At 43.2% G+C, this 72,089-nt stretch overlaps 1 protein-coding gene across 2 annotated transcripts; it reads left to right on the forward strand.

The window, feature by feature from the left end:
* Window positions 1–13,026: 13,026 nt before the first annotated feature.
* Window positions 13,027–39,465, forward strand: WSB1 (WD repeat and SOCS box containing 1). Of its 2 annotated transcripts, none has more exons than XM_040336673.1 (9): window positions 13,027–13,094; window positions 20,943–21,111; window positions 24,391–24,659; window positions 30,193–30,324; window positions 32,077–32,177; window positions 34,233–34,405; window positions 36,285–36,398; window positions 36,868–36,975; window positions 38,487–39,465. In XM_040336673.1, the coding sequence occupies exons 1-9, from the start codon at window positions 13,046–13,048 to the stop codon at window positions 38,647–38,649; spliced, it is 1,278 nt and encodes a 425-aa protein (XP_040192607.1). In that variant the 5' UTR covers window positions 13,027–13,045; the 3' UTR covers window positions 38,650–39,465. The 2 variants fall into 2 exon arrangements, with proteins under 2 accessions (XP_040192607.1, XP_040192608.1); XM_040336674.1 differs by lacking the exon at window positions 13,027–13,094 and adding an exon at window positions 16,474–16,681.
* Window positions 39,466–72,089: the final 32,624 nt, after the last annotated feature.

Consider the following 72,089-nt stretch of genomic DNA (forward strand, 5'->3'; position numbering starts at 1 on the left):
TTTACTCAGCTGCTGCAGTTATACAAAGTCCTGCCTCCTGGGCCAGCTCCTATGATAGACATCACATGTCCTGGCATTGGACCAGTGTGCTGTCTATCATAGGAGCCGGTCCAGGAGACGGGACTTGGTATAACAGCGGCAGCCGAGTAAACTGGAGATCCCCGCTCTGTGTAATCCTGTGGCGCTCACCCCCCCCCCCCCCCTCCGAGGCAGCCTAAAATATCGGCATATGACGCTCACATATGATTTGCACTCTGTTTTCAGGGGGAAAAAATGTGTGTTATACGCTAACAAAGACAGTCATTTTTGTATGTGTAGCACGGCCCCCTAAGGGGCTGCTTGGATTTACCTGCTCATCTGCACTGCCATGACCTGATTAACATTCAAACCCACCTGACACTCTGGGTTCAGAAGTCTTTGCAGCACCTTAAAGCACTAAGTCGGACACCTAAAAGGATAAACAAAGTTAAATGGTTATACTGACAAATGTCTAAAGGGGAAACCTCGGCCAGCCTATAGACCTTTAACCCCAATGAGAGGTCAGACTTAATGGCAATAGTATTAGGACCCTTGTAGCAATAATGACAGCAATGTCTCCATTGCAGATCTGATGGTCTTCACCAGCACGTAGGAGCTCATTAATTTTATCCAATAAGGTGTATTAACAAGCAATAAGATTTATTGAAATGGTAGAAGCTAAAGGTGTCTATGCACAGTGTTCAAGACAGTATTCCCAAGGTATCCGCCTTTTCGAACTCCCAATGTGAAACTTAGAATACAGTTTGGCAGGCAACCAAAGTGGTGCTGGATGGATGTCTAACGAACAGCAAGCAGTGCTAGGCCCTTCTCATCTGGGTTGGAATGTTGTACACCACACCACGTGGTAGGCCGCAACCTCTCTCTCCCCATGTACAGAGAGGTCTGTCTCACGTCAGGCCTAGGAGGAAGACACCACAGAGACAGCAATCTCTCCAATTGTAACAAAGATCCCTGGGATATGTAGTCCAGGTGCAGGGTCATGCGAAGCAATTATCAATCTGTGGAACTACTCATCACACAATCCCTTTAGCTTGGCTCACAAACATGATATCAGTTGATAACACTGGGCACTAGAGGGACATGCGATGCATAGAAATACCAGAGGAACACTGTACTTTATCATTGTAGTCCACATTGCTACATCTGGCTATAACCTAGCATTGGCATGAATACCTCACAATTTGTTACCTTGTCAACAAATCATAAAAGTTAATATAAAACTAAGCACTGCCAAGAGTCCAGACTGCTTAATCCACTGGTAATGTATAACTAATTAATACAAGGGAAATCAAAACTTGATGTGTCCGTTTCATATACAGGTGGACAACTGATGTACTGTATACTATGCTGCCCTTGTCATGCAGTTTTGGCATCTTGGAGCAATTGTCTTCTTATAGAGTTTGCCAGGCTGGCAGCAGTGGGGCTGGATAGTGTGCCTGTGTCCTCCAGCTAAATGCTTGAGCCTCATGCACTGGGTCTAAACACCCAGTGTGCATGAAGCATAAATCTACCTTTACCAAAAACCAGTGTAAAGTGAGCATGATTGCGATATATACAGTAAGATAGTGACCACCTGCAGGGCACAGAGACAGACGTACATGGATATATGTTTCTTGTAAAATGTTCTAATATAGAAATATGGGTTAAAAATTATAGACTTCCGTGTGAAGCAGAGTTTGTAATAACTAATAATAACCATGGTGATACCTATCACTGTCAGGCTCTTGGAAATATGCTTTGTTTGCAGATCAATTGTCAGCTGCATGCATGACAAGTTCCCAACAGGAGTTTTTTCCATAAAGATTCTTGTTTTCAGCTCCACATGCCACATCATATTTATGTAGCCAGCTGCTGAAATAGGGAAACATGGAGGAGACATTTCTCTCTATACTATCTGTTTACTTTCACTTTCTGCTGTTATGCTGAATGTTGTGAACGCGGCGACGTAAAACACACAACGTGCTGAAAAAAACAAAGTTCAATGCTTCCAAGCATGCGTCGACTTGATTCTGAGCATGCGTGGGTTTTGAACCAATGCTTTTCTGGTCCGATCGGGCAGCGGTCCATCAGTTTGGTTTTGAAGCATGTTTTAAAATTTTGGACCAAAGGAAAACAGACCGATGGGCGACTTTCTACAGCTAGAGTTCTCAGCCACACAACAGGGACTAGTGAGAGAGCTCACTGCCCATTCTTCACGCTGTAGGTAGGACATTACGAATACCGCACCTTCACTGCATCTTCACCGTACCTATACAACACCTATATTGCACCTGTACCGCACCTTTACCACACCCTTTCTGCATCTTTACTGGATCGACACGGCATGCTAGTTTACTGAAACTGTTGTTTTTTTAAATCAGATCCTTTTTTTATTTTTATATGCAAACAACATTAAGATAATACAGACAAATTATACAAACAAAATCACAAACTGTTGTTAAGTGCACCAATTCTTCTTAAAGGGTCCCATCGATAGCCGGCAGAAGAGAAACATAATGACTGCCCCTCCCATTAAACTACCCTGCAAGGCCCCCTTGTTTGGATGCCAAGTGTCATCTTATGCCTAGTCCTCATAAGTAGTCACATTGTATGGTAAATTGTGTTATTACTTTTGGTAATACTACTACTGGGTACTAAGTGTAGCACCCTTGTCTTAAACAGGGGCTACTGGTAAATTTAGCTGTGCTTGGAGGTAAATAACCTGGCTGATTTTTAGTGATCATTTGGGTTTTCTTCTAAGCCTGGTTTAGCTGTGGTCCCTTCCTTATGTCAAATGGTGGCACTGTTTCCTTTGGCAATACTATGATGTGCTGCAGTGAAACTGAATTATGACTATGCATATCTTTTTAAGCCAATCAGTAGGAGTTTCAAACCACTGGGCATGCTGATAGAGAGTATATATTTGGAGGAAGTCTGGTTATCAGGGTCATTCCACCCAGACTTTGGTCTGGTGTGGATGTGTGAGGAACAGCTGCGTTGGGTGAGGCCTGGAGTCTAAAGCCTGGCCTTGTGCTCAAGGCTCTACCAGAGAGAGAGAAAATGTTGTTGCCTGGAGGCATAAGGAAAAGAATGGAGTTTTGAGATGAAGTACCAAAGGCTACTCTTCATGAGCCAGGACTGTGAAGAGGCTGGGAAAACGTCAAAAGGCACTCATCTAAGGAAACCCTGCATGGTGTTGTGAGTTTTTGGTTACTATAAGAGCCCTTTCACACTGGAAACGCCTATAGCGGAGCGTTAAAATAGCAGTAAAACACTATTTGCCGCGATTTTACAGCGTTTTACCGCATTTTTACTACGTTTTTACTGCGTTTTCAATTCATTTCAATGGAGAGGGGCGTTTTTGGAGCGTTTTTTTTCAGCGCTCAAAAGCTGCTCCAAAGATGCTGCTTGCAGGACTTTTCTCAACGCTCCTCCAGCGCAACGCCTCAGTGTGAAAGGGTCCATTGAGATGCATTGGGGGGGGCATTTTATGAGTGTTTTAATATCGCTATTTTTACCGCAGAAACGCGGCAAAAACGCACCAGTGTGAAAGGGATCTAAGGCCCCTTTCACATTGGACCGGGAGCCGCGTTGGCGGTATAGCGGCGCTAAAAAATAGCGGCACTATACTGCCGGGATTTCCGCGGGAATAGGCCGCTAGCGGTGCGGTATTAACACCCGCTAGCGGCCGATAAAGGGTTAATACCGCCCGCAATGCGCCTCTATAGAGGCGCATTGCGGGCGGTATTGCCGCGGTTTCCCATTGTTTTCAATGGGAAGGAGCGGTGAAGGAGCGGTATACATGCCGCTCCTCTCACCGCTCCAAAGTTGCTGCTGACAGGAGATTTTTTTCTCTCCCGCCAGCGCATCGCCTCAGTGTGAAAGCCTTCGGGTTTTCACATTGAGTAGGCAGTGAAGGAGTTTTTCAGGCGGTATAGCAGCGCTATTTTTAGCGCTGTACCGCCTGAAAAACTCCTCAGTGTAAAAGGGGTCTTAGAGACATCTGTTCTTACGTAGGTACAGAACATTTGGTGCAGGGCTAATGCCCTGTACACACTCGGAATAAACTCAGATTCTTGCAACAGCTGGTGTCAAAGTGTGTGCATCTAAAAGGAGAGGTGTGCCATGAAAAAGCCATTACTGTCTAATGCCCTGTACACATGACTTTTTTCCGTCGGCATAAACTCAGATGTTTTTTCCGACAGAATTCCGCTCAAGCTGTCTTGCATATACACGGTCACACCAAATTCCGACCCTCAAGAAAGAAGTGACGTACAACACTACGACAAGCCGAGAAAAATTAAGTTCAATGCTTCCGAGCATGCGTCGACTTGATTCCGAGCATGCATGGTTTTTAGTGCATCGGAATTCCATACAGACGAACAGATTTTCCAATTGGAATTTTTTTCCGTCAGAACAAAATGAGGTACAAATGTAATTAGTGGGCCAGCAGAAGAGGAAGAAGAAAAAGCCAGTCACTAATGATAACCAATCAGGCAAGATGGTAGCGTGGGTTTGGCGGAGGGATAGAAAAGGCACCTTAGCATGTGGCAATGTGGATTTCAATGTTTTTTTCTTTTTTTTGAAGCACGATTAAAGCGTAATTTGCTTCACAAAGGGTGGGCACTGCGCCCCGAGCTCACGCAGTTGTTTGACATTAGAAAATTAAAATTTGCTTGTCTTCCTGTCTCTCATCTCAGGCAATCAGGTCCTGAGACCCGATTGGCCGGGAGTCCTGAGACACAATTGGCCGGGAATCCTAAGTCCTGATTGGCCAGGAGGAGAAGCGACCGATGGGACTCAGGAGGACACGGGGGGCGGCGATCGATCGAGTGCGCCAGGGGTGGGTGGCTGGGTAGGGGCTGTGGGCCGCCCATTTCAAGAAAATTGAGCACCAGTCACCACTGGTGGAGATTGTATGGGCAAGTAAATATCATTTAAATACTGTGCAGCAATTTGATGAGTAATGGTGGCAATTGGAAAAGTGTGTGTGTGTGTGTGGGGGGGGGGGTGTTTTGGGGTGGAGATGGGAGGTCTGCTGTTTTTTAAATTGTTGGTCTGAGTCAAAGTAGGTAATGTCATGTAATAATGTAAATGGTCATGTTACATGAGCAGTCTTGTCACTAGTGGCAAATCACTACCGGCAGGATTGCGAAGAGAGCACTCCAATGCGCCATTTGTTGAACCAGGAACGTATCCCTCTAGTACTGCTTATTTTCTTGCAACCTAGATTCTCCAGCATTTTGGCCAGCAAGGGAGCAATGCTGAATGAGCAGGTAAGTAGCTCTGAGAAAATCCAAATTTCAGTAAGCAGAGCCATGGATAGCATTGAACAAAATACACTGCTCAAAAAAATTAAAGGAACACTTTGAAAACATATCAGATCCCAACGGGCAAAAATCTCATGCTGTATATCTATACTGATATGGACTAGGTAATGTGTTAGGAATGAAAGGATGGCACATCATTTGATGGAAATGAAAATTATCCACCTACAGAGGGCTGAATTCAAAGACACCCCGAAAATCTAAGTGAAAAGATAATGCAGCAAGCTAGTCCATTTTGCTGAAATTTCATTGCAACAACTCAAAATGGTCCTCAGTAGTTTGTATGGCCCCCAAGTGCTTGTATGCATGCCTGCCAACATCAGGGCATGCTCCTAGACAAGGGATGCTCCGAGACAAGGGATGGTGTCATGGGGTATTTCCTCCCAGATCTGGACCAGAGCATCACTGAGCTCCTGAACAGACTGAGGTGCAACCTGGTGGCACCAGATGGACCGAAACATAATGTCCCAGAGGTGTTCCTTTGGATTTAGGTCAGGTGAGCATGGGGGCCATTCAATGGTATCAATTTCTTCATCCTCCAGGAACTGACTGCATGCTCTCATCACATGAGGCCAGGCGTTGTCGTTCACCAGGAGGAACCCAGGACCCACTGCACCAGCGTAGGGTCTGACAATGGGTCCAAGGATTTCATCCCGATACCTAATGGCAGTCATGGTGCCATTCTGTAGCCTGTAGAGGTCTGTGCGTCCCTCCATGGATATGCCTCCCAAGACCATCACTGTCCCACCACCAAACTGGTCATGCTGAACGATGTTACAGGCAGCATAAAGTTCTCCGCGGCTTCTCCAGACCCTTTCACGTCTGTCACATATGCTCAGGGTGAACCTGCTCTCATCTGTGAAAAGCATGGGGCACCAGTGGCGGACCTGCCAATTCTGGTGTCCAATGGAAAATGCCAATCGAGCTCCACAGTGTCCGGCAGTGAGCACAGAGCACACTAGAGGACGTCAGGCCACCCCCATGAAGTCTGTTTCTGATTGTTTGGTCAGAGACATTCACACCAGTGGCCTCTGGGGGTCATTTTGTAGGGCTTTGGCAGTGCTTATCTTGTTCCTGCTTGTACAAAAGAGCAGATACTGGTCCTGCTGCTGGGTTAAGGACCTTCTACGGCTCTGTGCAGCTCTCCTAGAGTAACTGCCTGTCTCCTGGAATCTCCTCCATGCTCTTGAGACTGTGCTGGGAGACATGGCAAACCTTCTGGCAATGACACGTATTGATGTGCCATCCTGGAGGAGTTGGACTGCCTGTGTTACCTTTATAGGGCCTTGTGCTACCAGTAGTACCGCTGACCCTAGCCCAGTGTTTCTCAATTCCAGTCCTCAGGCCCCCCCAACAGGTCAGGTTTTCAGGATTTCCCTCAGATGAAAAGGCTGTGGTGATTACTAAGGCAGTGAAACTGATCAAATCACCTGTGCAAAATAATGGAAATCCTGAAAACCTGACCTGTTGGGGGGGCCTGAGGACTGGAATTGAGAAACACTGCCCTAGCCAAATGCAAAAACATTCCTGTTTTGGAGGTTGTCTCATTGTTGCCCACCTAGTGCACCTGTTGTTAATTTCAATTAACAGCAAAACAGCTGAAAGCGATTAACAACCCCCTCTGTATACACCTCTCCCCCTCTGCTACTTAACCACTTAAGCCCCGGACCAATATGCTGGCTAAAGACCCAAGGGGTTTTTACAGTTCGGGACTGCGTCGCTTTAACAGACAATTGCGCGGTCGTGCGACGTGGCTCCCAAACAAAATTGGCGTCCTTTTTTTCCCCACAAATAGAGCTTTCTTTTGGTGGTATTTATTTTTTGCGCTATAAACAAAAATAGCGCGACAATTTAAAAAAAAATGCAATATTTTTTACTTTTTGCTGTAATAAATATCCCCCAAAAACATATCTAAAAAAATTTTTTTTCCTCAGTTTAGGCTGATACGTATTCTTCTACCTATTTTTGGTAAAAAAAATCGCAATAATCGTTTATCGGTTGGTTTGCGCAAAATTTATAGCGTTTACAAAATAGGGGATAGTTTTTTTGCATTTTTATTTTTTTGATTTGTTTTACTAGTAATGGCGGCGATTTTTTTCGTGACTGCGACATTATGGCGGACACTTCGGACAATTTTGACACATTTTTGGGACCATTGTCATTTTCACAGCAAAAAATGCATTTAAATTGCATTCTTTATTGTGAAAATGACAGTTGCAGTTTGGGAGTTAAACACAGGGGGCGCTGTAACATTTAGGGATCACCTAGTGTGTGTTTACTAGTGTAGGGGGGTGTGGCTGTAGGACTGACACCATCGATCGAGTCTTCCCTATAAAATTGATCACTCGATCAATGCGCCGCCACAGTGAAGCACGGGGAAGCTGTGTTTACACACGGATCTCCCCGTTCTTCAGCTCCGGGGAGCGATCGCGACGGAGCGGCTAAAAACAAATAGCCGCGCCGTCGTCCCGGATCGCTCCCCGAGCGGACCCGACCTCCGCATGTACCGGGGGGGGGGGTCCCGATCGGACCCCCCACCCACGTCTAGCAGAGGACGTACAGGTACGTGATTGTGCCTGTCCGTGCCATTCTGCCGACGTAAATGTACATGAGGAGGTCGGGAACTGGTTAACTGACCAGATGAATATCCCAGGAGTTCTGATTCAAAAGTGTTCCTTTAATTTTTTGGAGCAGTGGTATGTTCAATAACGTTCAACTCAAAATGAACAGCAGCCAATAAAACTTCAACAACTCCAGCTCACCTTATCTGTATAAGAGATGTGAACGAACAGACTGTTCCTGAAAGTTATTTTCTGCTGCACTGGGTAGAAAATTCTTGCTCAATCTAAAAAATTCTGGCTCGGAGTGGTGTCCTGTAACTATGTTGTTAAAAAACTAAACAGACACCACCTCCTTCTAGAGACTCGCCTATCTTAATTATATTTGGAACAGGGATATTAGGTAAATAGTATATTAGACAAAAATGAACAAATTATATCCGTACTCTGTTACAGAGAGCTGAAGCAGAAGAAGGGGAGTAAATATGAATCTTCCACAGGACTGCAAAGTTATAATTTAACAAAGACTTTGCAAATTCTTGCATAAACTGTGTGCCTAATTCCGCGTACACACGTTCGGAATTTCCGACAACAAATGTTCAATGTGAGCTTGTTGTCGGAAAATCCGACCATGTGTATGCTCCATCGGACATTTGCTGTCGGAATTTCCAACAACAAAAATTTGAGAGCTGGTTCTCAAATTTTCCGACAACAAAAGTGTGTACACAAATTCAACATGCAAAAATCCTATGCATGCTCGGAATCAATTTGACACATTCTCGGAATCATTAAACTTATTTTTTTCTCAGCTCGTCGTAGTGTTGTACATCACCGCGTTCTTGACGTTCAGAATTTCCGACAACAATTGTGTGACCGTGTGTATGCAAGACAAGTTTGAGCCAACATCCGTCGAAAATGTATCCACGGTTTTGTTTTCGGAATGTCCCATCGTCTGTACGCGGCATTAGATTATAAACTTTACAAAATTTGGAATCTGAAATAAAATGTGTACCTTAAATCGGGAGTCAGAAACCTGTAGATTGTATTTTAACAGTAGATGGCAGATAGGTGACTGGTAGATTGCAATCTGGGCTTGCTGACCCACCATCCCAGAGCATCAAACAGAGTGCAATGCAGAGGGGCTACTTGTAAAGTTGGAGCTGTAGCAGGGAGCAAGAGATGTTGTCTCCTGTCCCATGTGGAGTGATACCATCCAGGCTAGCGGTCTCCAGAGTGGCGCAGGATATAATAGAAGTCTATGCCTAATTGCAGCTACGCCAGGAAAGTTGCAGATGCACGGTGCTGCACCCATCGTGCAGGTAAATCGCAGCACATCAGTGTGAAAGCAGACCCATAGGGGGCTCTGAACAGTAAAGGGTTCATTTACATTTGCAGTTTGGGGGTTGGTAAAACACCATAGTTATGACATGTGTTTACACCCTCGCCCCAACCAAACCCCCTTTAGCTGCAGTGGCCAGGGGTGTACACATGTCGCAGCAGGAGTTATACGCCCTTTCATGGTTGGTGGGTATAGTACCTGCCATGGATGACCCATTTAAGTGAATGAAGCCACCCTGTAACCTTGTACAGTACAGCAAACACGGGTTTAAAGTAGGCAGCATTGTGTCGCTCACCACCTGCTTTAACCCCTTGCACCCGCAGAAGCATGCAGTTGCAGGGGACTTGTAGAGTGGCCCCATTTACTTGAATGGGTTGCGACAGGTGGTAGCGCCCACTAAAAGCAACAGGGGGCTTAATTCCTGCTGCAGAATTTGTACACTTTTGTGTGCTGCCTCAGTAGGTATATATTTTATATATAAAATAAATGTTATTATTATTATTATTAAAGGACCCAGAGGTCCCCAGGGCCCCGGATGGCAACCCCCCTTTTAAAAAAAAAAAAAAAAAAAATTTAATATTATTTTATTTCTTTTTTTTTTTTTTCGTTTTATTTCTTTTATATATATATATATATATATATATATATATATATATATATATATATATAAAAATATATATATATATATATATATTTTTTTTTTATTAAAGGGCTCAGAGGTCCCCAGGCCCCATGTGGCAAACACCCTTTTTTTTTAAATAAATGTTTACCTTTTTATTTTTGTTTATATTTTCTTTTTTATTTATTTATTTTATTAAAGGGCCCAGAGGTCCCCAGGGCCCTGGATGGCAACCCCCCCCTTTTTTTTTATAAATGTTTATTTAAAAAAAAAAAAATTTATTAAAGGGCCCAGAGGTTTATTTTTTTTTATTTTTTATTAAAGGGCCCAGAGGTCCCGGATGGCAACCCCCCTTTGTTTGTAATTTATAAAAAAAATATATATTAAAGGGCCCAGAGGTCCCCAGTGCCCCACCCCCCTTTTTAAGAAAATATATATATTTTTTATATATTTTTTTATTTTTATTTTTAGGGGATGGCTACACCCCTTTTTTTATAAATATTTTTTTTTTCTTCTTTTTTTTGTAAAGGGCCCCCCCCGCTTCTCAATTCGCGGCAGCCCCCCCCCCCCCCCCGCTTCTCCATTTCAGGCGGCAGCACCCCCCCCTCGGTTCTCTGCTCCAGGGGGCCCATGATTGAAGCTGTGTAGCAACATATTACTACACCTCTCTTCTCTTGTATACTCTGTAGCTCCTGCTTGATTTTGCTTCTAATCCCCTTGTAGAGGCCTCCATTTGTGGATGGACATTTTATGGTTGCACAACCTAATCACATTGCTATAATCTTTTTATATGAACTATAAACTGAAAGACCTAGTAATAAATAGTTGTGGAACGAATCATTTGAGTTTCCATTATTTCTTATGGGGAAATTAACTTTGATATACAAGTGCTTTGGATTACAAGCATGTTTCTGGAACAAATTAAAGCGGGGGTTCACCCGTACATAACATTTTTTCCCCTTAGATGGATGCTCGTTTTGTCTAGGGGAATCGGCTAGTTGTTTTAAAATATGAGCTGTACTTACCGTTTACGAGATGCATCTTCTCCGCCGCTTCCGGGCATGGGCTGCGGGAATGGGCGTTCCTATTTTGATTGACAGTCTTCTGAGAGGCTTCCGACGGTCGCATCCATCGCGTCACGATTTTCCGAAAGAAGCCGAACGTCGGTGCGCAGGCGCAGTATAGAGCCGCACCGACGTTCGGCTTCTTTCGGCTACGAGTGGCGCGATGGATGCGACCGTCGGAAGCCTCTCGGAAGACTGTCAATCAAGAAGGAACGCCCGCTCCCGAAGACCCATACCCGGAAGTGGCGGAGAAGATGCATCTCGAAAACGGTAAGTACGGCTCATATTTTAAAACAACTAGCCGATTCCCCTAGACTGAACGAGCAGGAATCTAAGGGGAAAAGAGAAAAAAAAAAGAATTGGGTGAACTCCCGCTTTAAGCTCGCAATCCAAGGTTTTACTGTAAATAAGATATTTTTTTTTAAAGTGCCCCGTTCCGACGAGCTCAGGCACAGAAGCAAACGCATGCGTAAGTTGCGTCCGCATATGAAAACGGTGTTCTAACCCATACCTCCCAACATTTTGAGATGGAAATGAGGGACACCTACTAACAAACATGTGTAGGCATAGGGCACGCTCCCTCGCCACACCCCCTTAAAGGAGTTTTAACCAAAAAAAAAGGTTAATTAAATCCACAAGGGCTTTTTTTTCCCCCACTACTCTTCCTTTAGGCCCCTTTCACACTGGGGCAGGAGGCGCGGTGGTAGTATAGCGGCGCTATACCGTCCGAATTGACGCGGCTGCTAGCGGTGCGGTATTAACCCCCGCTAGCGGCCGATAAAGGGTTAATCTGTAGAGGCGCATTGCGAGCGGTATTACCGTGGTTTCCCATTGTTTTAAACGGGAAGGAGCGGTGAAGGAGCGGTATACACACCGCTCCTTTCACTGCTTGAAAGATGCTGCTTGCAGGAGATTTTTTTCTCTCCTGCCAGCGCATTGCCTCAGTGTGAAAGCCCTCGGGCTTTCACTTTGAGATGGCTGGGCAGGAGTTTTTCAGGCGGTATAGCCAGGGCTTTTTTTCAGGGGGAACTTGGGGGAACTCAGTTCCGCCACCTTTGGCTCAGACCCTTTGGTGCCTGCTCACCACAATCACTTGTAAACACAGAAGTCTGGTTTCTGTGTTTACAAGTGACAGCTCTGCACTCTGTATGTAACCCCCCTGAACTCTGCACTCTGTATGTAATGCAAACCTGGTATTTAATGCACCTTTAAGACCCTTCTACTGTTTGTGAAATCTGAACAGGGTTGTGGTTGAGTTCCTGCACCTATTTTCTGAGAAAAAAAGCTCTGGGTATAGCAGCGCTATTTTTAGCGCTGTAACGCCTGAAAAACTCCTCAGTGTGAAAGGGGCCTTATATTGGCCTTTAAAATGTACAAATGCAGCAATTTAGAAATTGGATGAAAGTTTTAGCACTTGGAAAACACTTTTTGAAAGATAAAAATGTGCATTTTATCTACAACTATATGGATCAGACCAAAATGAGGGACATATGAGGAGAAATGAGGGACAGAGGGACATTGCTCCAAATCAAGGACAGTCCCTCCAAATCAGGGACAGTTAGGAGTTATGTTCAAACCACACATGTGAGGTATCACCGCGGTCGTTAGAGCGAGAGCAATAATTCTCGCATTAGATATTCTCTGTAACTCTAAACTGGTAACCTGTAGACATTTTTAAACGTCGCCCATGGAGATTTTTAGAGGTCAAAGTTTGTCGCCATTCCACGAGCGAGCGCAATTTTGAAGCGTGACACGTTCTATATACATTTATTCGGCATAACATTTTCTTTCACACTATATATAAAAAAAGAAAATTATTTTAATTTAAAACAGTGTATTTTTTCCAAAAAAATTGCGATTGAAAGAACCGCTGCACAAATACGGTGTGACATAAAGTATTGCAATGACTGACATTTTATTCTCTAGGGTGTCTAAAAAAAATATGTAGTGATGTGATAATTTCTTTGCCAATTTACCAAGTGTATACTCTTTTTATGCATTGTTTGTTTGCCCTTTTCCAATATGGCTGCTATGCTCGCTCTCTCTCACCAAGGATGAGGTCATTAAGAAGAGCAGAGGATGACAAGGGGTTTTGTGGGTAAGTGGGTGGAGTGAGAGACATGTGGGAGAAGGAGGAAAGTGAATTCCTGCTAAGAGACAGCAGACTGTGTAAGTGTTTCAGCTTCACCTTACTGAGACATACATAGAGAGACTGTTAATGAATTTATGTTTAAAATGGTTCACTGAATGTGCTTTCTTCACTATGTGGACTTTCAAATACAATTCTTTGTGGATTACTGTCTATGTGGAGATATTTCTCAACTGGGATTTCGCTTGCTATTCACAAGCCCCAATTGAGTGGAGGCAGTGTGCTTGTTAGAGATCCTGTCCTGATTACACTGATTATGAAGACTCTGCTCCTAAATACTAGACAGGTGATGCCATCATCCCTCAGGCTGGGTTCACACTACTACACTACTTTCATCCTACTTTGCTCTGCTACATCGGTCCTACATTTATCCTACATTGGTCCTACATCCATCCTACTTTCATGAACAGGATACTACTTTGGTCCGACTTCAATGATATTCAATGGGCCTGAAGTAGGATCAATGTAGGACCAAAAGTAGTACAGGGAGCATTTTCAAAGTCGGACCGACTTGTGTAGGACGCTACAAGACACTCTCATAGGGAAACATTGAACACAGAGCAAAGTAGGATGAAAGTAGTGTAGTAGTGTGAACCCAGCCTCAGTAGCCGCAATGAGAGACAAAAGAATAGTGCTACAAATAAATATATTATGTGTTTGGGGGTTCCAAGTAATTTTCTAGCAAAAAAAAAACAATATTTTAACTTGTAAACACCAAGTTTGAAAAATAGGCCCAGTCCTTAACCACTTCAGCCCTGGAAAATGTTACCCCCTTCCTGACCAGAGCACTTTTTACAATTTGGCACTGTGTTGTTTGAACTGACAATTGCGTGGTCATGCGATGCTGTACCCTAAGGAAATTATTTATTTATTTTTTCAAATGGAGCTTTCTTTTGTTGGTACTTGATCACCTCTGCGGTTTTATTTTGTGTGCTATAAACAAACAAAAAAAGCGACAAATTTCAAAAGAGAAAAAAAATGTCTTCATCTGTGTGTGTGTATATGTGTATATGTATATATGTATATATGTATATATATATATATATATATATATATATATATATATATATATATATATATATATATATATATATAAAAAAAAATTGGTAAAAAAATTGCAATAAAAGTAAATTGTTTGGTTTGTGCAAAACTCAGTGTCTACAAACTATAGGAAAGATTTCTGGCTTTTTTTTTTTTTTTTTTTTTTTTTTTTTTATATACTAGAAATGGCAGTAATCTGCGAAAATCCCTCCCTCCAGCAGTATTGCAACGGAAAGATCGGAGACTTTTGACACTTTTTTTGGGACCATTGGCATTTATGCGGCGAGCAGTGCTATAAAAAAGCACTGATTACTGTGTAAATGTCACTGGCAGGGAAGGGATTAACACTAGGGGCGATCAAGGGGTTACATGTGTGTTTTAACTGTGAGGGGATGGGATTGACTAGGGAAGGAGACCTATCAGTTTTCCTTCTTGGGGGCCCTTTCACACGGGGCGGATCAGTAATGATCCGCCTCCGTGTGTCCGTACAGCTCAGCGGGGATCCTCTGTAAAATCCCTGCAGAGCCGTCGGATGACAGGGCGGTCCCCGCTCACTGTGAAGGGACCGTCCTGTCTTTTCTCCGTTCTCCCCTATGGGGGATCGGATGAACATGGACCGTGTGTCTGTGTTCATCCGATCCGCAGACGGAAGAAAAAATAGGATTTTCTTCCGTCCGCAAAATCGGAGCTTTGCGGAGGCGGGTGATTACGGGTGTCAGCGGATTTTTATCCGCTGACACCCCCAATCACATAGGGACCAATGTAAGTCCCGTTTTTCATCCGCAAACGGATGGATGAAAATGCAGACATACGGTCCGCACATGTGAAAGGGGCCTTAGTGGGAAAACCCGATCTGTCTCCTCTTCCCTGACAGCAAAGGGATTTGTGTTTACACACACAAATCCCCTTGCTGGCGCTCGTGCCCACCGGCCACGCGCATCTGGTCCCCTGCCATGCAGCGGGTGTGCACGCCCTTTGGTGGCCAAAAAAGGGATAGATGTACCGTGTGGGATTACTCTTAGGGGGAGCCATTCTGCCGCAGTATATCTGCATGAGTCGGCCAGGAACTGGTTAGGTGGTTAAACTATGCCCAGTTTTCTTTTTCTCTCACTTTTGATGTTGCACTGTCATGGGCCCACTGATTTCATGATACACCCCCTACTTACACTATGTAGTGCCAGGGCGCCTGCCTAGGGTTGCCACCTGTCCGGGATTCACCTGGACAGTCCAGGTTTTGAATCATGTGTCCGGGTTTCAGTCCCCCTGAAACCCGGACACATTTTTTCAGACATGAATGTAGTTCAGAACAGAGCCTGACAGGGGGGAACTATGCACGCTGCATTACTATTCTCTTTGGAGCGCCCAAAGGTGTCCCAGGTCTGTTATCCTATAGAGCAGAGGTCTCCAAACTTTCTAAACAAAGAGCCAGTTTATTGTCCTTCAGACTTTATGGGGACCGGACTGTGGCAGTAGTGGACATTTTCCTGGCATCAGCGGGAGTAAACATCACCACAATTGGTATTAGAGGGAGGAATAGTGCCCCATTGTTGGTATCATTGGCAGGAATTGTATTGTGTTGGTGTCAGTGGGAGAAATGGTGCCCCATTGTTGATGTAATTTGGCAGAATAGTGTTTCATATCAGTGGGAGGAATAGTGCTCCAAGAGCTGGATAAAAGCAAGAAAGGGGCCACATCTGGCCCCCGGGCCGCAGTTTGGAGACCACTGCTATAGATTATATTAAAAAATAAAAAAAATTGCTGTGCGCCGCTAAAGTGTTCGGGTTTGGCTTAAAGAAAAAGTGGCAACCCTACGCCTGCCTGATGGCATACACATTGGAAGTGTTTAGATATGACCTCATATTGTATGCTTCTGGTAAATATAAAGAAAAATTGGACAATAATATTGTATAATGAATGGCTAGTCTTGGGTGCAATTTTTTTAATCTGCCTTTTCCTCCCCTGAAGCAAAGGTTTCCAGGGGTGGAAAACAACGTCGTGTGTGCATGAGGGCTGTAACACAACCCATGCCCACTTATGCATCTATCTCCTCATGCCTTTGTGCCACATCTAGCAATTTGTTTGACATACTAGTTCAAGTGGGTCACTAGGCAAGAATGCATATGCGGCTTTTTTATACGTTCGTTATTATAATAAACCCTAATAACCTTTGGATATTGTGTGCTAAGCGCCCCTGCATTCCATACACATTACTAAACGTCTCAGTTACTGGCAGCCTGCCCACAGAGAACATGGCGGCAGTCTTTACAACATTCCCCAGGGAGCGGCCAACGCCTCGGGCGCTTCTTGCATCCAATAGGAAGGAGACGTGCTTGCTCCGCCCAGTTGGCCGGTTTTTCCGGACTGTATGAGCCATTTTGCAGGCAGTTGTTAGCGTGCGAGTTTGTGGAACGGCTGGGAGGGGAAAAAGCATCCGCTTGGTGGCGATTGTACTGAGAACGGTGTGCTGATATTATCAGGAATATTTCTCGAGACACCTTCTTCCCTCGACGTCTGGTTCCTATTTAGATGGCAAGCTATCCCGACTTTGTAAACGAGAATGAAATAGGTGAGTGGAGCCTTGACGTTTGATGAAGTCATGGAGGGGGGGGGGGCGCATCGTGTGACGTCACGCTAGCGGATTTCATTGTAATGCGGTGTGTGAACTATGGTCTGTGCTGTCATGGTATTGGGTTCCATGTGTACTCCTAGAATGCTGCAAGGCCATTGGATGCTGTTCTTTACTAAGGCTGGAGAGTGCACTAATGTATAGGAACCAATCGGCTTAACCGAGAAAGCTGATTGGTTTCTATGCAGAAGTGAGCCTGAATGTGTACTCTTTAGTAAATAAACCCCATGCTGCCCATGTATTGATTTTTATATAGAATTCTATCTATAGATTTAGTGTCTGATCTGTAATACGATTAAAAAGATTGCACAATACACTTAATTCAATTATTTTACTTATCTATCAATAGACTTTCCATCTAGGCTAATGAAAGTCATCTTGATGAAATGGATCACGGGCACAGCATGTCTAAGATTCCTTGGCGTGATCATATTACTCGATTCTTTGAGGAGTCATTAGACCAGATCATCACACGTATGGCCGACCTAACACGCAGCTGTCGGTGACACCGATGAGCCCTAGCTCCATGTTCAGTGCACACCAAAGTTAGTTGGCAAGATTGGAACAGCTGTGCGTCACAACCAATCGCCTTCTGATTTTTATTTTTAAAGCAAAAGTGAACAAGCTAAAGATTGAAGCTGATTGGTTAGGCTGCACTGCTGCTCCAGTCTTTAACGTGATACTAAAGTCTGACTTTGACAGCAGCGGGAGCCAATAGTGATTCACTGCTTTCTCCGCCAATGAGGGGGGAGTCCTGGACATCCGAGTCTCGTGCAATGTCGCTGGAAGGAAATGGGGTTCGGGTAAGTATTAGGGGGGCTTCTGCACACAGAAGACTTTTTATCTTGATGCAAACAATGCATTAAAGCAGAGTTCCGCCCAATTTTTTTTCTTAAGTCAGCAGCTACAAATACTGCAGCTGCTGACTTTTAAAATGAGGACACTTACCTGGGTGCCCTCGATGTCGGCAACCAAAGCTGATCTGTCTGTTGGCTCTCGGGTGCTGCCGCCGCCATCTTTGGTTAGGAAATCAGGCCTTGTGGCTTCACTTCCTGGTTCCCTACTGCGCATACGCAACTTGAGCTGCGCGTCCTCACGGTTCCCTGCTGTCTTCTGGGACCTGTCTCTTCCAGAAGACAGCGGGGGTGCCAGATGTGGCGTAGATAGCCCCGGGTGGCTCGGCTATCTATGCCTGGAAGTGGGAGTAAAATACTTGTATTAGACAGGTATCTGCTTCCCCCTGAAAGGTGCCAAATGTGACACTGAAGGGGGAGTTCCGGAAAGTGGAAGTTCCATTTTTGGGTGGAACGCCACTTTGTAAAGGCAGAAGGGTTTTTTTTTTTTTAATCGGTTTAATACATTCCCCCACATACATTTATTGGAGAGATGATCCACACATAGGTGTGCGCAGCCAATAGCATTAGGTTGTGCACCCCAAAGCCCAAACACACACTACCGATCGCTCACGGTGTTCATTCAGAAAGGGGTCAGTAAATTACATATTTACTGGCCCCTTCACCACTCCTAAAACATCCCAGCAGCAACAGCCGAGAGGAGGGAAGCTGGCAGTGGTGCGGGGGTAAATAGGGGGCCAGGGCAGTAGGGGGAATCTGTGCTGCACAGGGTGATTAGGGTGTGCCTTGGCACACCCTGTGCGCACGCCTATGGATCCACACATGCACCTCCTGGCTCCATGTCGTGTATGTGTGTTCACTCTAATATGTAGAAGAGGCAAGGATCCAGGCGGTGCATATGTGCGAATCATCAGTAAATGGATACACTGAGTTTGATTTACTACTGGAGAGTAAAAACCTGGTGTAGCTGTGCACGGTAGCCAGTCAGCGTCTACTTCAGCTTGTTCAATTAAGCTTTTTCAAAAAGGACCTGGAAGCTGATTGGCTTCTATACACCAGCTTTTGCACACTCCAGTTTTAGTAAATTGGCCCCGATGACTTGCTATACGTGTATAATAGCTGGACTCGGCGATCCTGTCTGGGCGTTGGGCACACCCACCGGTAGGTGAGGAAGGTTAGCTGTCTGCTGGCTTCACTTTGTGACCTCCCTGACCTGTACATTGCAATAAATAGGACTAAAGCTGGCCATACACCAGTAGAAATGCCTTTTTTTTTTTCTTTTTTTCTAATGAGGACAAAACGACAATCCTTCTTTTTTTTTTTTTTTTTTTAAATTGCGTGCGCAAAATTTGAATTCTTAGGATGACAAATGATTGAAGGAAATTCTGTTAATGTGGTCGTCGGTCAGGCATTGTATTTTGTATACTGTTGTTGTAAGGACTGAAAAGGTTAACGTTCTGTACATTGGTATGACAATCAGATTACATTTTGAATTAAGTATGCCAACTCCATGCTGGCATTGCCAAATGATTGGATTAATGATTTCCTGACTAGAACTGTTCTCAAAGCTTTAACACACAAGGATCTTTTAGTTTTAAATCTCACTGGGATCCGATAACTGTTACTTTATAAAAAAAAAAAAAGTAGCTTTCGATGTTTTAGATGTGATTTCTAGCATTGGTACACTGACAGCGCTTCATCTTATGGCTTTGTTTGTTTTTCTATACACTGTGACTCCTTATTAATTACAGGCTAATCATTTTATCACAAGCCTTTAGTTTTGTGTGTTTTTAGTTTGTCTTTTTACATGCTTGCATGAGTTGCATTTAATTTAGGCATGACTGTAGCGCTTGTCATGATCTGAGATGCCATTGTAGATGTTGTGTTTCCCATGTCTGCACATTCTCTATGCTCCCCTCCCCCTCTTACGTGGAATTTTTTTTTTCTTCACCTATTTCTACTGCTTGACATTTGTCCAACCAAAGCCCTTCATTTCCACCCTTCCCCCTACCCTCCCTTCTTCTCCCATCCCCCATATGACACACACAAACACGCGCACACACAGGCACGCACTCCCCTCCCTGAACACCACCCTTTTCAGAGCAGTAGTGCTATCCTGCTGTATGGAGGATGGAAACTACATTGGTCATCGCGCCATTTAGTTTGCCATTCTTTTTATATAATACACATTTTCTTAACGATTGTTCAGTGGATTGTGTATTACCACATTAAATATCCACGTTTGTAACTTTTTAAGCTTCATACCTTGCTTTGTTTTGATTTGCCTTGTTACAGCTTTTGTTTCAGTGGAATTAAAGTTCATCTCCAGGTATGATATTTATTGCATAGTTACATTAGTCCAGCTTGGCACAATGTAAGCATGCGTATCTCATACCTGGGAGAAACCAGTGGAAGGTAACAATCGCTGTAGTACATGGTACTTCTACAATCTTCTGGGTTCTGTGTCAGGTGGCTGCCCCACTGCGCACTTGGAACTGTTGCCATTACCAAAACGCTGTGTGTGTGTGTATATATATAACACACACACACACACACACACATCATTGTATCATACATTTTTTTTAATTTATTTTTTAAATGAATACAAAGTGTTCCCTGATTGGATGATGTGGGGATCTGAGAACACTTTGTATGTATTGAAGAAAAAAAATATGCAGCTTGTTCTGTGAATAGCACCAGTGCCAAATGATTAGCCCCCTTTGGTTACTATGCAGATAGACAGCTGCTTGGCTCTGGAACCAGAAGATTGTGGTCATCGTTGTAGTAGCACCAACTACTACAGTGATTTGCAAGCTTCACTGTAATCCCCAGGTTGTGATGAGTTACACCATCAAAGTTAAACATTTAAAAAGTGGAACTTCCGCTTTAAGCACTCCTTGCCCCCTTACATGCCACATTTGGCATGTAATTTATTTTTTTGGTGGGGGGGGGGGGGGGGGCTTCGCTTACAGTGGGAATGACTGTCCCACTTTCTCCTTCCATCTAAGGGCTGCCTAGGCAACTCCTCCTCTCCACCTAGGCAGCCCCTCCCTCTAGGCGATCTTCTGGGACATGTGACTGGTCCCAGAAGATCACCTGTCCACTTCGAGAGCGCAGCGCGACTTGCACAGTGCGTGCCAGGCCGTGAAGCCAAAAGCTGTTACGGAAGAGTGCCCAGAGTGTCAATGGAGGCTGCTGACTTTTAATAAACATAAAAAGCCTGGAACTCCGCTTTAAAGGGAATCTCTAAGCATGCAACAAGTGTATAGACTTTTTATTTTTTTTGTTTTGACTTCAAATAATTAAACACCTCCTCTGCTTTCACTAAATATCTGATCTCATTTCAGCAAGATCACGGACCATTGGGGAACTTATATCGCCGACTTCTCCATTTGAACAGAAGTATGGCCGTGAAAACTGGACGGTGGCTTTTGCTCCAGATGGCTCCTATTTTGCTTGGTCTCAGGGTCAGCGAATTGTGAAACTGGTTCCTTGGACTCAGTGCCTTAAGAATTTGTAAGTTTTTTTGTGTGTTTTTATTATTATTATTATTATTATTTTATTTTTTTATTTTTTTTATGCATGGAAACTCTTTAACCACTTAAGCCCACGGACAAAAAAGCAGGTAAAGGACCAGGCCCCTTTTTTGCGATTCGGGACTGCGTCGCTTTAACTGACAATTGCGCGATCGTGCGACGTGGTTCCCAAACAAAATTGGCGTCCTTTTTTTCCCCACAAATAGAGCTTTCTTTTGGTGGTATTTGATCACCTCTGCGGTTTTTATTTTTTGTGCTATAAACAAAAATAGAGCGACAATTTTGAAAAAAATTCAATATTTTTTACTTTTTGCTATAATATCCCCCAAAAATATATAAAAAGAAAATTTCCTCAGTTTAGGCCGATACGTATTCTTCTACATATTTTCGGTAAAAAAAAATTGCAATAAGCGTTTATCGTTTTTTTTTTTTTGCGCAAAATGTATAGCGTTTACAAAATGGGGGATAGTTTTATTGCATTTTTATTAAAAAAATTTTTTTTTTTTTCTGTGACATTATGGCGAGCACTTCGCACAATTTTGACACATTTTTGGGACCATTGTCATTTTCACAGCAAAAAATGCATTTAAAATGCATTCTTTATTGTGGAAATGACAGTTGCAGTTTGGGAGTTAACCACAGGGGGCGCTGAAGGGGTTATGTTTCACCTAGTGTGTGTTTACAACTGTAGGGGGGTGTGGCTGTAGGAGTGACGTCATCGATTGTGTCTCCCTATAAAGGGGATGACACGATCGATGCAGACGCCACGGGGAAGCCGTGTTTACACGCAGCTCTCCCCGTTCTTCAGCTCCGGGGACCCCATCGGCGATCGGGTTCCGGAGCTTCGGACCGGGTCGTGGGCGTAAGCCCGCGACTGGGTAGATGTACAGGACGTGCCGGTACGTCCATCTGCCCAGCCGTGCCATTCTGTGGACATATATCTACAGGCGGCGGTCCTTAAGTGGTTAAGCGGTTACCTTGTGTAAACCTAACTCCAAGAAAATGAAAGCCACACATGCCTCCCTTTGCCCTGCACGTCAAGTAATGGGGCAAAGGACTAGGGCATACATACTTCTTACACCTTGCTCCAACAGGCTCCCTCTAGTGCTGCAACCAGTTGCAGTTGACTCTGGCTTCCTTTAACCACTCTCGCCCCCTTCCTGCCCAAGACAATTTTCTAATTATTTATCAATTTTTTTCCTTCACTGTTGAGGTGCGACTGATCTATTTTTCCTGGCTGGCCGAATATAGTGTTTACTGCTAGAGGCTGTTGCGGTGGTAGGGGGGGGGGGGGTTAGTCACTGCAAGGGAGGATTTTTGGTTTTCATGTACGATTGTTTCCTTTTAGATTTACCAAAACCATTTAATTTGAGGTCAAACCAAAACGCTTTCAATTTGTATGCAATCAGGCAGGCCCTTGTACTACATAGTTGAAGGTAAATTGAATAAGAAAACTATATAAGCCAGCCTAAGTGAACAAAAATGACAGAGTTCCTATTAGTATAGTGCTTAAATGGGTTGGTCATTTTCACAAGCTGTTAAATTACCATTAGCAGCTACTCTTAGACAAAATTATGGCTAATTGGTCGGAAAAGTTCAGGTTGTAAACAGAATGCGCTGGAAAAAATAAGGTTGTATGGTTAACCCTTTCCCGCCTGGCCTATAGCAGATTGCTGGCCAGACGGTGGTTCTGTTATCTTGACTGAGCGTCATATGACATCCAAGAGGATAATAAGCTGGTGTGCGGTGATTGGTGGTGTTTTGTGTCAGTCTGACACGCTGCTGTTCCGATCGTGGTATGGAGGCTTTTTACCACGTGATCAATCACAGCTGATCATCGCGTGAACCAGGAAGTTCTGGTAAACGTCTCTCCTCGGTTTGCGCTGCCAGGGAGAGCTGATTGGCAGCTCTCCCTGTCAGAGGGGGGGGGGGGGTCTGTGCTGATAATCGACACATTGATTCCCACCACAGTGCCCAGCAGTAACACCTGTCAGTGCCCATCAGCTCTACCTATTAGTGCCCATCGGTGAAAGAAAACAAAATTTTATGACAAAGTATAGTATAGTTCAGCAAAAAATAAAAACCCCCAGAGGTGATCAAATACCGTCAAAAGAAAGCTCTATTGGTGGGAAGAAAATGATGATAAAAATTTAGTTTGAGTATAGTGTGACCGCGCAATTGTCATTCAAAGTGTGAAAGCACTGAAAGCTGAAAATTGGCCAGGGCAGGAAGAGGTGTAAGTGCCTGGTATTGAAGTGGTTAAATAACAAAGCATGCAGCGGTGGCAGATATTAAAGTTGGTGTAACAGGAAATGTGTTGTCTACAGCAATTTGATTATTTCCAGATGGGGGTGAAAAAGCAGTCTAAACTGTTTTTCCTTCTTAGGGACATTGAGAGAAATGTTGCATTCCTGAAGATCGATCATATAAACCAGGGATAAGCAATTAGCGGACCTCCAGATGTTGCCAAACTACAAGTCCCATGAGGCATAGCGAGACTCTGACAGCATCAAGCATGACTCCCAGAGGCAGAGGCATGATGGGACTTGTAGTTTGGCAACAGCTGGAGGTCCGCTAATTGCTTATCCCTGATATAAACCATCTCCTTAGATGGCTGAAATTGCCTTTCTTCTGTCTGCAGTCTTATATCAATGTGTATTTTTGGGGAGTGTGAAAATGCACAACTTGCAACTCTCTGTGATACTGCGTGATGAATTAGTGTGGCACATGGATCGCTGACAGTACCTCTCTCACAAAGCTGTACTGGAACAGGGAAAGTAGTATACGTGGCTTTCTTTCCTAGCATGGCTTTATTGACAGAATGCTTATAATAGGGACTCAGTTTCCTTGACGTTTCTTAATGAATATGAGGCTTTCCCCACGTCCTCTTATTAAACTGTAGCTGAACTTGTTAAAGTGTATATCTAGCCAAAAGCAAACTTTTTTTCGATAGTTTTCAATAGAATGGAGGATTAAAACAAGTTTTGGCTATATGGCTGAATAATGTAGGCTTGTCTAATGCAATACATATGCTTCCATAATATGTTAATGCTACATTATGACAAGCTGGTAGTTCCGTCTGTTCATATCAGTTGACTCCCTGTTAAGAATGAGAGTGGTTCTCAAAGTCCTTAAGATAAACACACTGATTGCTTCCTGTTTTAACATGGTGCAGTCGGGGGCAAAAAGCAGATTCTTGTAGATATTGTATAGCATGACCTTTTTAACTGTTCGTTCATCAATATTTTTCTTTTTTCAGTGCTGCTGGCAATACAAAAAATAGTGTTAACTTGACAAATGCAAGGTTGTCACGACAGAACAGTGATGTAGCACAGAGGAACAAACCACAGGAGCATACAATAGACTGTGGGGATATCGTGTGGAGCCTGGCTTTTGGATCATCGGTGCCAGAAAAGCAGAGTCGTTGTGTGAATATAGAATGGCACCGCTTCAAATTCGGTCAGGACCAACTTCTCCTTGCCACAGGGCTGGGAAATGGGCGAATCAAGATCTGGGATGTTTATACAGGTAGCTTGAGTTCCTTTTTTATCCTTCATAGATGTGTTTTCATATACTGCAAGTTGTGGTAAAACTTTTTCAGATTTCTGATATACAGTACTGTGCAAACGTTTTTTAGGCAGGTTTGACAAAGTAAGCATGCTTTGAAAAATATTTTTGTTTCCATCAATTTTCAAAATGCAAAGTGAGCAAACCAGAAAGAAAAATTCAAATCAGTATTTGGTGTGACTACCCTTTTGGCTTCAAACCAGCATAATTTTTCATTTGAACACTTTGTATACTTGCACAAAGTCAAGGTTTTTGTAGGATTAGTCAGGCGTATGATAAATCAATTATAACAAGCAGTGCCAATGGTCATCAATTTTTATGTGTAGGTTGAAACGGTCATCAAACAGAAGAAAGCTGTGTAGGAGGCTTAAAACTGGGTAAGGAACAGCCAAACTTTGCTACTAAAGTGAGGTTGTGGAATACAGTTTCATGTCACAGGTCATACATGCACCATTACAAGACTGAGCACATTACCAAGACACAAGGTGGCTACACTGCATCAACAAGGTCTCTCCCGAAGCAAACATTTCAAAGCAGACTGGGGTTTTAGGATGTGCTGTTCAAGCTCTTTTGAAGAAGCACAAAGAAATGGGTAACGCTAAGGAACATAGATGCTGTGGTTGGCCAAGGAAAATTCATGCAGCAGATAAAACGCACCCATGCTTGCCTCCCTTCATTATCAGAAGATGTCCAGCAGTGCCTCAGCATAGAACTGGGAGAAACCAGTGGAGCCCAGGTACACCCAACTACTGTCTGAAGGAGTCTGGCCTGAAGTAGTCTTCATGGAAGAATTGCAGCCAAAAAGCCATACCTCCGATGTGGAAGCAAGGCTTAGTGACTCAACAATGCACAAGAACATAGAAACTGTGGTGCAGAGAAATGGCAGCAGGTGCTCAGGGCTGACGAGTCAAAATTGCTTAAGGGCTGGGGAGTGAAACAATGAGTGTCTTCAGGCAACCGTGAAGCATGGTGGAGGTTCCTTGCAAGTTTGGGGCTACGTTTCTGCAAATGCATTTGGATTTGGTTCAGGATCAATGGTGTCCTCAATGCTGAGAAATGCATGCATATGCTTATCCATCATGCTGTATCATCAGGGAGGCGTGTGATTGTCCCCAAATTTTATCCTGCAGCAGGATGACCCAAACATAATGCCAATGTCCTTAAGAACCATCTTCAGCGTAAAGAACAAGTTTGCCCCCCCACAAAGCCCCGATCTCACCAAGTCTGTCTGGGATTACATGAAGAGCTAGAAGGATTTGAGGCAGCCTACATCCACAGAAGATCTGTGGTTGGTTCTCCAAGATGTTTGGAACAACTTGCTGAGTTTCTTCAAATACTGTGTGCAAGTGTACCTAGAACTGATGCTGGTTTGACGGCAAATAAGTGGTCACACATTTATCTTCTGTTCATTTACTTTCCAATTTGTTAATAAACCATTAACACTTCTATTTCAGAAAGCATTCTTGGTTTACAGCTTTTCACACTGCTTAAAACTTTTTCACAGTAGCTTATTTATGAGTGTTGTCAGAGCATCTTTCATGGCCTTAGAACAGTGTTTCCCAACTCCAGTCCTCAAGGCACACCAACAGGTCATGTTTTCAGGCTTTCCATTATTTTGCACATGTGATTTGATCAGTTTCACTGCCTTAGTAATTACTACAGCCGTTTCATCTGAGGCAAATCCTGAAAACATGACCTGTTGGTGTGCCTTGAGGACTGGAGTTGGGAAACACTGCCTTTAGAACACCAGCTAGCAACGGATGCTTTACGGTGTTTCAGCCTTAACTAGGACCTGAGGGACACAATATGAACTACAATATATTTGAGCTCTCCGCTCCCTTCTCTTGTAGAACATATGACGTCTGTTAATCACTTAATTGACACAATGTACCTTAGCTGGCAGTAAATCCTGATTGTTGCTACTTCATAATTATCGAACAGGAAGCCTGGATCATGTGACACAGTATGCCTGTGTTCAATCAGTTTAGGAGAATACCAGTGTTGCCACAAAAAGTTAGTTTCCCACACGTTTCAACCATGACACAAATGTCCTTCTATTTGTGGTCCACATGCTTCGTTCATGGGAACCAGACCATACTTGAAAACATTGCTCATCAAAACTTACATTTTTACACTGGAGCAGTTGTAATCTTCCTTTTTTCTTTCCCCTATGCCTCACTTGCCCCAAGCATGTTGTCATGTTCTTGTGACCATTATGTCATCCTGTTCAGTCACTTATGGATCTTCAGCTATACCTAAAGTTCAATTCCAGCCAAAGCTTAAAAAACTTGTAGATCTTCTTGGCTTTAAATTGCTGTTTGTGTTCTAATTTCTTGTTGGAGAGCTTTTTCCTTGTGATGAACATGTTGTTTTGAAGGCAGTAAGGCCGGGTTCGCATAACATTATAAAATAGACTGATTTCAATGAGGCTGGTTCACATATGTGCGATGCATTCGCACTGCGCATTGCCGAAAAAACGTGTGCCTTTTCTAGGCATTGCGGTGCAAATTCAGGCCCATTATCTTCTATGGGAACACATCTGATTCGCAGATATGTTAATTTCTCTTCAGGATTTCTCTCATTCACCTCTACACTTCACCCTCCCCTCTCCCAGGTCTCCAAATTTGCAGCTAAAACGGAGCTGATCTGCTGAACAGTTCTCTTATCTCTCTCCCGAGATAAGAGAGATGAAATTCGCACCACACAAGTGAGAATCCAGCCTAAGGGGAAATCTCTCTTCCCAGAAATATCAATGTACAGTGTTAAAGTAAAAAAGGCAAAAAACTTTTTTTCCCCTCTTAAGTTTTGGGTAGTGGAGAGGGATAAGTTATAGCGCCTGCAAAATAGGGGATAGATTTTATGGCATTTTTATATTAAAAAAAAAAAATAAAAAAATTAATCGGGACTGCGATATTGCGGCAGACAAATTGGACACTTTTGACACATTTTTAGAAACTTTAACAATTTATACAGCAATTGGTGCTATAAAAAATGCACCGCTTTACTGTAAAAATGTCTGACAGGGAAGGGGTTAACATTGAATGGGGGTGGGACTTACTAGGGGAGAGGACAGATCGCTGTTCATACTACGGAACACATTTGCATCGATGCATTTTTGGCAAGGGTTGGACTTTTTTTTTATTTTTTTTTATATTCCCCCGCATTGTGCATGTGATGTACTTCAATTGACCTACATCCAAAACGCAAGTACTGCGTTTTTACAGTGGTTTTTGCTGCTATTTGTTTTTTGGGCTTTCACTGTATATAGCTGGTTGCTAAGGAGCGTGCTGGGAAGCCAGCCGCCGCCGCATCCTTATTGAGTCATCTGGGTTCCCCCGCTGACAGCTGAATATAAAGATTTACCGGCTAAAAATTTCACAGGGGATAAAACAACGTGGTCTGGTATGGATTTTGAGGCAAACCCTCCCCCCCCCGCCATAAAAAAAAAAGACCCCAAAGCCAGGTATAAACCTGCTCCAAAGAAAACGTCTGGAGATGTAGGAAATATATTTAGTCGAGATGAGCTGACATTTCGGCCGATAACGGGTGCCAAACCTCGCACTAATTCACATTGTTTGGTCTTTTTTTTTTTGCTGCGCTTAGTGTTTCTTAGGTCATGTGACTCAAAAACGTAACACGCGTGTGTTTTTAATTCTTGCTGCATTTTCAATGCATTTAAACTTGAGGTGCATTTGTTGCACCAAGCTGGATTTTTAACACCACAATGGAAGTCCGACGGACCAGTGCGCAGACATTGAATTTAAAAGGATACATTTTTCTTGAGCTCTTCTTGCGCTAAAGGTGCAAATAATGGCCGACAAATTCATATTGATTTAAATTTATAATAATTAAGTCAAATTTAATAAAATTATATATAAAAATATAACTTTTTGCATTCTGCATTTTTCGTTTTGGCACCAAATTTCCATTCAGTGCACCTCCTAATTTTTGGGGGGACCAGTTGGATAGCTTCAGTTTTAGGCAGATGTGTACGTAATGGCAGCCTTTTTTATATCTCCATTAAGTAAATCTAGAATGGAGACCAGGTGATACCAGGGTACATACTGTAGGCTCACTCTGGCATTGTATTTTTTAGTACAATCTTTTGCAGGATTTTACTAAAAATGTATCTGAAAGAAGGAAAGAACTTTCTATTTTAAGGTGATTCCATTTGACTTCACATTTAAGGTGAACCACAAAGTAACTGTGATAAATTTGAGTTTGCTTTTTGATTTCATTGTATTCAAAGATTTCATGATAAACTTTTGTGCCTACTGTTTGCAATTCAATCAGCCCGATAACCTGGAGGTATACGAAAGTAAATAGTATGCGATGCACTTTGAGCTTTGGATTATTTGAATGTTTGACTACTGAAGTGGCTGAGAACTTTTGTTTCCTTTTTTATTTAGGCTTCAATGGTTAGCCAGCATCTTTCTTCGTATTGATTTTCTGTCTGCTGCATTCTGTATTGGGAGACTTTTTTTTATATAGTTATTTAAACATTGTTTTCTAGGTTACTTGGATTTGTGTTCATAACTCCTGTAATCTCTGCTATGGAGAACCTTCTGGTTCCGGGTTAAAGATAAGTTACACCCAAACCCCTTCTTGTATTCAGTGAAAAGCTGAACAAACTGGCCATATTTGCCTGATTTTGTCTGTCCAAACCCATCGCTGATGTTTTGTAAACATCAACTGGGAGTCTGAGGTTTTGCAACGGTAGCATTACCCAGCTGGCTGGCGCTTGGTCCGTGACCTCAGTCAGGACCCCCAGCATGTATTGATGCACCCGCCCTCACTTTCCCGACATGGTATCCTACCAATGTTAAAGGCAAGGGACAGTACACAATTAAAAAAATAAATTAATGTGGAGGACAGCGTGGGATTCCCCCTAAAATTCAAGCTATTTTTGAAAGAGCTGAGCCACCCATGTGTGACTTTTTTTGTTTCTTCAGGACTTTGTAATTTGGGTGAATTTTGCTTGCTTGTACCTGTGGAAGAGGGATGCAGAGTGTTGGGTACTGACCTGCCTTGGCTGAAGAAAATGATCAGCTAGAAAATCTGTACCAGCTGAGAAGGGAGGTTCATATCTCACTTGAGCAGTTTCCTCATACAGGGAATATTTAATTCTTACCTTTCTGTAATTTTCCTTTCCTGGTGCCTGTCCATGGCAGCATAAGCATTGTTGGTGGTTCCACACTTGGCCAACCATGTGTATGCTGCCATGATGGCACCAGTAAAATGAATTGCCTACAAATGTTCCCCAGTTTGGTAGTAGACGGCTGAATCTGGTGAATGTTCTGATTTGTAGATGTTTTAATCCCAGCAGAGGGCCTGCCCTCCATCGTATATCTTGGCTTGCAGCAAACATACATGGCATAGTATTGATTTAAAAGGTGGAAATTAATGGAAGGAAAATGCCTAGCATAGAAGTAAGCACAAGTTGATTGTTCCTGTAATCTGTGAATTAATTTATTTCTACTTTTCTCTTCCTCAGGGAAGCTCCTCCTTAATCTGATGGATCATGCTGAAATTGTAAGAGATTTGACATTTGCCCCAGATGGCAGCCTTATACTTGTTTCTGCTTCCAGAGACAAAACGCTCAGGGTGTGGGACCTGAAAGATGATGGTAGGTTTCCAACTTTTTTTTTTTTTTTTTTTTTCTCTGCTTGACAAAAATGCTTTAAGGCAAACTGAAGAGATTCCTTATTAATTCCTTGGTAAATGCTTTTGAGTTCTCTGGACTAGCCTTTCTAAACTAAAATTTTAACTTTGATCTATGTGATGCCTTAAACTTTATAGTATAAAATACATTGGTTTCCAGTGAAATTCTTAGCAGGCCAGAGCCTATGTTGGATGTATTATGTCGTGTTATTATTAAATTGGGTTTACACTACCTACAGGAATGCAAAATATAGCAAATCTTCAGGCATCCAGACAGTATTAAATGATTTTGCTACCCAGCCCGATGATTGGCACTTACTATTTGGTCTAGCAATGCAGGTCCTATATTGCCCCCCCCGGTAACATTCTCTGAGTTCTAACAAAGGGAAAGCCAGTAAGTGTTAAAACTGAATTGGGAAGTAGCAGCGATCTTTCTGGCTATGTAGTGTGACAGTTGTATAAATCATAAAATTTGCTAAATGATATTCCATATTTGACAGCAAATGTGAGTTTAGATGTTTTGCATTTGGTGTGAAGCAACAGGTTCATTTTAAAGCCTAAGTGTACTTAGTGGATGTAAACGCTCACATATACCCAGTGAAGTGAACAGCCTCAGATGATACAGAGTAAACAAATCCTCGTGCATATAAGTCTTATTTCTGTATATCTGCTGTCCTTGGGTTTCTATACTGTTTATAAAGTGAACATCGTGTTAAAATGTTTTCTTCTTGTTTCACCACTGGGTGTGGAGTCTTGGCATACACTGTGTGACAGCTAATTGGAGAAAAGGTACGCACACACCCCACTCTCCACATAGGCAGAGGAATAAAAGCTGCAGAGCTGTACTGTGAATAGAACCAGCTCTCTTCTAATCTCTCTATGCACCTTCCCCAACAAATGACAAGCCGCTTTAATCTCCTGTGCCAGAACTTGTCTGAAGTGATCATGCTGAAAAGAGGAACGAAGCGGCAGAAAGACACGGCACTCGGAGCTTTGGGGAGAGATAAACACTGCAGATATGTTCCTAGATTTCATGAATGGGGGGTTTACGTCCACATTAAATAAAAACCGACACACGGCTTGGTCAGTAGGATGTGTCCATTGTGCTGATTACTTTTTAGTTTTAAAGCTTCTTCTTTCCCTGAGTCTTCATATCCAGATTACCCTTGGCTACTGGTGCCTACAGAAATAGTGGAGGCACGAAGAAAATATTAGGAATTTCCCTTGGGTTTATTTTTAGTCTCACGACTATTGGTGGTCCCTTTTTAAATATCTGCCCCCAACTACCATTGTGAGATCAATTAAAGTGTGTGTGTGTGTGTGTGTGTATAAAGCCAAAAACATTGTTTTGGGTCGTGTGGGAAAGTGTTATGTCTGGCTGGTATTGGTCTCCTGGGCTCTTTTAAAGAGATTTCCTCTCACTTTGTCCTGATGTTTTACCAGTCAGGAAGTGAGGAGAGGCCTGGATAACAGTAAAAATCCATCAGGGGTTCTAATCCTTCCCTAATCTATACAAAACTTTAGAGTTTTTTTTTTGGCTTCCCAAACATTTTAATGTAGGACCCCCCCCCCCTTCCTTTTTCTCTGTAATACGTAAAGCTCATGAGACCAAGTGCACTGCTTTCCATTTTCCCATCCACAACTGGAATATCAATGGTCAATATTTTGCCATATGTTTCTTTAAGACCTAAATTGTATCCTACTTTTTTTTCTGCAGGAAACATGATGAAAGTGTTAAGGGGACACCTAAACTGGGTGTATTGCTGTGCATTCTCCCCCGATTCCTCCATTTTATGTTCCGTCGGAGCTGGTAAAGCAGTAAGTGTCAAAGTACCTTAATTTTTATTTGTTATGCATCATTTAAAATGAGAATTCAAAATCTTAGCTTACATTTTTGCTCAGTGTCCTTTTGTAATCTAGTATTTTGATGTGAAGCATTTGAATGCATGATTAAACTTTTATGAAAATATACAAATGGCATAAATAATTCTTAATTTGCATTGCTTTTGGCAAGCTGATCCATTTCAAATATCTTAGTGAAATTAGCAGTATCCATTCCCTGTGTTATGAGACTCATCCCTTGCTTTGCACATGCTAATATGGTTAAAGAATATCTAAAGCCAACTTTTTTATTTAGTTTTGGGTATTGTAGAAGTTGTAGAACATGTCAGATTTTTATTGCTATTGGTGTCCCCACTGGGGAGATTTTCCTTCTCTAATTATCCTACTGTTTTAAGGGAATATTCCAAATTTGAATTGTCACCTGAAAAGGAGAGGGGAAACCTAGCAGTGGAGTATTTGTTACCGGGACAGCTGAGGGGATCTTCCTCCTTTTTGGGAGAGATTTCCTCCTGCTGCCAGTTGAGTCTACTGGACAGGAAGTGAATGGAAATCTTCCTGGTTAGAGACAAATGGCAAAAATGGTGTTGCCCATCTCCTACTCTATCCAAGATTTAAAAAAAAACATTTTGGCTTTAGATTTACTTTTAAGGTGTATTTGAGCCAATAAATAGTTCTGGAAATGCACATTCCTTCCAAATCCTGTTGGTAATTAAATATTGATAGCAGCTGCCAGAAATTGTATACTGCAGAATCTAAATACAGTGCAGGCTACTGCTCCTTTTTAGCCCATATGGCACAGATGAACTTATGCACGCTAGTTAATGTATATTTTTTGTTCTATAATATAGGCATTTTATGAAAAAATAATGGCACTGTAGTTCGACTAATGAATGTGAAACTTTTCAAAGGAGCAGTACAATTGTAGGCTATAATGTATTTAATAATTGACGTGCATATTATTGTTAACCTTTTGCTATTATAGGCTGTGTGTGTTCCATAAGCTTCTTGCTTTCCCTGTCACAGGTGGTGGCAGCAATGTGGGTGTGATTGAGGTTAAGTTGGTACCACACACAGGAGAGCACAGTGTTAGCTGGGCAGAGAGTGGCATCTCTGGCTACCAGGCTGGGGACGACCAATGCCATAGGACGAAGTAACCTTGCTTGCGACTGCAAGGTGTACTGTACGTACGCAGGTGCTGGTTGATGTCCACTTTCTGCTTCTTTTTCTTTTCATTGTTTGTACTTTTTAGATTGTATTTACTTTCATTGTCTAATACTCAACTTAAATGGAAGTTTTATAGTTGTAAGCATTTTCCTAGTTATAAATTAAATTTATTTGAAAGGTATAGCCTGCTTTCACTGTATTACTATAGTCTGACCTGTGAATGCATAACACGATAGTCACATTTTTATATATTTCTATTGTGACTTGTGAGGCTATACATTTTGATATATACGGTATATAAAAATGTTTGTTAAATAAAGTAAGGTGTTAGTCTGTATTGTCCTTGTCTTGTTTGCCAAAAGTGATTTTCTTTTGGCTGTCAATTCTCTCTTTTCTTGCAGTATCTGTTTGTCTTCCTGGGCTCACGTTGGTGATGCAAGCCTTTTGTAACAAGTGAACTTATTCTCTCAAAGGGAGTACAACTGGAGTAACCATATAATAACTTTTATACTATGTTCGTACAAATAGCTTTATTATTGTAAAACAATGAAAACAGGGGTTGTAACGAACCCATCTGTTCCTATGTTAGCCATAAAGCCAAATAAATTCTGTATTTATATCTTATATTGTGCATTTTAATAGAACTTGCTTTTAGCAGTAACCTGTTAACTTGAGCTGATTTTTAGTTCTTGCATGCTTAACTTTTTAATGTTATACCATTTAATCTATTTGGATATGACACTGAGCGGTTACAGTATTTTGTTTGGTTAATTTAATACTCTGATTATTAAATAGTGTTAGCTTCGTAGATCTGTCAGCTAGCATGCTTCCCATTTCATGTCTATAACAACTGTGTTTTCCTTTCAGGTGTTTCTGTGGGACATGGATAAATACATTATGATTCGTAAGCTAGAAGGGCACTACAATGATGTGGTAGCATGCGAGTTCTCTCCTGATGGAGCTTTGTTGGCTACTGCATCCTATGATACCAGGGTTTATGTTTGGGATCCCCATATTGGGTCTATTCTCTTTGAACTTGGGTAAGAAGATTTTATTTTTTTCTTATGGAAATAGTGGTAACAGTTGCTAACCTAGTTCATTCTGTTTGGGCTGCATTAGAGCCATGTATTCCTGCAGTTAACTCTGTAGACCACCTACTTCCATTCAGAATTCTTATGTCTTGCTGCTCAGCTTGTACCAGGCCAGTGATTTTTCTATTGGATTTGGTTTTAAGAGCAGTCGCTTATGCAGGGTTAAAGATGAGGGGAAGAAGCTTGTTAGGGTCACCATTGCTCACTGCAGTCTTATTTTGACAGGTACCCAACTTTCTTTTTTGTTTTCAAAAGCTGTTGTATACATTTGTATTTGCACTGTATTAGCTAAATATGTGGTGCTTCTGCTACGCTAAGTACAGGTTTCATTGAATTATTTGCTGGATCCATTGCTTGCAGATTCCTGAACATTTCTATACCATTTAACTGCCTACACATGACTACCTCTTAAGCCCTGTGCACACGGCCCAGAATCTCATCAGGAAAAAAAACATTGTTTTTCCTGACGAGATTCTTGGCAAGAATCTCTTGCCGGCCGAGTGTACAGACCCTCCATTCAAAAGTACCGTTGTGCTTTTGAATGGCACGAACACAGTGCTCGTCACATTCAATGCTGTCGCCGCCATCTTGCTACACCCTACCTATGTCTAGGAAGCTACCGCGCATGCGTCTAAGTAATTTTGAGCATGCGCAGGTTTACACGGTGACAGGTTAGTATACAGACGCTCGGGTTTCTCAGCAGGAAAACGCCGCCAAGAATCACAACGAGAAAATAGAGAGCAGGTTCTCTATTTTCGTTGTCGCGATTCTGGGCAGTTTTCTTGACTAGAAACCTGAACGCCTCGTGTACGCACACGCGCACACACACACACCAAGAAAGCTCTGCCAGCAGTTTTCTTGATGGTTCTTGCCGAGAAAACCGTGCGTGTGTACGAGGCTTAACACTTCTATCAAGATTGATCATGGCTTATTAGCTTGCTTTGGACAAATTGCCTTCTGAAGGTTCCTGAGATCTCTATGCAGCTATGCTACAGTAGAGTAACAGCACTATACTTCAGGAAACGCTCATTGTTAAACTGTGCCGTACAGTAGATTCTGACTGGCTCAAAATGCTATCCTCCCTCTCCTAGTCTAAAATAGTTAATCTTCCCACTTCCTGCACCTAGGTGCTTAAGCTTCCTAACCTACACCGCACAGACTCCTGGGAATGTAGTGGGTGTAACTTTCCAGGAGTCTGTGCACTCCCCAGTCTCGAAGAATCATGTGACTTGGACAGTACAGGTGCTGAAACCTGATCTGAAACCTATTACACTGCTTGTGCAGCACTGAGCATGTGCGAGATCTGCAAGGCTTAAAATCCAGGAAGTCATACAGTATGGCTTCATGATGCCCACACTTAAGATGGGCCCCAGTCAATTTCTATTTTATAAAGTGTCTAAATGCTGTAACGACCTAACAAAACGGACCTTAGTTTACAGACTAACTTTACTAGACTACATTAAGCTTGTGTATTACAGGGGTATTTATATTTAAAAAGTGAAATTGTGGCCGGAACTCTGCTTTAATGTGTCTCGATAGAAAGTATAGGTGCTGTGGTTTCAGATTTTCTTTTTATAAATTGCTTCTGGCTATTATCGGTTCATGTCTTAGTTATTTTTTTATAAAAAACTCTTCAAAAAAAGAAAGTTCATATTTGCAATCGCTATGTGGTGGGGGGGGGGGGGGGGGGTGTTTGTGTGTTTTATTTTATTTATTTATTTTTTGAGCAAATGTAAAATGCGTAGAAACCTGCAATATGCCCATGAGGCCAATTAAACTGTTTAATTTTTATATATAATAATTTTTATTTTTATTTATTTTTTTACAGGCACTTATTTCCTCCACCCACACCTATATTTGCAGGAGGAGATAATGGTCGATGGGTGAGATCTGTCTCATTTAGTCATGACGGAGTACACATTGCAAGTCTTGCTGACGACAGGTATGTGTCTAATATTCTTCAGATAGCAACATATAACTTACTATACTATACATATGGATGTGCGTTTTGTACTAATGGCATAAACTTGATAAGCCCAATTATACTGTTCGAGGATTTCTCGCAGCATTGTAAGAGGGGTATTATCACACATCTGTTCATATCGGCTGCCCTGTCACTCCTGCCTACATGCTTGTTCCACATCAGTGATTTAAAAGTGGCGGTAGGCTTAAGGATAGCAGGCGTGGTGTTGAGAGTTCACGTTTTCAAAACCAGTCCACCATATTTGGGATATTTGTATCCCAAATGTTTCCCTTAAACTAGATTGTATCAAAATAATTGGTTGTATGCAACCTTTTATGTAAGTTGATGGTATGCAGCATTAATGCAGTCATTGCAAAAATGTCCTTGTTCTTTTGATATTTACATATTTGTGCAGCTTATTCAGTAAAATTCTTGTCTGCTGTTCTAGGTTGGTGAGATTTTGGCGCATTGATCGTAAATGTCCTGTTGAAGTTGCACCTCTAAATAAAGGTCTTTGCTGTGCCTTTTCTACTGATGGCAGTGTTCTAGCTGCTGGGTAAGATTGCTGTAACTCTATTTCCTATCTTTGGTCAGTCATTGCTGGCTTTGCCACTTTCACTATTACAATGTCTATCACCTACCTTTACTGCTGCAATGCCTCTTTACCCTTATAATCTTAGTGTTGGTGTCCAGTCAGCTCTGAAATCTTCCATGATCCCCTGTTTGTAGCGTACGTGCTCTTGGTACTGATGGGTGTCGCTAATGTGGGCGTATGATTTGATTTAAAAAAAAAAAAAAATTCCCCTTGCAAAACGAGCAAAGTGTGCAGACTTTAGTGTAGTGGGTGTATAAACTTTTTATTAAAGAGTCAATTAGCAACTCACGTGAAATAAAGGGAATTATGCTTATTGTGGTTCTCAAAAAGCTTTCCCGCTGTGGAGGACACCAAAAAACTGTTACAGTGGATACACTGGATATGGTCTTGATGGCACCTGCATTAGCCAAGAGACAGCAAGGTGGCAACAGCACACAAATTGGCAACGGAGTGTATGAATGATCTCATGCACTAGTTATTGGTGCATCTGCAGGTGGGAGGAGGAAGCATCCAAGATGAGGCTGCTGCAAGGGGTAGCTGGGGTCATCAGCCAGCCTTGGGTGAGGAAGAGAATTTGTGGATTAATTGACCACAGGCAAGGACAGGATGTAATCAAACAGGAAGTGATGTTAGGGAGCATGGTAACATGTTTTGAGGCCCTCGCCCTCAAGCCAGTTTCTTCCTATGGGGGCATATGTAAAGACTCACCCTCTGCATCTATAGACAGACACTGGGGGGCTCGCCCCTGCTCCCTTATCACTGGCTTTGATTACAGCGGGAGCCAATGGCTTCCACTGTCTCGGCAAAGCCTGTGAGTCCAGGAAGTGATGTGACAGAGCTGCTGCAGATAGGCACATCCCTGGACCGAGTGAGGGCCCAGGTAGGTGTGAGGGGGGGGGGGGGAATACAAATACCTAAACATTTCCCTTTAATACAAGGAAAGCATTAAAGCAGACTGCAAACAGGTGCAGGCGCCTTTATTCTAAGGGAAACCGGCAGTGGGGCCTTCAGGCTTCACTGCCGGTTTCTTACTGCGCATGCTCGGCGCTTCATAAATGGCCCTGTCCTCTTTTGGACCACACAAAGGTCCCAGAAGGCAGCAGGTGAGAAGGACGTGAGTGACAGAAGTAGACAAGGTACATCATAAAAGGTAAGTAAGGGGGAAAAAGATATCCAAAATCGAGTGGTGGAGGGGTTATCATTACTTTAAGATAAAGTTGTAAAAGTGGGTGGAACTCTACTTTAGGTAAAACTGTTTAGGCTTTATAGCCACTTTAACTCGCAGATACATTTTATTTTCCCCTTTGGTAAAAGTAAAAAGATATTCAACATTAATGTTGTACAACGCCAATATTTTAGATCCCACACTTAACAAAACTCTGCTTTTAGCTTTAGTGAGCACATGGCTGTAAAAAAATAGGTACCAGTGATCTTCCAGATGTAAATTTTTTTTTTTTTATTTCAACTTGCAGAACTCAGGATGGAAATGCATATTTCTGGGCAACTCCCACTTATGTTTCCAGCCTTCAGCACTTATGTCGAATGGCAATAAGAAGAGTGATGACTACAAGTCAAGTCAAGAATCTGCCAGTGCCTCCAAAAACCATGGATTTTCTTACCTACCAAATGGTATAAGGAACTTTATTCCATCAACCTGTTCCATTTGTTGAAACTGGCAACGCACTCAAATGCATTACACCATTTATGCTTTAAATGTTACAACCTATTTTGAATATTTAAAGTACAGTATTTAAACATTGATGCATTTCTGATCACGCTGAGCTTTAAATGTGATTTTAGGGGTGTTCTACATCCCTCCCAAGGTGAAATTGGAATGTGGACTCACAATCTGTACAACTGTGAAACTGTAAATACATGTGTAAGCTGCTATACGTGCATTTCTGTTGCTTAAATATTTAGAACTTTTTTTTTTTTTTTTTTTTTAGTATGGCTTATTTTAGAATGTCTGTTTCATCTTTTGTGTATGATGAACTATGAACTAGGGTCTGCTGGTGCGTGCTGCAAAATGTGGACTGGGATCCATTCGGTGGGGCTGTTGTAGGCAAGAGGTGACCTAAGTGATTTTCCCCTAACTTACATTCTTCCTTCCTCCCTTTTTTTTTTTTTTGGTGACGTTGTCACAAAGTACAGATTTACTCTCTGGCTTTAAGTTTTAACTTCATGAGTCCAGTCTTCATGTTTTTTCATGTACATGTTTTTAGAGATGAGTTTGTGGGGGTTAGATTGTATTGCAATATTCTACATGTGAGCCCTCATGAAAATCTTTAGGGGCTTATTTTGGTTGGCTGCCAAAGATGAGCAAAGTGTTCTCTACTGCCTTTTGCTGTTTGCACTTGCAAGTTAAACGAATGTATGCAGTGCACCTAATGCTAACCATATATTTTTGTTGAATTATGCCAAAAGGTCTATAAATAAACACTTTTTTTGTAATCGTGTGGTTATTCAGTTTAAAAATGTATGCTTGTATTTATGCATTTGGGCATTCATCTTCCAGTCACTTTATGAAGAGAACTTGAGAAAACTTCTTTCGACAGTTGAAGAATAACTTTGGTCTAGAAGTTTTGATATGTGCATCTTTATCTTAAAGTGGTATTAAACCCCCAAACAAGAATGCAGTGAAACCTCAGATTGAGGGCAATTTTGACAAACATTTGTGCGGGTTCCTGCACAGATGTCTATACAAAAATCGCACTCCCAAAGTTGCCAAAAGTAGTACAGGAACTACTTTTGGGAATCGGTGCCCCACTGCCGGCAATAGCCGCAGATTTTTGACATTTCAACTCGCATTGCCAAATCGGACCAATGTGAACTTAGGCTAACAGGCCAAGCTGTCCAGGCAAAGAGGCAGTTAAGAGGGTTGGGACAAACTGTTTACCATTTCGCAGAGGTAAAAAACTATTGCTGTCAGCTTATGAAGTACGACAGATGCAGGTTTTTTTGTTTTTTTTTCACCTAGGATGTGGTGCAGCATCTATTCCCTGCCATCTCTACAGTGAGTAATCAAAGGTCGCTGATCACTCAGCTCTCGGTCTTCAGTGAGTCAAGTTCCAGCGACTCTGTCACTGGCTCTCTACTCCTCCAGTGTTCACTGAGGAAATTACGGCGAATAGGGCTGCTAATGATGATTTTCATAATCGATTAGTTGGCTGATTTTATTGTTTCGATTCATTGGATTAAAACCTCAAATAATTTGGTGTGTATTTTAGTTAATATGTAAAAGGTTTTAAAAGGGGGGGGGGAAAAAAAGATACTTTTATTCCTAAATATATCCATGCAGTAGTAAATAAATAAAAAACAGCTAAAGGTTTAGGGGACAGGGCTGTAATATAATATTATGCATGACGGACTCCCTTGTCATAGGCAGGTAGCTTGATAGAACCTACCTGCGCCTGCTGTCATTAATTATTATTATTTTTTTAAGTTTAATTTGAAAAATGTTCATTCAATTTTCTAATCGCTAGTGACCAGGCCCTTCTGCTGGCTGTGCATGGAGACGACTAAGGGGAAGATGGCCCCTACCTGTCTCCATACCATCACAGGGTGGAAGCTGTGTCAAAATGTCACTTCCGCTCATAGCTCTTAAAGGGCCATTTTTTTATTTGCATTTTAGTGTAAATATGAGATCTGAGGTCTTTTTGACCCCAGATCTCATATTTAAGAGGTCCTGTCATGCTTTTTTTCCCCCCCTCTATTACAAGAAATGCTTACATTACATAAAAGTGACCCACGGCTCGCACATTAAAGGGCACTTACCTGTGCGCAACCGTGCCATTCTGCCGATGTACAGCGGCGTTTGGCAAGTGGTTAAGCACGCCTATGGTTCACATGCAGCGCCCAGTTCGCATGTGTTGCGCTATATAAGTTTCTCACTCACACCTATGCATTTTAAATGTGTTTTCAGTTTTGCAGAAACGCATTACAGTCCATTTAACATGGTTTCCTATGGGTCATGTTCACATCTGTGCTTTTTATGCAAAGGGCCAGGGACTTTAGTCTGTTTTTTGGTTCCATAGACTTCATTGGATCAAAAATGTGTATTGGAATATGCAAACTGCATAGGTGTGAATCGGACCTTACTGACACGTATGGACGGTGTCCTGAGTTGTATGTGTGTTGCACTGTGTATTTTGACATGCATGGAAGGTGTACTGAGCTGTATGTGTGATGCACTGTAATTTCTGACATGTAAAAAAAATAATGCATTCCGTATGCAGGACAACTAATCGATTATGAAAATAGTTGACAAATATTTTCATAATTGATTATGCCAATTAGTTGGTTCAGCCCTAATATAGAACATTTTGCTTCTGATGGGAAATGAAACCTAGAGTGTAGAGATCCATTGCTTTTGCAATAGTAACCAAATAATCACAGGCTGCATTAGTCATATGAAATGTTTCTTGTTGCATGGTATTTCACAATCCACAACTGGAAATTTCCAAGGCCTGTAATTTGATCCAGTGTGAGTCTGTTTTAGGATGCGGTCATCATATACTTGGGTAATTTGGCTTGAAAACACACGTACCAGGTTATTCTGGTTGTAAATCAGTAGTGGTAGCAGGACAACCACTGCAACACAGAATGCGATATGTACTGTCAGAAGAGCTTAGCATGGAACACTTCAGTGTGAGACAACACTGAAATACACATTTTATGACTAAGTAGGCTGCAAATTGTTTGTTATAGGTTTTTATATAGCGCCAACAATTTACGCAGGACTTTACATATATATTATACCTTTGCACCAGTCCCTGCCCTCAAGGAGTTTATAGTCTAAGGCAGGGGTGTACAAACTTTTTTCAACATGCGTGGGGGCCGACCATTTTGCCCGACATTCTTTTGAACCATAAAAATTCGGTCTAAATGCGTTCTAGCACTAAAACACTTCCCCACAAGAATTATCTTGCCTTTGTGGCTGTGTGTGGTGAAGAGATGAGCTTGGGCGTGTTATTTGGATATACCATATTTATTGTGTATAACACGCACCTTCACTTTAAGAGGGAAGCAAATGGGGTCAGTGCCCATCAATGCAGCCTAATCAGTGCCCGTCTGTGGCCTCGCCATTGGCATCAGTGCAGCCAGATGCCCATCTGCAGCCTCGGAGGGGGATAGGCAGGATGGCGGGACAACCGCCGACAGATTATATATAGAAGAATCTCCTGTTTGCATGGTGGCCTCTTTAATACAAAGTCCCGCCTCCTATGATGGACAGAACAGTCATCCAATGGCAGCCCAGGAGACAGGACTTCCAATTACAGACGCCGCCGAGTAAACAGGAGATACTCCTGTATGTAATCTGATGGCATTCGTCCCGCCCCCCTCCCTGTCCCCTCTGAGGCAGCACTGATGAATACAGTAGATATCTTTTGTGATACCGGGGGGCCCACATTAAACCGTAACGTGGGCTGGACTTTGGACATGCCTGGTCTAAGGTATGTATTCTAAGTGACTTCAGTTGTAAATAGTATGTCTATACATATTGCACTGTATGGCTTTTCTGCATTAAGGAATGTTACAGCCTGGACTTAAAATGGATGCATTGCGATCTTAGTATTTAAAAGACAACAATATCATTTGTACAATTGTCCTTTATCACGTTCAGTGCTGGAGCCATGGTTTCATTTTTGCGCAATAGTTACTAAATTTATGTTGAATACCACCAAAAGAAAGCTCTATTTGTGTGATTTTTTTTTTTTAATATAAGAATGTTTTGTGTACAGTGTTGTATAACTGCAAAATTGTCATTCAAAGTACAACAGCGCTAAAAGCTGAAAATTGGCCTGGTCTGGAAAGGGGTAAAATTACCCAGTAGGCAAGTGGTTAAAGAATCTTGTGAATTCAAATATTTTGAAGAATAAATCTGATACCATTCTAAATATATCTGCAAGCTGGAAGTATGAGTACAGAAGAAAAACTCTTTCCATTTTAGATCATTAGTCATCCATGCCCATCATAGTGTCCATTCTGCTTACTGGAAAGCCCATATGTCGTCCTGTAGACACCTTTTCTTGAAATTAGCTGATGCTTCTCCGCTTTGTTCTAAAATCCTCTTGGCACCAAAATCTAGGAGAGGGGTTATAAAATACTAACCAAATGGGTTAGAGTCCCAGCTACACACATAGGGCCAGATTCAGAGAGATCGGCGCATCTTTAGATAGGCGTAGCGCATCTCGTATGCGCTACGCAGTCGCAACATTGAGAGGCAAGTACAGTATTCACAAAGCACTTGCTCCCATATGTACGCTGGCGTAACGTAAATGGGCCGGGGTAAGCCCCCCTAATTCAAAGTAGCAAGGCAGTGGGCGTGTTGTATTCAAAGGAATCGTGACCCCATGTAAATGCATGGCCGTACAAACGGCACATGCGCGCGCATGCTCAGAATCACGTTGCAAATACTCCCTAAGATACGACGGCTCAATGCGTACGACTTGAACGTAACTTACGCCCAGCCCCATTCACGTACGACTTACGTAAACAACGTAAAATCCGACGGCAGTTCCGACGTCCATACCCTAAACGACTTAGACCAGCTTTTTGGTGGTTTAACTTTACGCTGGAAAAACGCCTTACGTAAACTACGTAGATTACAGCGACAGGCGCAAGTACGTTCGTGAATCGGCGTATCTAGCTCATTTACATATTCGACGCGTAAATCAACGTCAGTTTAGCCACGTTAAAACGTTGGTTCTTATCCGTTGCTTTATCTGTCGTATGTTCCGTTAATCTCCGTTTTTTATCATCCATCTTCCTTTCTGTTAACATCCATTAATTTACCCGTTTACATCCATTTTTGCATCCGTTTTGTTTGCTATATTGGAAGACTAACTTATGCATGTATGTAACCATTCTCTCTTTTGAGTTCTATGATTTATCTTTATAAATAGAGCAAATTACAAAAAAAGGTGTTTGAAAAATGATTGTGCAAATACTGTGCGAGATAAAAAGTTGCAATGACCGCCACTTTATTCCGTAGGGTGTCTGCTAAAAAAATATATTATTTGGGGGTTTAGAGTAATTTTCTAGCAAAAAAATTATGATTTTTACATGAAAGAGAGAAGTGCCAGAATAGGCCCGCTATTGAGGTGGTTAAAGGGAGCTCCAAGATTATTATAAGCCCCCAGAGGAATGCGGCTTGGTATGGATCAGGAGGGGGTGGCGTATGTTTGATCCCTCCCCTCTTTCCTGCCAGGCTGCATGCATGGATAAGGTTCTGTTACGAAATATTGGGGGTGATCCCACACTATTTATTTTTAATGCAGTCCCCCTTAACATCATCAAGGATAAGGGTCTGGTATGTATGTTTAGGGGAACCCCATTATGTTTGTTTTTTTGTATGGGGGGTCTTACGTTAACATCTACATCAGACGCTCATCTCGGATAAGGGTTTGCTATAGATTGGGTATAGATATACAAACAAAAGTAAAGTGGATGAAGCAGCATTTTTTTCTTTGTAAATGTTAGTTTGCTATATAGCAGGTTGTATGCATTGTACATGCAGGTTAAGGGTAACACCCATGCATGTTATTTAAAGGGAAATTGCATGTATAACGTTGTCCTTAAAACATTATTAAAATCTTTGTTCCCTCCCTACCAAATGGATTATTTTTGCTTTGGTATATGTTGCCCATGGCAGTTTCAGCTCCCTATTGCATATATTTGACATTCCCTTTCCTACTAGCCTAGAAAATGACCATTACTAGTGTTCAAATTCAGCACCCGAACCTTAAACATATTTTGTGAACCTGCCCCAAACACAAGTACCGTTGTCTCATTCTTAATACCTAGTTGAGAATTCCAAAAGAGTTTCAATGCCTTCAAATAGTAAAAAATATTGGTAACTTGTGAAATGTACAGCCAGCTTCAGATTCAAACATTTTAATAATATAACATTACAGCCTGGCTTGCATAGAAGTAATATACATGATATATTTTTTTTAAATGAAAGTGAAGTTTCCAATAACTATATTATTACTAAAGTAACCGATTTGTTAATTTAGCTGGGCTTAGAGATGTGCAAAATGCAGTAAGATCAAATTTTAGTGATAAAAATTACAAAATGTATTGGGTAGGTTGTTATTGCCGTCTACACTTTACAGATCACTTTTCTTATTAAAAGTATGTTTGTGTTTTTATGTTTTTACCACTCAACACGGTTCATTTGAGTTTGTAAAGCATAAGCCCTAGAGCTAAGGCTCTATAACTAAGGTTACACCACTCTTGACCTAAAGAGAAGCCAGCTCTACAGCAATTTTTGTACATGTGATGCAGTACTGCCCCCCAGCACTGTATGTTGCTAATTACAGAGCCTGTTTGGGGCATCCACTGGTCCAGAGGCAGGCTATAGCTGGCAGGTGGAAATGGACATGAAAGCAATTTTGAGCCATAAGATTCACAGGGAGTGGGCAGTAAACTAGCAGGTTTGTAATTGAAGAACAAAAGTACAAATATTCAGAAATCCATTCAAGTTCAGAGAAGTCAAGAAAGGGCAGGACAAGCAACAAGATTGCAGCAAAATCCAAAAAACAGGAATTGACAAAATAAAGTCTGTGATGGGATAATTGAGAGATTGGAACAAATTACTCTTAAAAAGAAAGCTTTACTAATCAGGATGCCCCATGGCAGACAGACTGATTAACAAATGGTCAACCACCGTACTTTGAGTGTCATTAAATATCCGTACCCAGTTTTGTTGAAGAAGAATTAGAACTGTACACAAATGACTTTGCTTGTGTAATGCTACCCCCAGAGGAGCTGCTAAATTATTTTCCTGGTGCATCATGGCAGCATACAATGGGTTGTGCCCCACAGCCTGATAGGACTGGTTAACTATAAATCAAAAGGATAAGTGAAAAAATAAGAGAACCCTGTGCTATGGAATAGCTAAATGAGCTAGTTCTAAAACATAAGCTGCTCCTTTCAAAGTGCAATAGTGCTAGCTTTGTCTGATAGGGGGCGCTGTGACTAGTATGACTTAAGGCGCCTTTCACACGGGCGGCTGTTTTGCCGCAGATAAAAGCATGTTTATGTTTTGCTGGAATTCAAGACTCCAGGCACAGCGGTCAGCTGCATTTGTACAGTGCTTTTAGCCACGGCACGATATTGAATGGGGATCCGACTTGGATCCCTGCCAATACCAAGCACTGTGTCTGATATAAATCTTGAGGGGGAACTCCACGCCAAATTTCAAATAAAAAAACGGCAGGGGTTCCCCCTACAGGAACATGGGTCTGCTATGGATTTTAAGGGGAACACCGAAAAAACGGCGTGGGGTTCCCCCAAATTCCATACCAGACCCGTATCCGAGCAGCACCCGGCCGGTCAGCAAAGGGGGTGGGGACGAGCGACGCCCTGTGGCCCCCCCACCCCAAAGCACCTGTCCCCATGTTGATGAGGACAGGGCCTCTTCCCGACAACCCTGGCCATTGGTTGTCGGGGTATGCGGGAGGGGAGCTTATCGGAATCTGGCTCCTCTTGTTAAAAGGGGGGCCCCCAGATCCCGGCCCCCCCACCCTAGGTGAATGAGTATGGTGTACATCATACCCCTACCCATTCACCTGGCAGAAATAATAATGTAGAAAAATACACTACACAGGGCTTTTAAAGTAGTTTATTAGTCAGCTCCGGGGCCCCCCTCTCTTCTTTAGCTCTTTTACGAGGGGGGGCTTCTTCGATGTTTTCTGTGGGGGTCCCGGCCATCACCGCCATCTGGTTCTCTTCCACCGGGGGGCGTGCTTTCTTTATTAGCTCTTTTACAGCGGCCCCCTCCCGGGCTTCTTCCACATCTTCTGCAGGGGGGGTCCCGGTCTTCACCGCCGTCTGGTTCTCTTCTGCCGGGGGGATGATTTCTTCTTTAGCTCTTTTACAGCGGTCCCCTCCCGGGCTTCTGTCGCCTTCTGCCTCTCTTCTCTTCTTCGGGGGCACGGAGCATGATGGGACTGTGACATCATAAGAGGCCTATATAAATCGGTGCGAGCCACGCACACGGCATTACAGCGGGAGGAAGCGTCGTGTCAACATCTAAGAAGAGAGGCAGAAGGCGACAGAAGCCCGGGAGGGGGCTGCTCGCTCGTCCCCACCCCCTTTCCTGACCGGCCGGGCTGCTGCTCGGATACAGGTCTGGTATGGAATTTGGGGGAACCCCACGCCGTTTTTTCGGTGTACGGTGTTTCCCTTAAAATCCATAGCAGACTCAAGGGCCTGGTATGCTCCTGTAGGGGGAACCCATGCCGGTTTTTTATTTGAAATTTGGCGTGGAGTTCCCCCTCAAGATTTATACCAAACGCAGCTGACACGGTGCACTGCGATTACCTGCGGTTATGTGCCGATAGCTGCGGGATTTCGCAGCTGGACGCATTGAGATCTTTTTTTTCTATCAACACAAAACCGTGGGTAACAAAACCGCAGGTAACCGTAGTGTGTGAATGATGTCTGTGCTTCTAGCTGCGGTAAAATCCGCAGCTAAAAGCTCCATTCTATCCGGCTGTGTGAAAGGGGCCTAATGGGTTAAATCTTGTGCATATACAAAATTAAAAAACAGTGCTAATTTAAATGGTATAACAATTCATGATTAATTAATAATCCTAAAATGACAGTGATTCAAATATGTCATCAAAACCAAAGTCCATAAATCTTTTGTGATTCAACTTCAATTCTTACACCATCACCAGAGGCAAAACTTCATGAAAATCACCCAGTGGATGCTAGTGGAATTCCTACTCACCGAACCACCGTGACCTCTTTAACTAAAAAGAAGGCCAGACCAGGCTTGTTAGTGTGGGTCTGTGGTCTTTCTGGTATATCAGAGGAGATGTGAGTGAAATCTTGTTAATACTCCACTGCAATGACAGTTAAAAAAATGAAAAAACAAGACCATAGCGCAATACAGTTTAATTCGAGATTTTCCTAGCTTGTGACGGAAAATATTAATTATATGAAGACAGGAGGCGAGTATCTTATGCATTATCTTTCTTTAATAATGCCCATAGCAGAAATACAGTAAACATTTATTGTAACTTAAAAAATTCAAAGAACTACCCTTCCCAGCAGTCCCTGGGCCAGTGTAGCCCCTCCCAGACCGTAGCCTATATAAGGGACTGTCTGAGGTAACCTATTCCTCTTTCTTCATGCGAATTAGTGTAAACAGGAACCGAAAGTCCAATTAGACATCTCCGCGGCTGCCGGGAACCTTTCCGACCGGAACACAACATCCGAATCTGGAGGAAACGAAAGGACAAGGCCAACACGGACCAACTTCATCCGGACCAACTTCATCCCAACTGGGACTATAGGAAACCGAAACCATTCGGAGCCGTCCGGTCAGTTGTCCTCAGGAACATGGACCAACGGATTCAGTCAACGGCATCCCGACTCCGGATCTGGAACGCAGTAGGAACCTCCATCTGCGGTGAACTAAACCCATGGATCGAAACGGAGAGCAATCCCAACGGGGATAGTGAAAACGAACTCCCGGGGCGTACCAGCCTCCGACTTGCAGGGTGCGTGGTTTATCAGTCTAGAACGAGAGAGAGACAACCTCGTGACAGGGTTGGGTTGGGAGGGAAGATACTCGCCTCCTGTCTTCATATAATTAATATTTTCCGTCACAAGCTAGGAAAATCTCGAATTATACATCAGACAGGAGGCTCATATCTTATGCAAGTTCAAAGCTATAACAATGCATATGACCAATAACAATCAAAATAATCCACAACACTGACATAGATATGTGTACCTCCTGTTCAAAGCGGGATTGGCGGAAAAGCGGTCGCTGACAACAGTCCGCCGCTATAGTAAGTCACAGAGGAAACCGGGAAGAGAGGATTAACGTAGGAAACGAGGAGTTGAAAGACTTGCGAAGATCGCAGCGAGGCTGTCAAGGACATATAAGTCTGTAGACAGCGGACCACATACAGTTGTGGATGTGCGGGGAAGAACGTGTAGAAAACCGATCGAAGTACCGTCTGGTCGAACGCACGACGAAAAAAGACTTGAGTCTCTGAGGCGAGGAATGGCGCCTGGATATGTCCAAAGCCTTGACGTCTGACCCACGATGATGGAAATCAGACACAAGAAGACAGTAAGCTCGAAAGACAGTAACCTCAAAACAGAGTGTCAACGTCCCCCAGCCCGAGAACATGATCATGACCTTGGAAAAATCCCAAGTGTGCTGGTACATTGGGCGATTTAAACTTAACGCCTTCAAAATTGACACACCAATGGATCCAAAGAGTCCGCCAGATAATTGGCTATTACAGACCCTGGCGCTTGAACGGGGTCGACCCGTCGTTGATCACACCAAGTAACCCAGAGTCCCCAGGTAGATCGAGATGCCGATCTAGTCCCGGGGCCCAGTCCAAGGCAGGGAATCCCTAGCTGTTCCCGAAAGGTCGTAGTCTGCGACCGGAACCCCGATACTAACCATGTGAGGAGAGGTAGGATGTGCTTCGTGAGTAGAGGGTGCAGATCCCCGTTCGGACCAGCGAGGAGGTGGGGGGAATGAGGGAACAACCTGGGGAGTTCCACCGTCATCCTCAGAAGGAGGGGAAACCATGGCTGCGTCAGGCCACCACGGAGTGAACCGCACGACTGATGCCCTCCGGCTCGCTAAGTGAAGGAGGACCCTGAGGGTCACCGGGAACAGGGGAACGCGTGATGTGTCCCCTGTGACCACGTTTGGTGGAGGGCGTCCACATGGTGCGCCTCCGGATCCGGCCTCCGGTTGTAAGAGCGCGGAAACTGGTGGTTGATACGGGGAGCGAACAGGTCCATAGAGAAGGATCCGCGAAGTGAGCGAGGATCAGGGACCCTGACCGGTGCGGTCGCCAATCGTTGGAATCGGTCAGGTAACGAGAATCCAATCTGCCACCCTATAGGGATAATCTGTGGCATATCCCGCAATCGGGACGATGTTGCATTCCAGGCAGAAGTGCCCGAAGTCTTACTAGATCCGCTAGGATTCTGGATCAGGGGCCCACCAAGCGATCGACGTACCGGACTGCGGGTACGTTGTCCGAACGCAATAGCACACAGCAGATGGACGTGCGTGGCAACAGACTTCCGATGGCAAAAAAGGCCGTCAGGGGTGTACGTGTTGATGTGCAGCCGAGGGTTCTCTGCGGACCACGTCCTACCGGAGGACGAGGGACTACACCGAGCACCCCAGCCGAGGCGGCTGGTATCCGACCCTATGACGAAATCCGGTGAGGAGTTGAAAATGTCTCGCTGTTCCGTTTGACGGCATGACGTAACCACTACCGTAGGTCCACCATGGCTTCACTTAGTTTGTATAGCGAAGCCCCTAGCGAAGATGTAGAGTCTCGAGTCTCTGGAGGGTTCGACAGTGAAGAGGGGCTGGAGAGTGGCCTGGATTGATACCGGGAACAGGCCGACTAAGCGAGTCAGTCCGCGTAAGGACACCCGCTGCTGCCCAGCATGATACTGATGTCTTTGCGGATGGCGGCTAATTGGGTATGGGTAGCCGAAGGATCGCTCGGTTGGTGTCCACCAAGAACCCCAAAAACTCTATCTCCTGAAATGGCGAGATAATAGGTGTTCGTGATCTATGAGGAGTCCCAGATCGCGAAGCGATCCGACCATCCAGGAGGCGTGTTCGCTCGCTAGGCGAGGGGAACCAGCCATTAGAAGTAGGTCGTTCAAGTAGATGTTCAACCTCACCCTTGTTCCACAGGGCAGTAAGTTGGTGAGATTTCTCAAGCTCCCACCTGACGAAAAACCGCCTTTCTTCTTCCTGATCGGGAAGATGTTGTTGAGGAAGTTCAAAGAGAGCGGGTCCATCTCTACTATCGGCTGTTTGGTCCAAGGTCTAGCAACCTGTTGTCCATTAGGACGGTGTTTAGGTTTGAAAAACCGAATGGGATGGTGAACCAGGTATACGCCTGGTAATATAACTCCATTTGTCCTACCGTCTTAAAGATATCATCAATTAGCGTGATCCCATTGTGCTAGGTCAACCGGCTTACAGAGGCGGTAGCCTGCTCACTAAGGCGTAGGGTTAGGTGATAGGTCCAGAGATCTAAGACCCAGTACTGTGAGGTCCCAAAGGCCCTCTTTATTCCCTTCCTGGAATACTGAATGATTATGGGATCCACCTCTGGAGTGAGCACCACCGTATTTGGTAATGGAAGGGTGAGTATTCCACCCTCAACTTGTCCGGTTAGCGTACCGATCGATCTCCGGGTCCAGCATTCGATCTATTGGATCACCTCAGGTAGAGGTGCCCAGTCACCGGAGTGTGGGTGGCCAATCACCTCCTGATCGAAAAATGGTACTCCACAAGAGTCCAATAAGGTTTTACCCTGGGACCTAGGATTGGCGTCGTCATGGAGCGCCATGTGCCCACTGCTCACATAATCATCATCATTATCATCATCATTTTCATCCTCAGACTCAAAGGTGTTAGCCGCCTCGTACTCCGCGGACGACTCTGGAAGAGTCCACGAGGAGTCTGGCTCAGTCCGTCTAGCGGATCGCTGCCTCTGCATGTGTATCTCCCCGAGGCTCGGGGTCGATTGGAGTCTGGGAAGGCAGTGGGTCGGCAGGCCCGGGAGGGTACTGCCTGGGGCATGTTATTTACTTCCCCTGCCGGGGAGTCAGAGGGTCGGCAGTCCTGGGAGGGTACTGCCTGGGGCATGTTAATTACTTCCCCTGCCGGGGAGACGGAGGCCACATTAATGTGACGGCGCATACGGGACGCCATGCCCTACTCAGGGGCGTTATATCCTTGCCGGGAGATCCGGACATAGGGGTGCATGTGGGTTGGAACAACCGATGCCCTGGTAGTCTGGACGGACCTACCGACCAGCTCAGGAACCAGTGCAGCACTGAGGTAGGTAGGGCCTTCCAGGGCTGCGTCCACCACTTCAGTGGCACCAGTAGGGAGTAAAGGATCTGTCGCCAGCCACAGGAGAGGAGTCAGCTGTCTGCGGACAGCACGGCCGTGCAGCACAGGAAGATACGGAAGTTATGTACTATAACTTGTATAGTAATTTCTATAATTCATTCAATTATTGTTATAATTTATTTATTTATTTATATATATATATATGTATTTATTTATTCAATTATATATAAAGTATAGTTTAATAGTTTATATTTAAAATTTGTTTATTATATATATTTATTTATTTATTTATTTATTCAATCATATAGATTGTATAAATTATTTCTTTATAGACATATATGTTCATTGATTTATTTATATTTATTTAATAAGTCAATAATTTATTCATTCGTATAATTATTTAAATTTTATTATTTATTTACATGTATTAATATATTCATTATATGTAGAATAGACTACAGGGGAATAAATTCCCAGAACAAGAACTGATGTTTAATGTAACTGAAGGTGAAGGAGTGACAGAAGCAGGGGAGGGGAAGAAGTTAGATGAGGGGAGATATTCCCCACCACAAGGGGAGCTAGACGTGAGGCTCGGGGCCGTAGTCTTGCGAGACTACGGCCTAACGTGATTCGCATAGATCAGTGAGATCTACACAGAGTTCCAACCATACAGCCGCCCGCACCCTGGCGTGGCGGCGATGGGGAGAGACGGCCTAGCACACGGAGGATGGGGTCCCCAGGACAGGTCCGCAGCAATGGCGCCGTCGATTCGCGACAATAGCGCGATTGGTGCAGGGAGATCCTCACCGCCACGCCCCCCTCAGAGATGAGACGCTCTGAGGAGAAGAAGGGAGGTAGGAAAAAAGGCGCCGAGATGTTAAAATGGCGCCGTCCTACCTCCAGTCAGAAAACGAGCAGTGTGCAGAGCGCACCGGGGGGAAACAAAAGAAGCAAAGCAGCAGTATATTGTAAAATAAACAAATAAAGAAGCCCAATGACTGTAAGATGTACACATCAGAGGAAACCGCGTTCTCTACAAAACGGGTGGCACAGATAGCAAAGTGGGAAAAACATACAGCAAAAACTAAACGTTTATCATATTTAGAAATATCAGTTGTGCTTCATAAGACAGAAGGTTGATAGAACAACACACAGATGAAGGCCTGAGGGGATCAGAGGGTATATGCAGATACAGGTGGAAGTTGAAGGGAATAGCGGAGGAGGGAAAAACCTCCGTAGCTGTAATAAAAGCCGGGGTGGGAGGGGGGGGGGATCCCCAGCACCCTGTGGAAAGACGATGTGACATTAGGATCTACACAAATTAAAAAGGCTGCTGATAACCAAATAACAAGCAAGCCTACATAAAAATTATAAACATAGAGTAATGTACTTATCTGAGTTCTGGCTATGAGCAGAAAGAAAGAGGAATAGGTTACCTCAGACAGTCCCTTATATAGGCTACGGTCTGGGAGGGGCTACACTGGCCCAGGGACTGCTGGGAAGGGTAGTTCTTTGAATTTTTGAAAGTTACAATAAATGTTTACTGTATTTCTGCTATGGGCATTATTAAAGAAAGATAATGCATAAGATATGAGCCTCCTGTCTGATGTATAATTAAAAATTACTTAAAGCGGAAGTAAACCCATCAATTTAACAGTTTCAAAAAGCAGTTACATTCCTTGCATGCCGGGAATGCTAACTGTCACATTGGTTGTGCTCTCAACCAAACTGTCAAACCATCCAATGGCTGGTGTCATAACTGATCACATGTGCAGCATCATGGCAGTTGATGATTAAACAGAGGCCAAGATGGCAGCTTCCTTGCCTGAAAATTATAGGAGGGTTTACTTCCACTTTAACTACTTTGTGCCCAATGACAGCTGATCACGTGATGTAAGCAAAAGCCGGTAATCTTTTTTTTTTTCCTCCTCACGCTGATAGCGCGAGGAGAAAAAAAAGCCGATCACCGGCTCATGTGTAAGGGACATTGGTCCCGAGGAGGAAGGAGGCAATTCTGCCTCCTCTGTAAAGTTAGTACCCCCGCCACTGCCACTTGCGATTGCCACCTGCAATGCCCATGAGTGCCACCTATCAATGCCCACCAGTGGTGCCAATCAGTGCCACCTAGCAGTGCTGCCTATCAGTGCCCATCACTGCCACCTATCAGTGCCACTTCTTAGTGCCCACCAGTGCCACCTATTAATGCCCTTCAGTGTCACCTCTCAGTGCCGCCTTATTGGTGCCCACCAGTGCCACCTTATCGGTGCCTATCAGTGCAGTCCATCATTGCAGAAGAATAATACAGCATAAACAAGGATGGAATGAGGAAGTTCCACAGCACTTGTCAGCTATAGTCCAGGTTGCACACATTAGGAACCTGGGTACATAAAAACAAAAGCATTCTCTTATAAACTGAATATTTGTCAGTTAGGTACTCCATTTTATAGAACTATGAGACTGAAGTATTTTAATCTCTGAGACCAAATATCCCTTTCCAAATGCAAAGAGACATCTGGTTAGTGCACTGTAAAATTGCAAACATGACTAGCAGTTTCTGCATTAAACTCTCACTAGCTTGTGTAAGCTTACGGACATACTGTATGTTCTTTTTATTGGATTCAGTTTTCAGTAGTTATGTTATGAGTGCCAGCTGAATTGTGGACACACCTAAAATGGATAGAGCATCCAAGAAGTGTCTAGTGATCTGCCAAGCCATGAATTAGTATTGAACATAGAATAACTTTTTTTGCAAGCAAATGAAATAGATTTTATAAGGTTGCATTGCACTGGTATCATTGTAATGTCTCAACAGTTTTTAACTTCACCCCAATGTTTTTTAAACCAGCAAAGACAAATGTAATTCACCTCCTGTGTTTTACAGTATGCAAGAGTTCTTTTCCTAATAAAGTAGAAAGATGAGGTTTGGAACAAATGTAACCTACAGTATACTAAAGCCTCGTACACACGATCGGTTAAACAGAGGACAACGGTCTGATGGACCGTTTTAATCGGTCAAAACCGATCGTGTGTGGGCCCCAAGTACTCCCGCAAATACTCGGAATCGGTCCCGATACCGATACTAGTATCGGTATCGGGACAACCCTAATTAAAAGTCAGCAGCTACAAAAAGTGTAGCTGCTGGCTTTTTATAAACAAACACTTACCTGCGCCCCTGTCCAGCGATGCGGCTGCCCCGACGCCCCTTCCCGTGTGCCCCCCCTCGTTGAGTTCTGGGAAACACACGGCTCCCAGAACACAGCGTGGAACAGTGAGGAAAGCGAACAGAGAACCGGGCAGTGAAGCTGCAACGCTTCACTTCCTGGTTCCCTCACCGATGATGGCGGTGGGTGCTGCCGACTGGACTCCAGGACAGGTAAGTGTCCACTTATTAAAAGTCAGCAGCTGCAGTATTTGTAGCTGATGGCTTTTAATATTCTTTTTTACAGCGGAGCTCCGCTTTAAGAATGTTTATTCAATCTTCTAATCGTTAGTGGGGTCAAATCAATGTTCGTTTTCAACAAGGTTTCTAACAATCTAATTTTGGTTTGGGAAAGTCTAATTTTGATTTGGGAAAGTCAACTCATTCTAAAATGGAATGTTAAAAGCAAATTAAATGTTGTCCTTGACTGATGTTGTCCTAAGAGTATCCTTCAATATGTTAAAGATTTTATTCTGTAATTTGTCATTATTCCTCATTTCTATTGTTAAAACGTTTGTTACTCCAACACATTATATTCAGGATATGTACCTGCGGTACCATGTACTGGTATGAGAAAGTGTCCTGTTCTCTTTGTATTGCTCCCTTTATGTGAAATCCCTGGTGTTCCTGCCAGTCCCTCTGATTTCCTATTAAAAACTGACCACACTAAGCAGGACAGGAGGTGGATAGAAAAAAAAATTCAAAGGCTTTATCAATGTCTAGAAGCACAGTGAAGTATATTTTTAAAGGGGTTGTTTTTTATTTTCTAAATAGGTTCCTTTAAGCTAGTGCATTGTTGGTTCACTTACCCTTTCCTTCCATTTCCCTTCTGTAGCGGGGTCATCCTGTCAGAACCTTACGACAGGCTATCCCCGCTAGAACTTTATCCACACCACTGTAAATAAGCAAGTTATTTTTAAGGAGTTATGCATTGTGGGATTGCAAGTAGCAGGAGATATGGACTCCATTGACTCTTTAGAGAAACAGACTACACTTCCCACAATGCTCTGCGTTTTTGAACACGTGACATCTCCGCACAGACTTATGGGGGAGGTTACTTAAAGAAAGGGCGCGACTGATTTCGCTCTCGCGGGACCTGCACTTCTCTCCTCTGCGGAGCTGCTGACAGAGCACAGCCGTGCGGTTAGGCCAGAAGCCTAGGCCTAAATCTACTGAGAGACCGGCCGCCTGGAAGGAAGCAAGACTCCAGCATCCAGTCCGTGTACCCGGAGATCGTAGAGGAAATCCAGCTGCCAGTCGAACCAGTGGAGCACCCTCGTCTGGGATCTTTGTACTGTGTAGCGGTGATTCGCCGGAGCGCCTCCTGAGGAGAATACAGGCGGATCAGCCTGTCGGGTGAGAGGGCACTTGCTCAACTTCTGACTCTCTGTTCACACCTAGGACCACCTCACAGGCCGGAGACCCGTTCTCGGCCCCAACCCAAAACATAGAGGCCCAGTTAACTGTCCGAGTGTTTGTGGAAGTGACTGACACTAACGAGTGTCGGCTCACCAACGTTCACTGCTCCAGACATTTGTTTGTTTAAGTTTCCTCATCAACTGCCGCTTTGGATTACAATTTCCTATGTGCACCAACCGGCTGCATCGTGATCACTGACTGTTCTGTAGGACTGCCCGCTAGAGGGCGCTCGCGAGCATAGACTGTTTACCCTAGTTTAAGTGAGTGATACCATCTCTAGTTAAGTTTCCTTACTGTAATTAATTACTGACTCCTGCAAGGGCCCTTGCGAATCATAGTGAGTCTCTGTTTATTGATTGTGCCCAGTATTAAGAACTATGTCTGTCCTTTCAGGTTTTTCACAAAGTAAACTTATTATTTTTCATTTAAATATACTCATTGTGTAGAATCTATTTTCTTGCCTGGAGGAACCACCCTTAAAACAGGTAATCCTATTGTTGTGTATTACTGCTATTGTGACCCCAGTTCAACAGAGGTCACAATATCTCAATCACCAGGTTTCTGATGTGTCAAGGGAGGGTTCGAGCTAGTTAATAGGGGTGAGCCGAGCCAAGAGAGAGTAGATCCCAAAATCAACCAGCCGCTCCTTCAGGGGTAGCGCTACACTTCTAAATGTTTTCTTTCTGTGTTTTCTTTGTCTGAATTTCTCATTTCCTGTTCCTCCTCGGTAAGCTGTTCTGGCTGACTAACCCCCAGCCAGAAGAGCTCGGATGATGGGGGCAACCTCCTGAGAAGAAACAGGAAGTGAGAAATTCAGACAAAGAAAAAAAACATTTAGAAGGGAAATCGAAGGAAAAGGTAAGTGAACCAACAATGCACTAGCTTAAAGGAACCTATTTAGAAAATAAAAAACAACCTCTTTAAAAATATACTTCAAAAATAAAAAACAAACCTTAACAACCCCTTTAAGGCCCCGTACACATGAGAGGATTATCCGCTGGAAACGGTCCTCCGGACCATTCCGGCAGATAAATCCTCTGGCGGATTTTGATCTGATGGTTGTACTAACCATCAGATCGAAATCCGTGCGGAATCCATCCGCGGTGACGTGTCGCGCCGTCGCCGCGATGATGACGCGGCGACGTGCGCGACGCTGGAAGATAAACACTTCCACGCATGCGTCGAATCATTACGACGCATGCGAGGGAGAGGAGCGGACGGATTGATCCGGTGAGTCTGTACAGACCACCGGATCAATCCGCTGGACAGGATTCCAGCGGATAGATTTCTTAGCATGCTAAGAAATTTTTATCCGCTGGAAATCCGTTGGCTGGAATTTTTTCCACCGATAAATGTCTGCTCGGATAGATCCGGTGGTGTGTACGAGGCCTAAGAAGTGGAAGGTATTTGGTACAACACTGATTATTTTAAAGGGGGTGATGCTTTTGTATACCCACTGTATAAGGCATGGTCCACTGTTATCACTATGAGGAAACTGACCCTGAGAAATGCATCACTGAAATGCCTGTGCAGACAAGTAGTGGCTGGAGAACATCAAAAGCAATGGGATACACAAAGAAGGAAAAAGAGTGGAAATAAAAAAATGACACTTGTTTATGGTATGCAAGGTTTAATCAATGTCTAAATAGACTAAACATCATTGAGTTAGGGTTTACTCATATCCACTTTTTAGGGGGAAATTGTACCATTATGCACCATGCATCCTATGGTATTCAAATCAATCGTAACGAGAAAGATATATATATATATATATATATATATATATATATATATATATATATATATATATATATATATAAGAATTTTGAGAACTGTTTGCTAATTGCACTTCAGTAACCCCTGTTACTACTCCAGATACAGCAGGTCCGTGATGTCTAAATCTTTATACACAAAGTGGAACCCAAACCCTACAGCAGGTGTGGCCAACTAGTGGTCCGGGGGCCACATGTGGCCCACGGAGCCCTCTGATGTGGCCCGCGACCTCCTGCTCTGGAATGGCAGGTTGACAAGCAAAGATCGCAGGTTGCCGACCCGCCATACCACAGTGTTGTGATAGAAAGCTGATGCTAGAGGAAGAATGCGGCTGCGGAGCAGAGCCCCATAAGCCGATGCTTCCTCTACAGCGCCGGCTTTTGCCACAGGCGGAGTCTATAGCAAAGTTCAGCTAACTCGCAGGATAGACATAGCTGCACTCGCGGTATGGGTAAACCGCAACACATCAGTATGAAAGCAGTCTTAGGACCTTTTCACATGATCAGCCCGACCAAATGGGACCCTCAATTCACCTCTACAGAGCGACAGATGTCTGTTTACGCCTGCATACCTCCAATCCGAAAAACATTTGTTCCCTTCCATCTGGACGGATCGGAGGGCCTATAGAGTAGCCGTGACTTGTCATCCGTCCGATCCGCTCATTGTGGCCCACGACTGGTTACCAAGTTGCTAAAGTGGCCCCCGCTCTTCAAAAGGTTGGGAACCCCTGCCCTACAGAATATAGCATAAGGGAGAGCTGTTTTTCTGGCATAAACTGTGAGTGCGGCGAGCCACAGCTCCACCTACCTCACTCACCCAGTAGCAGGGCCAGATTAAGAACATCATGGGCCTGGTGCTGAGGATTTTGGTGGGGCCTTTTAGGCTGCATTCACACCTCCGCGACAAGTAACGCCGCGTACGCGGCGTATTTTGCCGCGAATAGTGTAACTTTTTTTTTACAAATCCTTCCTATTGCTTTGTATGGCCGAACGCCAATGCCGCCTGAAAAAAAGGGTCCGGGACTTTTTTTCATGCCGCAGGTGTACGGCGTCTATGAGATGTGAACCATCTCATAGACAGCAATGGGAATTCTCCCCTCCAGCGGCACAAGCGGCCGGCGTCGGGCGTTTTGTCGCGGAGGTGTGAATGGGGTGTAATAAATAAATGCGTGGGAATGACATGAACGCAGCCCAGCCAAGGCAAGTGACCAAAGGCACAGAACCCAGAAGGAAGACCGGATGAAGATGGAAGTGTCCAGGCCCCGCCTGATTCATCGCAGCACTGGAGGGCTCAGTCTGAAAATTGAAGTGTACACTAATGTGCTAATATGCTGTGAATACTTGTAAATTGTGGCATAACCTACCCCAGGGCCTCTAAAAAGTAGTAATGTCAGGAAAGTTTACTACCGCTTTATTATCACAGGATCCCAGGAGCCTCTCATGGGGCCCCCTACTGACCCGGTGGACGGTGGCCCTTGGGCAGTGCCTAAGTGCACAGTTGCCAACATTTAAAAAATATTTTCAGGGCCACTTTTTTATATAAGTGCTATATTTAGAGTAGCTGAGATCCCCGATGTTCCTCTATACATCATAGTAGTAATCACAAAATTAAATGAGTACTAATAATGGGGCAGAACAAATATGAGAACTGATATTTCCTTTAGTTGAACTAACAAAAGTGTGTCCATTCTAGAGCTGGTAAAATTGAGGATATTCAGTATAATTTTAAAGAACTGTTTTTGTGGGTAAGCGACATAGGGGAGGAGTATGGACGGTATATAAGTGGGAAGTATGTGCAGGTGAGGGAGAGGAATGTGGAGGGTCTAACAGTGGGCACTATGTACAGGAGAGGAGTACAAAGGGTACGGAAAAAAGCACTATGTACAGGAGAGGAGTGTGAAGGGTATGACAATGGGCAGAATGTACAGGGAGAGTGAGGGGGTATGACAGAGGGTAGTACGTACCAGAGAGAAGTGTGGAGGGTATGATGGGGCAGTATGTACAAGAGAGGAGTGTGGAGGGTATGACAGTGGGCAGTATGTACAGGAGAGGAATGTAGACGGTATGATAGTGGGCTCTATGTATAGGAGAGTAGTGTGGAGGGTATGACAGTGAACACTATGTATAGGAGAGGAGTGTGGAGGGTATGACAGTGGGCGCTATGTATAGGAGAGGAGTGTGGAGGGTATGACAGTGGGCACTATGTACAGGAGAGGAGTGTGTAGGGTATGACAGTGGGTACTATGTATAGGAGAGAAGTGTGGAGAGTATGACAGTGAGCACTATGTACAGGAGTGGAAGGATATTTAGGGACTGAGTAGTGGTTAAGCGGGTCATACATGGATTGAAATTACGCCAATTATGCAGAGACCAGCCATAGTCAATCTATGTATGGGCTAGCTGGTTTTACACAAGTCAATCTATTAATCAACTTGAGTACAACCAGCCTGTTTTTTTTTTCTTAAAACAATCCGTGCTGCCAGCTAAAGTTAGCAACACTGATCATTGTACGCACTGGCAGAACACAATAACACTGCAGGAGTGATTCCCCCATCCACAGGTCAGCAGGTGAGAGGGTGTGTGGGGACAGGCTGGGGAGAGATACTAGTCAGTGGCTGGGTAGGCACGGGTAGTATCAGAGCCAGATACACACAGGTTACATACGCCACGATCGTTAGAGCGAGAACAATAATTCTAGTACTAGACCTCCTCTGTAACTCTAAACATGTAACCTAAAAAAATGTAAAGCATCGCTTAGGATACCAAAAAAAATTGTGCTAACTTAACTAACTAACTGTTTTTTTAATGAATGAAACATTTTTTTCCAAAAAAACATGTTTGAAAAATTGCTGCGCAAATACCGTGCTAGAGCTGCACAATTAATCGTTAAAAGAATCGTGATCTCGATTCAACCCCCCTGACGATCTCCAATGCAGAGTTTGCTGATTCTTTCATATAACAAGTGGAGAGACTTTCAGCTGTCAAAAGAAAATATCTGGGCAGTCTGCCAAGTTTTTAACAGGAAACTAACACTTCCTTCTTAGATCAAAGGGATACACTTCTGTGTGTAAAGAAAAAATCTGGGCAGTCTGCGAAGTTTGTAAACAAAATGAAACATTGTAACTAACTAACATTGTAACTAAATTTAACCACTTAAAGTCCAACACTTGTTTCTTAAGTTAGAAAGCAATATTATTTGCTAGAAAATTACTTGGAACTGCCAAACATTATATATATTTTAGCAGAGACTCTAGGGAATAAAATGGCAATTGCTGCAATATGTTATGTCACACTGCATTTTCCCACTTCAATGAATAATAAAAACCATAAAAACAAGTGAAGTTAGCCCATTTTTTTTTTTATTTTTATGTGAAAGATGATGTTACGCCGCAACAATCGTGAGAGAATCGTGATCTATCTTCTAAGCAAAAAAATTGCAATTCTCATTTTAGCCAGAATTGTGCAGCTCTGTACCCTGCAACATAAAAAGTGCAAAGACCACTATAGAGTAATTTTCTAGCAAAAAACAAATGATGATTTTTACATGTAGTAGAGAAGTGTCAGAATTGGCCTGGGTGGCAAGGGGTTAATTACCATGAGTAATATACAAATAATTATTATAAGCACTGTGATCCTATCACTCTGCTGCAGTGTGTCAGCTTGTATTTATAATGGCCGCTCTGAATGTAGCTTCTGACAGGCTGTGCAAGCAGGCCTGTATCTCCGGAACCATAAATGATAGCCGTCCCATATTTTAACCAGTTGTGGGGTAGCTCTTCCCATGCCTACCCCCAAATGTGGGGTTTCTGTGACCTCTGGCCATCGAGCTACAACCCCCCAAATTCGATCTTAGGAAAAAAAAAAATTCTTAAAAAAAAAAAAAAAATTTTTTTTTTTTTTTTTTGGCAAATGGGCCTATCTTGAGAAAGGGGCCTGGAGCTGCAGCTCCATCAGCCCCATTGTTAATCCGGCCCTGCCCAGTAGCACCCATGGTACACACCTCTTCTGACTATGTATCAGCCCAGCTCTAAATAAATGCACATAGACATTGATATTATTGCAAATAAGGTTGTTTTTAGTTTTTGTTGTTTCTTATAATTCTCTAATTAATTTAGTTGCAATCGTTTTTGTGATCAAAAACCTATATATATATATATATATATATATATATATATATATATATATATATATATATATATATATCATTTTTTTTAAGAAGAAGAAGAATAAGAAGGAAAAGAAAGAAGATCAGCAGGTATATGTTAGCATTTATAATGTGAACTGGGCTATTGGTTTAAGTGATTTTGTTTTCCTGTTGATGAGAACTTATTTTTTTATATATATATTATAATACATTAGATAAAATAATATTATCACACAATATATGAATTTTGTGTACAACTTTTTTTTTCTACCTGGTTATTTTTATAGAAATTATTTTGACTTGATTAAAATGATAAGTAAAGTAAATTGCCCTGGTATAAATTATTTATAACATTTGTGTACAGTATTTGACTACAGACATTTTAAAGGCATTAATCTGCATTAAGTCTTTTATCCCTTTTTATTGCAGAACACTTTGCCAGGCGTTAACCTTTGCACAGTGATGTTATTTTTATTATTTTGTTTTTAATACCAGCTAGTGAGAAACCAAGGGGTGGAAATGAATTGTGAGTTCTGATTGGCTCCTTCTTTAAAAAACAGTATAACAAAAAATGTGATAAATGTATTTTTATATACTATTTTGTACATACTGCTTGTTGTCTCACCCTGCCAGAAAACATTCTTTCACTTTAGTAAATGGAAAATTTTCCACCAGCTCAGAAGCTGATTCAAATCATGTATTGCTTTGACAACAGTGTGATTCAGTTTGCAATGATACAGAGCCCTTTCATTTTACTAGGAACCCATGATTTTAATATTTGTAAAATAAGTAAGCCATTGTATTTGTGTGTTCATGCATGCACATGGGCAGATAAAGGATAATGTAAGGTATTAATGATAAAAAGCCGGCATTATCGATTAAAACACTCATAAATGTATTTCAGACATTTGAAGATTTCTGCAGCAGATTGAAGCCTTCAAGCAGCTTCAGATATGTGTTGGCTGACAGACACACACCTCCCACTGTAAGCCAATCACAAGTTTGCAAAAGCACCTTATGGAAATGATTGATGAGAGATGCGCCAGGTGCCTTAGATTCAGTCCTTAGAACACATACTGTAAATTCCTGCACCTTAGTTACAGTTTAACCACTTAAGGACCGAGCCTCTTTCTGAGATTTGGTGTTTAAAAGTTAAAAACATTTTTTTTTTGCTAGAGCATTTCCTTAGAACCCCCAAACATTTTATATATATATATATATATATATATATATATATATATATATATATATATATATATATATATATTGGGGTCACTTTTATTCGTATTACAAGTAATCTAAACATCCCTTGTAATAGAAAAAAGCATGACAGGCCCTCTTAAATATGAGATCTGGGGTCAAAAAGACCTCAGATTTCATATTTAGACTAAATGCAATAATAATAAAAAAAAAAAAAATGTACATCATTCTAAAAGAAAAAAAAACATTCCTTTAAGAGCTATGGGTGGAAGTGACGTTTTGACTTCGCTTCCGCCCTGCAGTGATATGGAGACGGGTGGAGGCCATCTTTCTTTTACTTGTCTCCATACACAGGCAGGGAGAGGATCTGAACGCCTCCACCGCTGCCGACGGCTCCGGTAAGCGCTGGAAGGCACCGTAGAGTGGCGGGAGATTTAGACCACTTTAGACCGCAGTGACCACTTTTATCTTGTAGCGGACCGCCTGCTGAAGAAGAGGATACCGGGGTTATGGTAGCTATATGCTACTATAACAACGGTATTCCTCTTCAAACAGCCAACGTATTCCTGCGGCGGGCGGTTCGTAAGTGGTTAATAGGAAACTATAACTATGTATTAAATGGAAAATGCTTTGGTCATACTTCTCCTTTAACTAGTTCCTGCCTGCCCACAGTACATTTACTGTGGTCGGGTGGCACGGGCAAGCCAGATCACGTACATGCAGAGGCGGCTCTCTAATTAGGCAAATTAGGCGGTCGCCTAAGGCCTCGTACTCACGGGGGCCTTGTAGCCGCCTAATTTGCCTGTGATCAATACTAATGTCAGCATCACCGGATCTCTCTATTACCCCTCTCTCTTTCTCACCTCCCCCTCTCACCCCCCTCTTGCATTGGCTGAATATGTCTGATGGGTGAGGAGGGTGCCCTGGAAGTGGCGCTGATCACCTGTGTGCTAGATCCGTGCATTTTCTGCAGCCACTTTTCTTGCTTGAATTATTTTTCCCATTATGGGCGTGAGTGGGGGGGCCTCATGTCTATGTTTTGCCTAATGCCTCTCAAAGCCTAGAGCCGCCTCTGCGTACATGTACATCATCCAGCCTGCTCTGGGTCGCTGGCTACAGCAGGATTTTGTCAGCGGGTCTCGGCCAATGATTTACAGCTGAGACCTGCTGATCGACTGTTTACAAACACACAGGGCTCTGTACACAGATCTGCGATATGGCTGTTTCTTCTCCCTGTAAAGCAAGTTAAAAAAAAACAGCCAGATCTGTTAGTAAAAGAAGCACATATTACATGCATTACATTTGTTAGGCACTCAGTTAACCCCTTAATTGACCCTTGATGTTACCCCTTCCCAGCCATTGTCATCAATACAGTATAAAGCCGTGGTGGCCCATCCATGCGCCTGGCCCCTAATCTACATGCAGGACACCAGACGCATGGATTTTAATGGTGTTTTTTTTATTTTTTTAAAGCACATGATTAGACCCTGTGACTCTAATTTGCTTGAAAAAAGGGTGGGCTCACAATAGCAAATTAATATTCTCCTCCCGGCCAATCAGGAAGTAGCTCCTGAGACCTGATTGGCTAGGGAGTCTTAGGACTCCCAGTTGTGCCTCAGGACACACTTCACTTGAGCGCCCAGAGGCGATTTAGTTTGCATGTGCTGCGCTATATAAGTTTTTCATTCATTCATTCATTCATGTTTAGCCCGGAGAACAGGGAGAAGAATGGCCTGGCTCTTCATTCCCCCTGCCTCCTATGTTAAGGTTAGTCTCCGCCACCACCTTCTCATCCGTCACCGCCTTTCCATCTGCCATTCGTCTCCCACAGAGGGGGAGTTGCTTGCAGCGATCACTGTCTTTCCATCCGTCTGGGGGAAGGGGGGGTGGATGGCGTTAGCTTGTTGTCCCCCCCCCCCCAAAATATTTAGCACCAGCCACCACCGGTGTACAGTATTATATCTAATCACTGTAATAGAGTCACTATTGATGTCAGTGTCAGTTAATGTACCTCCCAGCGAAGGTCTGTTAGTGCCAGATATCCTGCCACACTATCACAATCCCACTATAAGTCGCTTATCACTGCCATTACCATTATAGCATCACAGCTACGTAAATTCCAATATATAGAATATACCATCATTTGTAGATGCTATAACTTTCACACAGACCAATTAATATACACTAATTGTGATTTTTTTTTTTTAACAAAGACATGTAGCAGAATATATTTTGCCCTAAATTTATGAAGAAATATTTTTTTTTTATTTTGTGGCCTGAACAAATTACCCAAATACAGGCATGCTGTGTGTCTGCACAGCGTCCTGTACCTCTGACTGGCCAGGCCTAGGATGAAAACTGACCTTGTAGGCACATATCAGCTTCAGTAGTTTGTGTGTGAAACAAGGAAGAACGTTGACTGGCAAGATCAACCATGTACTTCAGATGGAAGAAGCACATGAACATTATAGAGACTATGATTTCTAAAATACACATATGTGAACACACACATAGAGCATTAATAAATATTCAGGGTAACAAACAGTGATTGTGAAGTTAACCTGTAAGGACTTTTAAAGTGTCGCCTGTGGAGATTTTTAGGTACCGTAAGTATCTATTTATGCAGTGTAACATCATCTTTAATATTATACCAAAAAATTTGTATTATGTTGTGTTTGCGTGCACTAAAATTCATTACATTATATTTTTTCCAAACAATTTGCGTTCGAAAAAGGGTTATGCAAATGTCATGTGAGTTACAAAATTGCAAAACCTCCATTTTATTCTATAGGGCCTCTTCTAGAAAATATATAGGGGCAGATCCACATACATCTGCGTGGGCGCAGCGTATGTGAGATACGCTACGCTGCTGTAACTTTCTTTTCTTTAAATCCTGAAAGAATTTGCGCCGTAAGTTACGGCGGCGTAGTGTATCTCTCGCAGCATAAGGGCGCGGATTTCAAATTGGGCGGGTAGGGGGTGTGTTTCATTTAAATGAAGCGCATCCCCGCGCCGAACGAACTGCGCATGCCCCGTCCGTCAAAACTCCCAGGGTGCATTGCTCCAAATGACGTCGCTAGGACGTCATTGTTTTCAACGTGTATGTAAATGGCGTCCAGCCCCATTCACGGACGATTTACGCAAACGACGTAAAATTTTCAAAATTATACGCGGGAACGACGGCCATACTTAACATTGAGTACGCCATCAGATAGCAGCTTTAACTATACTCCGGAAAAAGCTGAACGGAAACAACGTAAAAAAATGCGACGGCCGGTCGTACGTTCGTGGATCGTCGGAAATAGCTCATTTGCATACTCGACGCGGATTACGACGGAAACGGCACCTAGCGGACGCCGAAAAATTGCATCTAAGATCCGAAGGTGTACGAAGACGTACGCCTGTCGGATCTAACCCAGATGCCGTCGTATCTTGTTTTGAGGATTCAAAACAAAGATACGACGCGGGAATTTTGAAATTACGCCGGCGTATCAATAGATACGCCGGCGTACTTTCTTTGTGGATCTACCCCATAATGTTTGGGGTTACAAGTAATTTTCTAGGGAAAAAATGATTTTTACATGTAGGAAAGAAATTTAAGAATTGGCCTGGTAGGGAAGTATAGATACAGAGCAAATATTTGAACCGTGGTCCATTGACTTTATGGGCACCACAATACAGACTATTTTGTTAAAAATTTACAAAAGCTTTATCAATGCTTCATTAAAAACAGAAAATTAAAAACACAAGGTAGGAACATATCTTCTACCCTGTGTCTCACTCTCTCCTCTGAGCTGGCGTTGTTGGGTATTCATAATGATGAACAGAGGCCCTGCTAAACTAAGTTGCTGTTTTTCCTATTTACTGTACTATGCCAAAAACTGAAATATTTGTAAATGGAGTTGACCCTCTTTCTTTCTTGGTGGCTTCATATGAGTTCTCAATTAATGCGGTACTGCCTATGTACAAATTAACTTACATCGATAGGACTGCTTTAAAAAAAGTGGCCCGGATTCAGGTAGATTTGCCCCTTATTTGCGGAGGCGCAGGGCAGCGTTTTTGCCCTGCGCCCCCGCAAATTTACTGCGCTACCTGCGATTCACGGAGCAGTAGCTCCGTAAATTGCGTGTGCGCTGTGTAAACTTGCCCTGCGTAAGGGCGCCTAATGTAAATGATCCCGTAGGGGGCGGGAATCATTTAAATTAGGCGCGCTCCCGCGCCGAGCGTAGAGCGCATGCTCCTTCGGGAAACTTTCCCGACGTGCATTGCGGCAAATGACGTCGCAAGGACGTCATTTGCTTCAAAGTGAATGTGAATGGCGTCCAGCGCCATTCACGAATAACTTACGCAAATTACGTAAAATTCGAACGTCGCGACGCGGGAACGACGGGTATACTTTAGCATTGGCTGCCCCTGCTATTAGAAGGGGCAGCCTTACGCTAAATACGCCGTACGGAAACGACGTAAATTGCGTACGCAGGGCTCGCGCAACATTGTGAAACGGTGTTAGTATGCAATTTGCATACTATACACTGAGCACAATGGGAGCGCCCCCTAGCGGTCATCACTAGAATGCAGCCTAAGGTATGCGTGGCATAAGAGCCTTATGCCACGCTGATTTTAGGCTGCAGTCGGCGTTACGATGTTCCTGAATCAGGAGCATTCGTAAGGCCGGGGCAAGTGCGCAATTGCGCTGTGTAACCTATGGTTACACAGGCACAATTGCTACTTGAATCCGGGCCAGTGTGCCTGAGTTGGCAGCCTTGGATTGTTTCTCTTCTTTCCTGTCTGTGGAAAATTGGTACTAAGAAATGTACCCTTGTCTTTATTAGTGGCGAGTCCTTCTTCCTTTTTTAGAAATGCTATAGGCTTTATATTGTTTGCTTACTTGCCTATGCCTGTGTAGCAAGGTCCCAGGCCTCCGGAAGCCTGATGGTGACCTCCAGAGTTAGAGACAGCTGACATCCTTCTGTGTAGAGTGGGTAACAAGGCATGGTGGGTGTACTGCAAGATTAAATGGTGGGCGTCAGATATTGTCTCTTGAACAAAACTGTGGGAGAGAGGGTTAGGGCCCGGACACCCTTAAGTAGATGCAATGATAATTGGCAGACTCTAAGGCCCTGTACACACGATAGACCTTGTCCGATGAAAACAGTCCGTGGACCGTTTTCATTGGACATGTCCGCTGGGAGATTTTGGTCTGATGGCTGTACACACCATCAAACCGAAATCCCCACGGACAGACAGCGCGGTGACGTGGCGGTGACGTTGACGCCGCCACGTCACCAAACCAGGAAGTAAAATACTTCCACGCATGCGTCCAATCCATTCGACGCATGCGGGAGATTTCTGTCCGCTGGTTAGGTGTACTAACCAGCGGACATGTCGGACGGACGGGTTTCCAGCAGACAAGTTATAAAGTCTGCTGGAAACCTGTCTGCTAGGCTGTACACACGGTCGGATCTGTCCGCTGAAACTGGTCTGCGGACCAGTTTCAGCAGACATGTTCGGTCGCGTGTACAAGGCCTGAGACTTCTAATGGCAGACAGCTACACAGGTGAAGGCCTCCAGCCAGACATCACTTCTGTATAGGTAGGACCGCTGTCTCTTATGGCAACAATCTTGTACCAGTTATTAGTCGTATTCAACTATTGACAACACAAACAGTTCTCCACTTACTCCATAGTCACTCACTGTGGGTCTTAACTCAACAAACTAGTCAGCCCCACTTCCCTACTAGGTCTCTAGCTTGGCACTAACAGATACTCTTCAAGCATCACCCCTGCTGACCCCGCTAGGTCCCTGGCTTGGCACCCACTGATGCTCCACAATTGTCACCTCTGCTGTCCCACTGGGTCCCTGGCTTGGCACTGGCTGAAGTTTTCCCACTTCTTCACTGTGTCCGGGCTGGTGATAAGACTGCTCTGGTACTGGCTTCAGCAAGGGTGGTATGAAAGTGAAGGTTTATCTCATTTCAGTGCTCGCAACCTATTATGTTTTAGGGGTGAGTTAGGGTTTAGATGGAGTGGGAAAAGTTAAAACCTTTTAGATCTGGCATAAAATAACGAGGTCTAGGTAACACCGGATAAAGTCACGTGACCAGTGACGCAACACATCAGGAGGTGCTAGTGAGGTCTCTTCCGAGTACTGTGGAAACCAGAAGTGGGATGAGAAATGCCATTTTGAGATTAGGAATACTGTATGTAGCTCACTATGTTTTTAATTTGTGCATAAGCTTAGCAAATAAATGTTTTTAATATACACATATGGAGTTGCGCTATGAAATCTGTCCCCTTCTTTTGAGTGATAACTGCAGTGGGGACGGCAAGGATTGGTCCCTTAAAGGGACCCCAGAAGTGAAGTGGAGCTGCACCAACACTTTGATTCAGTGAAAGGGATCTATTTTAGGTCAAAGCTCAAGGTGATGAGGCATTGCAAACAGTGGTGGATTGTCTCTTTGTGCACACAAGCACATTACAAAAAGCACTCTATGAAAGATTAAATGGTTTAAGTCATGAAATAACCATGTGGACTTTTATCACATGGTTGCATTGTTTGAAAGAAAAAAAAATGCGCAAGAGCAAGAACTGTGTGCATCTAAGTTAGCTCACATTCATCTAGACCAGGGGTTCTCCAAACTTTCTACACAAAGAGCTGGTTTACTGTCCTTCAGACCTCAGGAAGGCCAGATCGTGACCAGTGGGAGTGGAAATTTCTCTGGCATCAGTAGGAGTATCATCGCCACATTTGGTATTAGGTCAGAGGAATAGTGCTCAATCGGTGATATCATAAGGAGGAATAGTGCTCTATTATTGGTGTCTGTGGGAAAAATGGTGCTCCATTGTTGATGGCAGAATAGTGTCTTGTATCAGTGGGAGGATCAGTGCCCCAAGGGCTGGATAAAAGAAAGCAAAGGGCCGCATCCAGCCCCCGGGCCGTAGGAGACCTCTGATCTAGACATTAATCGTTCTCTTTATAAAATGTAGAAGAGGGACAACGGGAACATCTAGCCATCAAAGAGTGATAGCATGGTAACCTTTTCTCTGCCACAGGAATGAAACAAGTCCTACTTAGTACATTTTCTCCATATTGGGATGAAAACCCCAAATGTAATTTACCCTCATGATAACCAGTGAAAGAAAACTACACCATGGCATACCATGTTTTTTCTACCCATGTGAACTTGATATCTAAGTAAATGCAAGTCAATGTAAATATTGCACAGCCTAGAGGTCCTTTATCTGGGAAAAATAGGAGATGTGTTAAAACGTGCCAAATGTTAATGTTAATGTTAATGTTGATCAAATGTTCCCATGTCATAGTTGCTTATTGCTTTTGAGTAATTTGTGTTATATTATGCTCAAGAATCTCAACTGATGGTTCTCATCTATAAATGTAAACATAAGTTTATTCTTTCCCCCTTTAAACATTCCTATAGAACTTTCCACCCAGTCAAATGCCTCTGAACCCAAATCCTCTAAGTTCTGCAATCTGGAAATAACTTTGTTAAATAATGTAAAAGAAGAAGAAGAAGAAGAAAAAAAAAACATAAACCGATCAGCAGATTCAGTTGTCTGCAGATGTTCAGGGTGGTGACCATATTGGAGTACCTTACTGGAAGCATTGCTCTGAATATGGATTCACTATTCTAAGCCAGTATTTACAAATGTAGTTTATTTAGTAAACATATTTCAGTCTTTGGTGAATGTATAGAAATGTTTAGTGAAAGAACTAGTTAGTTAGGTTTGAGTAAAGTTAACTTCTTTTACAAGTTCAGACTTGTGAGTAAGCATGCGTTGAGTACACAAAAGTGTATTTTGCTGATTACAGACCCTTCAACATGACTCGTTCCATAAGGAAGAGAATAGTCTGTTCCTGAACTTGTCCACTTTTCTTAAAGAAATACTAACGTCTAATTTTGTTTCGTTAAAAATAACAAACATGATATACTTACCGGCTCTGTGTAATGGGTTTGCACAGAGCAGCTCAGATCCTCCTCTTCTTTGGTCCCTCTTCGGCGCTCCTGGCCCCTCCCTCCTGTTGAGTGCTCCCACAGCAAGCAGCTTGCTATGGGGTACCCAAGCCGAGCCGCCACCCCGTGTCCATTCAAACACAGAGCCGTGGCCCGGCCCAGACCCCTCTCCCTTCTCATTGGCTCACCGACTTGTCATCGCTGAATCGAGAGGTGCTCAGGTAAGTATGAGGGGGGCTGAGGGGAGCTGCTGCTCACAGAAGGCTTTTTATCTTTATGCATAGAATGCATAAAGATAAAAAGCCTTCTGCCTTTTGCAACCACTTTAAGTATCACCAGGATGCACATATATTGAATAATTGGCAGAATAAATTGATGGTGTGGGGTCCCCAAAGCTGTTTGCACTTCCACTTAATGGTGTGGCTGTGGTCAGCACTTAAATGTTCTGATAAAATGTATGATTGTAGGAGTATTTCAAATAATACTCA

The sequence above is a fragment of the Rana temporaria genome, chromosome 2 (genome assembly GCF_905171775.1).
Source record: "Rana temporaria chromosome 2, aRanTem1.1, whole genome shotgun sequence".
NCBI classification, from domain to species: Eukaryota; Metazoa; Chordata; class Amphibia; order Anura; family Ranidae; genus Rana; species Rana temporaria.

Excerpts from the sequence above, each read along its gene's own strand:
- WSB1 (XM_040336673.1), top strand. The coding sequence starts at position 13,046 with ATGTGGGAGAAGGAGGAAAGTGAATTCCTGCTAAGAGACAGCAGACTG. Across the intron at positions 21,112-24,390 it reads ACTCAGTGCCTTAAGAATTT|TGCTGCTGGCAATACAAAAA; the intron begins GTAAGTTTTTTT and ends TTCTTTTTTCAG. Across the intron at positions 32,178-34,232 it reads CCGTCGGAGCTGGTAAAGCA|GTGTTTCTGTGGGACATGGA; the intron begins GTAAGTGTCAAA and ends TTTTCCTTTCAG.